Here is a 56164-nt window from a genome sequence, read left to right as displayed (position 1 = left end):
CCGGCAACCACGGTTTTCTGCTTCCCGGCCCCATAATTTCACCCAGGCCCATCACGTGCAAGGCACCCAGGCCCCCGCCTCCTCTTCTACTCCAGCGACCTACCAAGTGCACGGGACTGATGGGAGCATATTTAGGCGACTTAACTAGCTTATTCTTGTGCATTTGTGCTATTATTTCTTAGTTAATGTCGTATTACAACTCAATTTCGTGTGTTTGTAGGTCCTATGGGTTAAAGTATCAAGAAAGTGCATTTTGGTGCATTTTGGAGCTATTTTGGACACTAGGTGGTGAGCTTGCATGTGGGCTAACATGGATGGACGAATTTGGACTTCAAGAAGGTGGAAATGTGATAAGAAGAGGAAGGAACTAAGCTAAGGACAAAGTGGATAAGGAAAGTGCAAGAAAAGAGGAAACATTATCCAAAACATTATCCAACCTTATCCAACCTTATCCAACATTATCCAATTATCCAAAACATTATCCAAACCTTATCTCATCTTATCCAAACCTTATCCTATCTTATCATAACCTAATCTTGTTCCACCTTAATCCTAGCTGCAAGTGGACCTAAAAACATGATTTCTAGAAGCCTTATCTAACCCTAAAAGGGTGCCACACCCTTCCCCCTTTTATTTCTTCTAGAAAACCCAAAATCAGCCACAAAACACCTAGTTTCTAGAAGGCCCAATTTTGGACGAATTTCCTAAACCTTTTTCCTTTGGGATTCTGATTTCCAAGGCCTAATCCTTGTGGATTTGGGTATACAATTCGTTTTATAAAACTATGTGGGCCAAAAACCTCTTCCTAGGTGGATTTGACAACCCATGGCCGAATTCTAGGGCCCTAATCCACCAAATCTGCTAAATAAACCCTAATCTAATAAACCCTAGGACTATATAAACATATTTTCAGCCACAAATTCGTAGCACCCCCTTATGCTATTCAGAAACCCTTGTGCCGCACCTCCATTCTCCATTCTTGACCTCCATAGACCTCCCTACACATCCATACATCTCTGCCGCACCCTTCCCCACCATAATCAACCATCCTCCATCCCTCCAAACTAGAAAACACCATCCAAAACCACCAATTCCATCACCCTAACTTTGTGCCGCAGCAAGGAGGAGGAAGAGGAGCCAATCTGTGCATCGAATCCATCTTGGAATTGCTGAGCATTTAGGTGTATTCTTTCTTATGATTTCCATGTTTAAATTCAATACTTTTTGTTGTGCAAGCATGAGGAACTAATCCCCCCTTTGGCTAGGGGGGAATTTCGAAACCATGGTTATATTTGCATGATGATTTGATTACTTTCAGTTGTGATTTCATGAATGATGAATTCAATTTACTTATCTATTTTAATTAAAACTTGCTTATGTATATGAATTGAGAGTGCACGCTTGATTTGCATGCATAAACATGATGCTAGGATGTGAGGGAACTTCACCTAATCGTTGGGAACTCACATCCATGAGTAGTTAAGATTGTTGGTCGCAATTATGTTAAGTAAATTCTTGGTATAAGTATCATGCGCTTTCATAGTTACGAATGCCTCGTCAACACCTATGATTTCCATAGAACCTAATGATCTTTGATTGTCTTTCTATCATGCGCTTTCATATAGAAAACTTTTAAGGAATAATTTGATTGCAATGCGCTAATTCCATTCAATTCAATGACCTAAGGGAAATCTGAGAGTTAATTTAAGCGTACCTAATTAACTTGGGGTGTTGAGGTTCATAAATTCATCGAATAAGCAACTGGAGATTATTTTGTATGCAAGTATGCCATGTGTGGAGAAAAACCTCCTAGCCATCTCACCATCCACTTAATTTCACCAATTTCGTCAGAATCTGCCTATTTTACATATTTGTTTTGTTTGTTTGATTTTCGTCAAAAACCAAATCCCCAAGTGTCTTAGAGTGTCTAATTAGTTAGAATATGTTTTAGATTGTGTTTTTGAGTGTTTTGATTCAAGTTGTTACCCAAATTCGTCCAAATTAGTGAAAGTGCTCAAAACTGCCCAGAAAGTGTTTTTAAGGCAGTTTTGAGTGTTTTGGGGCTGTTTTGAGTCTTTTGGTTTGTTTTAGTGTTTTTATTGTTTAGTTTTGCATTCTTTGAGTCTAGTTTAGTGTTTTAACCTTTGTTTTACGTTTTTGAGTCAGTTTCCAAGTGATTTAGCAATCCCTCCTAATCCCCGGTTTAGAACGATCCCTACTTATTTATATGCTACAATTGTCAAAAGAGGGTTAATTTGTGTGTTAAGTTAATTTTCGCACCAAATTTTGGCGCCGTTGCCGGGGATTAGCAAACTTTGCTAATCCCTTGGATTGTTATTTTCGTTTTTCTTATTAGATCAGATTCTTATGTTATTTTGTTTCTTGTTTTAGGTACTTGTTTATGACTCGGAGTTCTAATCCGGTTCACGAACATATTTTAGACTTTGACGACGATTTTGAGCGTGAGTTGAGACGTAAGAGGAAGAACCCGGAACCTAGTGAATCAAGTGCAAGTTCCGAGTCCGTTTCTGAATTTGAAGAGGAAGTGGAAGACATGGCAGCGGACAACCGAACAATCAAGGAGCTTTCCGCTTCGGGATTGGCCAATGCCGCACCCTTGTGCATCCAATACCCAAGGGCGGCTCAAGACAAGACTGCTGAGTTCGAATTGAAGTCAAGCCTGTTACATCACATTCCGAAGTACCATGGGCTGTCCATGGAAGATCCGAACAAGCACTTGAAGGAGTTTGAAGTCGTTTGCTCAAGCATGACTCCGGTGAACGTGGATGAGAGCATCTTGAAGATGAAGGCCTTTCCCTTTTCTCTCCAAGAGAAAGCGAAAGATTGGTTGTACGAGTTGGCTCCCGGAACGGTCACATCATGGGAGAGCATGAAACGAGCTTACTTGGAGAAGTTTTTCCCAACTTCTCGAGTCATCCTCCTACGAAAAAGGATAAGTGGAATCCAACAAGATGAAGGTGAATCCTTTCCTACTTATTATGAACGTTTTAAATCTCTTGTTGCTTCATGTCCACAGCATCAAATGAAGGAGGAACTACTTCTACAATACTTTTACGAGGGACTTCTACCTATTGAACGTCAAATGCTAGATGCCTCAGCGGGAGGAGCATTGGTGGACAAGACCCCCACGGCTGCAAAGTCCTTGATTGCTAATCGAGCATTGAACGCTCAACAATACGAAGGCGTTGGACAGAGGAGTACCCCACGGCAACACCAAGTCAATGAGGTAAGTGCCATAAACGAACTTCAAAATCAAATGGCTAACCTTACTACGTTGCTTTCTCAGGTGGTGGAAGGTCCAAAAATCAAAACCGTAGCTTCTTGTGGCGTATGCTCCATGCAAGAACACCCTACAGACAAGTGCCCACAATTAATAGAGAATGGAGGGTGGGAGACACTCAATGCCGTGGGATATGGCAACCAATACCAATCACGTGGTGATCCGTTCTCTAATACTTACAATCCCGGTTGGCGTGATCATCCGAATTTCAAATGGCGAGACCCCCAACAAGGTCAACAACAAAGCGGATTTAGGCAACAACCCCCGGGTTTCTATCAAAAGCCGTTGGCACCACCACAAGCCCAAGCACAACCTGCCCAAAGCAATGTAGGTAATTCAAGTGAAAATGATAAGATTTTTCAATTACTTACTACTTTGACGCAGGAAGTCCAAACTCAAAACAAAGAGAGGCAAATCCAAGACAAGAGGGTGGACAACTTGGAGAAGCAAGTGGGACAGATTGCCGAATTCATGGGGCAATTTCGTGAGCAAGGAAGGTTGCCTAGCTCAACAGTGGTCAACCCGAAAGGAGGATTCGAATCTGCGAAAGCAATCATGTTGCGAAGTGGAAAACAAGTTGGAACGGCTTCACAACCCTCTAATTCAGCCCCAATGGAGGACGAAAAGTTGCAATTTGAAGAGGGGGAGCATGAGCAAGCCACGGCAAGGGTGGGAGACACCATGCCGCAGCCACCCAAAGTACACCACTCGGCTTCTAAGGGTAAGGATGTTCCAAATTCGGTTATTTCTAATGTTATTCCTCCAAATGTACCTTTTCCTCGTAGATTCATGCAAACAAAGAAGGAGGAAGCTGAAAAGGACATCTTGGAGACATTTAGGAAAGTACAAGTCAATATACCACTTTTGGATGCAATTAAACAAGTTCCGAGGTATGCTAAGTTTTTAAAAGAACTTTGTACTACTAGGAAGAGAATTTCAAACAAAGAGGTTGTAAAGGTAAGTGAGAATGTCTCAGCCATCTTGCAACGTAAATTGCCCCCTAAATGCAAAGATCCGGGTAGTTTTACGATTCCTTGTGTTATTGGCAATAATCGGTTTGAACATGCTATGCTAGACTTAGGTGCATCTATTAATGTTATGCCTTACTCCATTTATGCATCTATGAACCTAGGTGAGTTAAAAAATGATGGTGTGATTATTTAATTGGCCGATAGATCTAATGCCTATCCAAAGGGTGTTTTGGAAGATGTTTTAGTGCAGGTTAATCATCTAATCTTTCCGGCGGATTTCTACGTGTTGGAAATGGAAGAATCAAACCATGCCCCGTCATTGCCAATTCTTCTTGGCCGCCCATTTATGAAAACAGCCCGCACGAAGATTGATGTGTTTAATGGGACTTTGACAATGGAATTTGATGGGGAAGTTATTAATTTCAATCTTTCTGAATCTATTAAGTACCCTCTTGATGATCATTCATGTTTTGCTATTGATGTAATTGATTCGTTGGCGCAGGACCATTTTGAACAATTGAACGAAGATGCACTTGAATTGGTCATTACAAGAGGAATGGAACTTAAAGACAAGGAAGTAGGGCAATTGCATACCCACGGCATGCATGGTGAGCACCATGCCGTGGCCCCTAGTGTTGACATGGTTGAGATAGTGGATGCCCTTGAGTCATTGCCACTACAATCTGGTAAGTCTTCGGACCTAATTTCAATTCCAATTTCGACTAATAAGCCCATTCCTTCAGTTGTGCAGCCACCTTCCCTTGAACTTAAACCATTGCCAAGCCATTTGAAGTATGTTTTCTTGGGAGACCAAGAGACCTTGCCCGTCATCATATCCTCCTCACTCACGGCACAAGAAGAAGGTAAGTTAGTGAGGGTGTTAAAGGAGTACAAAACTGCGATTGGTTGGACGTTGGCCGACATCAAGGGAATAAGCCCAACCACGTGCATGCATCGTATACTTTTGGAGGAGGGGACCAAAGCATCTCGAGAGGCTCAACGCCGACTAAACCCTCCAATGATGGAAGTTGTGAAGAAGGAGATAATCAAGCTCTTGGATTGTGGAGTGATCTATCCAATTTCAGACAGTCGGTGGGTGTCTCCGGTGCAATGTGTTCCAAAGAAATCCGGAGTAACTGTGGTGACAAATGCCGAAAATGAGCTTGTTCCTACGCGAATCCAAACAGGTTGGAGGGTTTGTATTGACTATAGGAAGCTCAATGCCACGACAAGGAAAGATCATTTTCCCTTGCCATTCATTGATCAAATGCTTGAAAGGTTAGCGGGTTATGCGTTTTATTGTTTTCTTGATGGGTATTCAGGTTATAATCAAATTGTGATAGCTCCAGAAGATCAAGAAAAAACCACTTTCACATGCCCTTTTGGTACATTTGCTTATCGTCGTATGCCATTTGGGTTATGTAATGCACCTGCCACATTTCAAAGATGCATGATGAGCATATTTTCAGATTACGTTGAGAAAATTATTGAAGTTTTTATGGATGATTTCAGCGTTTTTGGTGATTCATTTGATGGTTGTTTGAATAATCTTAGTTTGATTTTAAAACGATGCATTGAAACTAACCTTGTGTTAAATTGGGAGAAATGTCATTTCATGGTTAAACAAGGCATAGTTTTAGGTCATATTATTTCTGAAAAAGGTATTGAGGTAGATAAGTCAAAAATAGATCTTGTGCGTCACTTACCCTCTCCTACTTCGGTTAGAGAGGTTCGTTCGTTCCTTGGACATGCAGGTTTTTATAGGAGGTTCATCAAGGATTTCTCGAAGATCTCCCAACCTTTATGCCGCCTCCTACAAAAAGATGCACCTTTCGACTTCACCAAGGAATGCACGGCAGCTTTCCAACTCCTCAAGGACATGCTAACCACGGCACCCATCATTGTGCCACCAGATTGGAGTCTTCCGTTCGAGCTAATGTGTGATGCATCCGACTATGCGTTAGGGGCTGTTTTAGGCCAAAGGAAGGACAAGAAGCCGCATGTCATCTACTACGCATCTCGGACATTGAATGACGCTCAATTGAACTATTCAACTACTGAAAAAGAACTTCTTGCCATTGTCTTTGCTTTAGATAAATTTCGATCATATTTACTTGGTACTAAGGTTATTATTTTCACTGATCATGCAGCTTTAAAGTACTTGTTCACGAAGAAGGAAGCCAAACCACGGCTAATTCGATGGATGCTACTTCTTCAAGAGTTTGACATCGAAATCAAGGACAAAAAAGGAAGTGAAAATGTGGTGGCTGACCACCTAAGCCGCATGATACATGAGGAGGAGCCGTACCCTATTGTAGAAACATTCCCCGACGAGCAATTGTTATCCATTAAGGTAAGTGAGCCTTGGTATGCGGATTTGGTAAATTATTTGGTGACTAAACAAGTTCCTAACACTTTAAATAGAAACCAACGTGATAAATTGAAAAAAGACGCTAGGTTTTATGTTTGGGATGATCCATACTTATGGAAATATTGCTCGGATCAGATTATACGTAAGTGTGTGCATGACATGGAATTCACTTCTATTTTAACATTTTGTCACACTTATGCATGTGGGGGACACTTTGGGACACAACGCACATCCCTTAAGGTTTTAGAATGTGGATTCTATTGGCCAACTTTATTTAAGGATGCTAGAAACTTTTGTATGTCTTGTGATCGTTGCCAAAGAATGGGCAACATTAGTGCAAAGGATCAAATGCCGCAAAATGTTATTCTCCCGGTTGAAATTTTTGATGTTTGGGGTATTGATTTTATGGGTCCTTTTCCTTCCTCACATGGTTTCTTGTATATCTTACTTGCTGTGGATTATGTATCGAAATGGGTGGAAGCAAAAGCCACCCGAACTAATGATTCTCGAGTGGTTGCAGATTTCATTAGAACTAACCTATTTGCAAGGTTTGGAATGCCACGAGTGATCATAAGTGATGGAGGATCTCACTTTTGCAATCGAACCATTGAGGCTTTGCTCAAGAAGTACAACGTCACGCATAAGGTTTCAACACCTTATCATCCTCAGACCAATGGGCAAGCTGAGGTTTCAAATAGGGAGATTAAGCAGATTCTAGAAAAAACCGTGGGCCCTACAAGGAAGGATTAGAGTGTACGATTGGAGGATGCGTTGTGGGCATATCGCACGGCTTACAAGACCCCCCTGGGCATGTCCCCATTTCGGCTCATTTATGGCAAACCATGCCATCTTCCCGTGGAATTGGAGCACAAGGCGCATTGGGCCATCAAGACATTCAACATGGACATTGAGGCGGCTGGACTTCACAGGAAGCTCCAATTGAATGAATTAGAAGAGATTAGGAACGAGGCGTATGACAACGCTCGAATTTACAAGGAAAAGACAAAGGCTTTTCATGATAAGATGATTCGAGGCAAATCATTCTCCATTGGGCAGAAAGTGCTACTCTTTAATTCCCGCCTTCGCTTGTTTCCTGGTAAGTTGCGTTCTAAGTGGGTTGGCCCGTTTGTTATTACTAATGTTTTTCCTTATGGTGCAGTCCAAGTTCAAAGCTTGAAAACAGGACAAGAGTTCACGGTGAATGGCCATCGATTAAAGCCCTACTACGAGAACTTCGAGGAGCATGTGGTGGATGATGTAACCCTCCATGCCGTGGGTACTACTAGTGAAGCTTAGCATGGCGTATTCGTCTGGCTGGAAGACGTTAAAGCAAGCGCTTCTTGGGAGGCAACCCATGTATTCGACAAGGAGAAGATGGAACTTCCATTCCAAACCCAGATTTGCGTTTCTAAACCCTTCTCCTTGCTGTTTATTTTCTCATGCTTAGTTGCTTATTATTTGTTTGCTTTTATGTGAGTCTTTGTGTGAAACATTGAGGACAATGTTTGATTTAAGTGTGGGGGGGTAAACAAGTGTTTTTATGCAAAATTCGTGGGATTCTATCACCTATCACTTCTAATGTTGTTTTTCACTGTTTTTAGGTGTTTTTAATGCATTTTGAGCTGTTTTGGTGTGTGTTGAAGTAAAAATCCGAAAATTTGAAAAAAATTGAGAAAAGTGTTTTGAAAAAGCCAAAAAGAGTTGTTTTTGTGTGTTTGTTTGTGTCTTAGGGTACCTTCCAACACAATGATGAGGATTTGGTTTTTAATGCATGACTGTTAAAGAAAGTTACAAACAATGATGGACGTGTGAATTGCTCTTTGGTTTATGCTTGGTTGTAGTTATAGTTTACGAATTCACATGTAATCATAAAGGATAAAATCAGTTTTTGTAACATGCTTGAAGGAATGAACTCAAACTAACGCTACATCCCTGAGAGACTTGAGCCTAAACGTTTATTTGGAGAGTTATTAATCTGTGCATTCTTGTTTTCTAAAGTCGTTGCATGATCTCATTATTCTTTGCTTGGTTGCTACTTAGAATGCGTTTCATCACTATAGTTCCAAATACTAGAACTCATACCCGTTTCATTCAAAGCATGAAATTGATTAGCATAACAAATAACAAGATGAAGTTGTGTAGTAGTCACCACCATAGCCAAACAGCCGAATCCACCATTGTCATTTGTATTGTAGGATTAAACCCCTTTGAGCCTTATTTAGCCTATTTTCTTGTTAACCACATCATCCTTACCTAGCCTAGAATAGGACTTTCCATACCTTTGTTCTTAAAATATAGTGGAGCATAACTTAGAAGGAATTCCTATTGAGTGACATTTGTGCAGAAAACAAGTGTGGGGGAAAGGATTTTGTGAGTGTGTGTGTGCCAAAGTCTTAAAAGGGGCACGGCAAAAAGAAAGAAAAAAGAAAAAAAAAAAAAAGAAAGAAAAAAAAAATCGTGAAAAAGAAGAAAATAAAGAAAAGAAGTGAGAAAGAACTCACAAGTGTTGATTGTTGAAGAAAGGGTCCAAAAAGTTTGAATATGGCCCTAAGTTTTGTGTGACTTCCCCTTGGGTGTTCAAAGTTGACTTCTGCGTTCTAAAAGGAATTCTAAGTGCCTAATTCAATATTTTGCTCACTATTGCTTTAAGAATGTTTGTTTATCCTTCACCTTTCGTTGTTAGCCAATACCCTAGCCTCGTTACAACCCTTTGACTTCTATCTTGATTGTTATGTGTTTCAATATGTCGAGTTTAAAATTGGTTTGAGCATATGGTATCCCTGGTTCTCGCGTCTAAGTAGTAGCGTTCCATTCATGAGATCATATACTTGTCATTGTTAATAATTCTAGAAAGTGCTTTTCTTGTTCTAACATATGTGAGTGTTCGTCTACATGTTTACATCAATCTTCTCACATATACCTAGTGTAGGGAGTGTAGTCAGAAAATCTGAGTGAAAACAGAGAGTATATCCGGTGAGGAATTGAGGAAATTCTCTAAGGCATGTTACTACATTCAAAATGTTGTTTTAATTGATTAAATGCGAGCTAGTGAATTGTGACTATGATTAAGTATGCTCGAGGGTAAGGATTGCTTAAATCTATGTGAGTGGTGATCTTTGACATGTCATGTTTCATTGGGAATTCCTGAGACGAACGTTGGAAGGTTTAGATTATATGTTTTGTTTCTTTTGTTTATTTGTTTTGCTCGAGGACTAGCAAAAGATAAGTGTGGGGGAATTTGATGGGAGCATATTTAGGCGACTTAACTAGCTTATTCTTGTGCATTTGTGCTATTATTTCTTAGTTAATGTCGTATTACAACTCAATTTCGTGTGTTTGTAGGTCCTATGGGTTAAAGTATCAAGAAAGTGCATTTTGGTGCATTTTGGAGCTATTTTGGACACTAGGTGGTGAGCTTGCATGTGGGCTAACATGGATGGACGAATTTGGACTTCAAGAAGGTGGAAATGTGATAAGAAGAGGAAGGAACTAAGCTAAGGACAAAGTGGATAAGGAAAGTGCAAGAAAAGAGGAAACATTATCCAAAACATTATCCAACCTTATCCAACCTTATCCAACATTATCCAATTATCCAAAACATTATCCAAACCTTATCTCATCTTATCCAAACCTTATCCTATCTTATCATAACCTAATCTTGTTCCACCTTAATCCTAGCTGCAAGTGGACCTAAAAACATGATTTCTAGAAGCCTTATCTAACCCTAAAAGGGTGCCACACCCTTCCCCCTTTTATTTCTTCTAGAAAACCCAAAATCAGCCACAAAACACCTAGTTTCTAGAAGGCCCAATTTTGGACGAATTTCCTAAACCTTTTTCCTTTGGGATTCTGATTTCCAAGGCCTAATCCTTGTGGATTTGGGTATACAATTCGTTTTATAAAACTATGTGGGCCAAAAACCTCTTCCTAGGTGGATTTGACAACCCATGGCCGAATTCTAGGGCCCTAATCCACCAAATCTGCTAAATAAACCCTAATCTAATAAACCCTAGGACTATATAAACATATTTTCAGCCACAAATTCGTAGCACCCCCTTATGCTATTCAGAAACCCTTGTGCCGCACCTCCATTCTCCATTCTTGACCTCCATAGACCTCCCTACACATCCATACATCTCTGCCGCACCCTTCCCCACCATAATCAACCATCCTCCATCCCTCCAAACTAGAAAACACCATCCAAAACCACCAATTCCATCACCCTAACTTTGTGCCGCAGCAAGGAGGAGGAAGAGGAGCCAATCTGTGCATCGAATCCATCTTGGAATTGCTGAGCATTTAGGTGTATTCTTTCTTATGATTTCCATGTTTAAATTCAATACTTTTTGTTGTGCAAGCATGAGGAACTAATCCCCCCTTTGGCTAGGGGGGAATTTCGAAACCATGGTTATATTTGCATGATGATTTGATTACTTTCAGTTGTGATTTCATGAATGATGAATTCAATTTACTTATCTATTTTAATTAAAACTTGCTTATGTATATGAATTGAGAGTGCACGCTTGATTTGCATGCATAAACATGATGCTAGGATGTGAGGGAACTTCACCTAATCGTTGGGAACTCACATCCATGAGTAGTTAAGATTGTTGGTCGCAATTATGTTAAGTAAATTCTTGGTATAAGTATCATGCGCTTTCATAGTTACGAATGCCTCGTCAACACCTATGATTTCCATAGAACCTAATGATCTTTGATTGTCTTTCTATCATGCGCTTTCATATAGAAAACTTTTAAGGAATAATTTGATTGCAATGCGCTAATTCCATTCAATTCAATGACCTAAGGGAAATCTGAGAGTTAATTTAAGCGTACCTAATTAACTTGGGGTGTTGAGGTTCATAAATTCATCGAATAAGCAACTGGAGATTATTTTGTATGCAAGTATGCCATGTGTGGAGAAAAACCTCCTAGCCATCTCACCATCCACTTAATTTCACCAATTTCGTCAGAATCTGCCTATTTTACATATTTGTTTTGTTTGTTTGATTTTCGTCAAAAACCAAATCCCCAAGTGTCTTAGAGTGTCTAATTAGTTAGAATATGTTTTAGATTGTGTTTTTGAGTGTTTTGATTCAAGTTGTTACCCAAATTCGTCCAAATTAGTGAAAGTGCTCAAAACTGCCCAGAAAGTGTTTTTAAGGCAGTTTTGAGTGTTTTGGGGCTGTTTTGAGTCTTTTGGTTTGTTTTAGTGTTTTTATTGTTTAGTTTTGCATTCTTTGAGTCTAGTTTAGTGTTTTAACCTTTGTTTTACGTTTTTGAGTCAGTTTCCAAGTGATTTAGCAATCCCTCCTAATCCCCGGTTTAGAACGATCCCTACTTATTTATATGCTACAATTGTCAAAAGAGGGTTAATTTGTGTGTTAAGTTAATTTTCGCACCAGGGACCCAGCCCACTTTGCATGACTTGCAGCTTGCCATGCCTGACCTCTCTGCCGAGCAGCACTCCCGTGTTCTAGCTGCTCTACATGACACCACCACCCCTCCTCAGGCCAATGCCGTGCTCACTACTGATTTTGCCCAAGGTTTGTTACCTGTCATCTCTCATCATGGTCAATGGATTCTTGACAGTGGTGCTACGGATCATATTACTTCTTCCGCTTCATGTTTGGTTAATCGTTCTCCTTCACATTTGCCGCCTGTTTCTTTGCCTAGTGGTGCTTCCGCTCCCATTACTTTTACCGGCACTCTTCCTTTAAATTCCTCAGTTACTTTGAAGGATGTTTTATGTGTCCCTAATTTTCGAGTGGACCTTTTATCGGTTGGTAAACTTACAGATGGATTATCGTGTTCCATAACCTTCTTTCCTTCTTGGTGTGTTTTGCAGGACTTGGTTTCGAAGGCGATGATTGGTGTGGGTAAGCGACGTGGCGATCTGTATTACCTTGTGGCCCTTACCTCTTCTCTCCCCACCCGTCAACCTCTCTGCAACATCATTACCATCCCCTCCTCCCTCTGGCATAGGCGTCTTGGTCACCCTTCCTCCACTCGTTTGCAAGCTTTAGCATCTAGCTCTCTTAATTGCACTTTTGATTCTAGTCATATTTGTGATGTTTGTCCGTTGGCAAAACAAACTCGTCAACCTTTTCTTTTGAGTTCAATTTCATCAACTTTCCCTTTTGCTTTAATTCATTGTGATATTTGGGGCCCGAATTGTCAATCTTCTCTTTCTGGTGCTAATTATTTCTTAACCATTGTGGATGATTTTTCTCGCTTTACATGGGTCTTCCTCATGAAACATAAATCCGACACTCAACAATTAATTAAGGATTTTTTTGCTTATGTCACTACCCAATTCCGCACTACCATCCAATGCATTCGTACTGACAATGGTGGTGAATTTTTATCTCTTCGTAGTTTTTTCTCTGATCATGGGGTGCTTTTACAAACTTCTTGTGTTTATACCCCCAACAAAATGGCGTTGTTGAAAGAAAACATCGTCATCTTCTTGAAATCGCTCGCGCCCTTCGTTTTCAATCCCATCTTCTTATCAAGTTTTGGGGGGAATGTGTTCTTACCGCTACTTATCTCATCAATCGTCTCCCTACCCGTCTTCTCCATCATAAATCCCCATTTGAGGTTCTCTTTTTGAAAACCCCATCTTATGACCACTTCCGCGTCTTTGGTTGTCTGGCATATGCCACCTCTGTCACTCCCACCACCAAATTTTCCCCTCGGGCTCATCGTTGCATTTTTCTCGGTTATCCTCATGGACAAAAGGCTTATACCCTTTACGATCTCGACAATCACCGCATTTTCACTAGTCGAGACGTCATCTTTCACGAAAGTACTTTCCCTTATGCCGTTTCTCACCCTCTTATCCCATCCTGTTCGCCTACCCTACCCATCCCACCCCCTCTGGACTTTACATATAACCCACCCCTTCCTGCCCCGATGCCTCACCCTCCTCCACCTTCCTCCCCTTCCACGCCTCCCACAGATTCCTTTGCTGCCCCATTACCCGTTCCTCCCCATGCCCCTGCCCTCTCGGCATCCCCTCCTTCCCCCCCCCCCCCCCGCTACTTCCTTACCTTTCACCCTTTTACCCACGGACATCCCTACCCCCCCCCACTACCTACCAATCCTCCCCTTCCCCGCACCTCTTCCCGTGCCCATAAACCTCCATCCTATTTAAAAGACTACGTTTGCTCGCAGGTGATTCTGCCATCCCACCCATCTTCGACTTCGCAACCCGGTTCTACACAAGGTACGCGATATCCACTTTGTAATTTTCTCTCTTATCACCGTTACTCTCCCAGACATTTTTCTTACATTAACTCTGTCAGTCGGACTGTGGAGCCTTCCTCCTTTGCCGAGGCTGCCATTGACCTCAATTGGCAACGTGCTATGACTGAGGAGCTTCAAGCTTTACATGCTAATGGTACTTGGACTTTAACTTCCTTGCCCCCTGGCAAAATTCCCGTTGGTTGTAAGTGGGTGTACAAACTCAAGCACAATTCCGACGGCTCTATTGACCGCTACAAAGCTCGTTTGGTTGCTAAGGGCTTCACTCAGGCTGAAGGTATTGATTATCATGACACTTTTTCTCCTACTGCTAAGATGATTACGGTGCGTTGTCTTCTTGCTCTTGCTGCTAGTCAGTCTTGGTCTCTTCATCAGTTTGATGTTAATAATGCTTTCTTACATGGTGACTTACATGAAGCAATCTATATGTCTCCTCCTCCTGGTCTTCGGCGACAGGGGGAGAATCTTGTGTGTCGCCTTCACAAGTCACTTTATGGTCTTAAGCAGGCTTCTCGCCAATGGTTTGCCAAATTCACTAGTGCCATCATTTCTGCCGGTTTTCAACAATCCAAAGCTGACTATTCATTGTTCACTAAAAAGTCTGGTATTTCTTTCACAGCTTTGCTCATTTATGTGGATGATATTGTGATTACAGGCAATGATGCTAGTGCCATTAATTCTCTGAAGTCTTTTCTCCGTGATCATTTTCGGATAAAAGACCTTGGTGATTTAAAATATTTTTTGGGTATTGAGGTTTCTCGTTCCAAACAAGGGATTTATATTTCTCAACGCAAGTATGCATTAGAGATTCTCAAGGACTATGGTTTTTTGGGAGCACGACCCATTGCTTTTCCTATGGATGACACAAAATTATCTGATAAAGGAGAACTTCTCAAGGATCCTGAAAAGTATCGACGATTAGTAGGTCGGTTAATATATCTCACTATCACTCGGCCGGATATCACCTATTCTGTGCATGTTCTAAGCCGTTTTATGCACGAGCCAAGGATATCTCATATGGATGCTGCGCTTCGTATTGTTCGTTATTTGAAGGCTACTCCAGGTCAAGGTTTATTATTTCGTTCTGACAACCAGACCAAGTTAACTGCGTTTTGTGATTCTGATTGGGCAGGTTGCCCTATCACTCGCCGTTCGACTACTGGGTATTGTGTATTCTTGGGCGGTTCTTTGATTTCTTGGCGGACGAAACGACAGAAAACCGTTTCGCTCTCTTCAGCAGAGGCGGAATATAGGGCCATGGCAGGTGCTTGTTGCGAGATAGTTTGGCTTCGTTTTTTGTTGAAGGATTTGAACATTCCTTTGGATGGTCCTTCCATTTTATTTTGTGATAATCAAGCAGCGTTACATATAGCTGCCAATCCTGTTTTTCATGAACGAACTCATCACATTGAGATGGATTGTCACTTTATACGAGATAAGATTGTAGATGGCACAATAGAGACCAAGCATGTGGGTACGGCACAACAGTTGGCAGACTTGTTTACCAAACCTCTTGGGAAAGAAAAGTTTTCGGGTATGTTACGCAAGTTGGGAGTTCTTGACATCCACTATCCAACTTGAGGGGGAGTGTTAGACAAATAAGGAATATGGTTGGAGTCCTTGTGTAATTGTATATAATATTATTATTGGAAGAATAAGCCGTCCTACAGCCGTCCTACCTTGTCCTACCTACACACTAGCCGTCCTATAGCCGTCAAGCCGTCCTACAGCCGTCCTACCTTGTCCTACCTACACACTAGGACGGCTACCTTGTCCTCTACAGCCGTCCTACCTTGTCCTACCTACACACTAGGACGGCTACCTTGTCCTACCTACACATTTGTATCATGTATATATATCCTTGTAATCTTGTAGAGAAAGATAATGAAAAAATAAGCATTCTCTTCCATTTGCATTCTCTTCCATTTTTCCACATTCATGTATCAATAACAAATATAATTTTTAGCCTACATACCTTTTTCTACATCATCGTTGTTGTGCTTTTCTGTGGCTTTATCGATTTTTTTGTTCAGTGATAATTGTGTTCATTTGTTTTTAGTTCTTCATGAGTTGTCTTGGCAGCATCTTTGTTCCCTCTTCAGCTTATTCGAGTATAAGATGATAAAGAGTATAGATTAAGTAGAAGGTTCGATACCCTCAAATATAAGGAGTAAATTTTTTCTCAGTTAGCTTAATTATATTTAGGCTGATTCAATGAGAAAAAAAAAAAAAAAAAAAAAACCGTATGTGAGCGAAAATGCGGTTGAGTTGAGTGCAGTGTTGGATTTGATTAAAGGTAAGTGTATACGTGGTTGCATCACCTAAAGCTAAGCTCAACCTCGAGCAATGGTCCCATCCCCTATCTAAAGACCAGACAAAATCGTATATTATTATCCAATATTTACCATATAAAGCTAACAAAATTTATTATATAATTAACTGATTAATTGTATGTCTACTTTAAATGGTGCCTAAACTGCAAATATTTGATCCTAACGGCTGTTGCTTGTACTGAGCAAGCAGAAGACCCTCACGTGTGGCTTAAGTTGTTGCTTTGAGAATGAGATCACTCCAACCTAGGCGTACTGGGTTCCAAAATCTTCCCTGTAGACTTTTTGATCCTTATTAGCTGCTTGAAGGGGAAGTGCCAAGTTCCTTGGGCAAATGTAGGAAAGAAAATGAAAATTGACATTTTAAGACTTACCCTTTGTTTGGTGGCTGAGAAAAACGGGGGAAAGAGAAAAGAATTTTGTAGCGTTGAGTAGCTCAATGATTAAGTCCAAATGCATTTTTGTTTATGTGTGAATATGCCACAGATTAAGTCCATTGCACTGTCAGAGATTAAATTCATTTCCCTGTGTCCATTTGTTTTCACCTCGAATTCTTGCTTTTGATCTCTCTAATTTTTTGCAGTTTAGTTCGGGCCCCCCCATTGCAACATCATTATCTGCTCTCGAACTTTGATGCAGGGATTCTGAGCCATTGCATCTGAATCAAGACTTTGGTATGCCACTTGAACTTTGATGCATTGTTTCCCTTTCCATTTGAGGCAGCGTGACTTTATGTTTTTTTTAATAGAATGTTTGATGTTCTGGGCTTATATTATTTCTTTGCCTTCTGCCTTGTTTCTCGTTCTTGTTTTTTTTTTTTTTTTTTTTTTTTTTTTGGTTTCAATTCAAAGGTCCCTTGCTGTCTCTATGATTCTGGTTTACCCAAGTGTTCTTAATTTTTTTATCGAATGTTGTTAGACATTTTACATTTTTTTTGCCAGTTGCTAAATTTCTTTTTTATGTTTTCAATTTTCCAAATTATTGTTCAAAGGGTTGGTTGGTGTGTTCATTAGGTTTTTCTGGGAGTGGGCACTTTCATCCTTCCCGAAGTGCTTTAATGAGTGTTGTTGATAAATGCACTCTCTCCATGGACCATAAATATTTCATGAAAAATCGCAACTTACATATTTAAGAAAATGAGTAGCCTTTTAACAATACATGAACATAACTTACATATTCAGAAAAATTTAGGGCTATTATGACACGCCCCAACCCCGATATCCCAAAATATAAGGGTAGGCATGTGCTGGCCGACACCTGAGGGTTACGAAGCCATTAAAAACATGCATACTGATAAAATATGTAATTAGAAAGAGATACACTAGTGCATAATTGTGTTCAAAGCATACAACTAATCAAGAATAAAATGAAAGAATTATGATAGAAAGCTACGAACCAAGGAATGGGTCCTACACAAAGGAGGCTCGAGATGCCTAAGCGGAAGTGTCCTGACGCCAAGATCGTGTGCCTTGATTCTAACTCCTAAAGGGGGAGAAACGGTGAGTGGACCATAATTGATATTAATACTAATAATACGAAAACCGTTTTCTTACTGAACATACTAACCCCCTGTTTTGAAAACATATATAATACTACATATAGTAAGTTTTCTGAAAACTCTAGCATGCCATTAAATCATTCATAAAACAAATACGAGTAAAACCATGCTCAATAATGGTACTATCATCGCCCGAAGGCAAATCCAAAAATCTCATCAATACTATACTCTTTAGAGGTATCATAGTAGTCCGAAAACAGTACCTGTCCATCACCCGAAGGTGAAGTTGTATGACATTGGGTTACACCAATGAAGAAACATGGTAGGCCCCATCACCCGAAGGTGAAGTTGTACGACTCTGGGTTATGTCAGAGAAGAAACATTTAACATCACACACTGATAGTAACCGTGGTTAGTGAAGCTGTTCGACACTGGTTTTCCCAGTGAAGCTAGGGGTATATCATAAATATCCTCAACTGTGTCCTATGACCATAGATGTCTACATACCCGTGTTGTGTGGATGTGTTATATGATAACCCACTAGATAAGCATCGAAAACATACCTCAAAAACTCATATCCAAATTTGGAGCTCAAAAGCTCAAAGTCTCTTCTTATCAATCCATGATAACACATATTCATAAATCCGTAAAATAAATCGTATTCGTAATCCATAAACTTTCATATACGAAAACTTAATAATCCATTACCTTTCGTAAAACGTAAATTCGTGAAATTATAAATATTTCATAAAAGCAATTTAAAATAATCATAATTTCTTCATAAATCTAGAAATCCAACAAATGTAACATAAAATGTAATCAATTCATGAAATATGAATGCATGCAAGCCTAATATTTTATAAAATCATGCAAGTTTAGAAGGGGTCCACTCACAGTATTCCATTGCCCGTAAGCCGCTCGAACTAGCGAGGATGAAGTCACTTCCTACCGATGCACCTAACCACATATAGATGCCATTTAGTAAAACTCTACTAAAACGATTGAATTTTAGAAAACGGATAGTAGATTCGGATTCGGCATGTCAAGAAACTCAAGAAGGGACCTTGGGTTCCCCCACACGTCGCTGCAGGCGCTGCCACAAGGCAACGGCTTGGAAGGCCACGCGCCACCGCACACACTGCCAAGCGTCGAGTTGGGTCGTCAGAAAGTTCATCAAAAAAGTCGCTGGCGTCGCTGTCCATGACGGTGAAGCATAGTACTTACAGCGAAGGCGCGTGTGCTCCATGCTCCGGCCATGACGCGTACCCACGCATGGACATGAAACTAGGATAGGATTCGGGTCAGGGCTTGGGTTAATAAGTTGGGCCGAGTTAGGGTAAATGGGCCAATGGCCTGGGTTACATGGCCTAAAGGTTTGGGCTGGGTCCGTTATTGGGTTAAGGGATTGGGTTGGATCCGATTAGGCTGGTCTAGTTATTAGGCTAGTTTTGGGTTGCGGGTCAAGTGTTTGGGTTTCCAGGTTGGGCTGACTCGGTTTCAAGGCAAATTAAGAAAGTCAGAATTTGAAAGCTCTGTTCAACCTCGAATCTTAACTAAAAATTGCAATCTAATATACCAAATTGAAGCCTAAGAAACAAGGGATCAAAATGTACCTTTGGTTTCCTCGATTGTGGTAGGAGTTGGCAAACGGTCTGGAAGGCACGGGTTCTTGCCGGAAACTAGGGAAGGTTCCCCCGAGTATTTCATGCGTCCAAAACCATACCGCACTTCTAAATTATCTTAATCGTGCCCTAAACATAATCTCGAAAGTTTGGGTTGGTTCTCAAAGCTCACCATCATCGGAGACGGTGAGGATTCGCCGGAGAAACCGTTTGCACAATGATGGTGCCACTGAGAAGAGAGAGAAACATCGTCCTGGGCTAGGGGTTCGAGAATGTGACTTCGATCAATGGGGAAAGGTTGGTAGAGGCGATGGTCCGTAAGGTGGCTCGCCGGAAAGGTGTTGGGTGTGGGTGAGCTTGGAGAGAGAAGGAAATGGCTGAGAGAGGGAAATTATTTCCCGGGGAGAGACAATGAGAAAGGTAGGGAAAAAGAGAGAGATAAAGAGTTCTAGAGAGAGAAGTCACGGGAAAGGGAGAGGAACACCTCATAAATAGGGAGGGGATCTACCACGTGTCAGCGTGGGAGTGGTCCAAGGTGAAAAATATCTTGGCTTGAAAATTTACCAAAATGCCCTTACGTTTCAAATTCCGTAAAATGTTCCTCGTAACTCCAAATCTGATTCTGCTTGCGCCCACACCTTGTAGCGATGAGTCGTACAAGGATACGCTAAGAAAATGGATCTTACATGACATGACAAGGTGGTCCACAAAAGTCAACGTTTTTGCCTTGAAGGGCATTTTCATAAATTCACACTTTAAAATTAAAAAATTGTAATATTTGAGGACGGGTCGTTACAATTTACATTCAACCTATAGCTATTATTAACCCATAAAAAAATAATTTACCTATTTTCTTTGTCAACTATCTCTTCCAAATTTGATCTAAACAACTATCTAAATGGTTTTTGGTTACACTTTCTTTATTAATTATCCGACTTTTGCAATCTTTTTTTATGTATTTTCTTTATTAATTAGATTTTTTAAGATTGTTGACAATGTTGCTGTTCAGCCTGCAAGCTAAAAAGGATTTTTTAAAAAAAACATAAATATTGACACTATATTTAATTTGTGATTCAGGGTAACTAAAATGGTGAAAGCGATTGATCGAAAAGAACAACAAATTCTAGGTGGAGTTTTGGTAAAAAAAAATTTAAGGAAATTGGTTAAGGCTCAAAAAGATGAACAACTTTGAGGGACAACACTGAGATATTCTGAAACTGTTCTAGGGCCCAATGCATCGAGAGCAGTAAAAGTAGAAGAAATGAAGATGAGTTTACTTGTTTATGGTAAAGGAACAAATCGAAACAAGTTGGTGGTGCACACTATGTATTCGCCTGAAAATTGTAGTAATTCGCCAAATGAAAAAGTTATGTTGAATGAAAAAGTTTCACAGCCCTTTTTGGGGTTGTTCAATTGGTTCTACAAGTTTGACCGCTAGAAGAAGGTTGGAATTCTGTTGCTCTTGCTTATCTCCACCATGGTGGCCTTCTGGATTTTAAATATCTGGAGACAGGAGCATTTTTGAATGAAAAAAGGGTCATGCAAACGTTTTTGTTCGGTCATGAGCACAATGATGTAAACAATGAACCCCTTTATTGTTTTAAGAATAAAATGTTGTCATTACCCTTTTTTACACCTTTTTAGTACACTTACGTTCTTAGTAATGGATCTTTTTTGCTGGCGATAATCTGATCGTGTTGGGATTATGTTTGTGAGTAGCGTATCTGTTGTTGGTGATGGGATCCTTTAGCTCATGCTTCTTTGCAGATTATACATTTTTAAGGCATCTGTTCTATTAATGTTTTTGTTTAATTGGTGAGTAAGGCATTCTTATTCATGGTTCTTCGTTTATGTAGTCTCATGGCTAAAAACGCCAATATATGCAACATGGCTACTAAAATTCAGTGGATTTATTTTTAAATTGCAATTTTAGTTGGTTTCTGTGAAGATTCTAATGGTTTTCTGTTTTTAAACTCTAAAAATTTTGGTTGGTTTCTCTAAAAATATATTTGTCTAAATGTGTGTGCCGTGTGTGTTCTTTGTTTGGGGCCATGTCTGGATTCTTAAACCGTGGTGGTTAATGTGGGTTTTAGGTGAATTTTTCGAGTGGGGGAGAAGGGGTGGGTGGGAGATTTATATTGTTATTCTTAGTTGGTATATAAATATTTGAATGTGCTAGACATGGATATCATACAAGAAATGCAAGAATTGAAATTAGAAGGGATGAGGGTAGTTTGTAGAAGGTGGGTTCAGGGATGGTGAAATTCGCCTAGGTGGCGAGATTAATGGTCGTGGTTTCATGGTCGCATAGTTAGCTGTGAAAAATGGCGACGGTGGTCGCCTTGCTGTTTTTGTGCAGCGAGTACAATCTTCAATCTTTCTCATTGTTGTAGTATCTAATGATTTTGTTAATCCTGTGTTTGTTTGGGCTCGTTATGTTTCACTAGACTGGATTGGCTTACTAGTTCGTGTTTGGTTTGATCCGGGACTGTCTTTAATGGGATAAGTTGGATTCGTTCGGACTAAAGGCTTCACTACCTCGTCTTAGCTAGGACCCCCGAAAAGGATGGGATTGCTAATCCCAGCCCTCTAATATCTGCATCGTTTGCGATCTGCAAGCATGCGTCGCCAAATCCAGTCACCAAATCCAGTCACCAAATCCTGCCGTTTCGCTAGTCTCCATCATCCCGCAAACCCATCACCAAATCTTGCCATCTCACCAATCTCCTTCGTCTCACGAACCCAACTTCCTCTTTGCTTCAAATTGATTCATCTCCCTCTTATGAAACCCAACGAACCCACAGCCCAGATTTCCCTTATTTGCTTCAAGGAGGAATACCTAGCTAGATTTGCTTTGGATTTAATCCAACGCCAAGAATTGAATTGTAATCTCAAAGAACTGAAATTTAAGTATCAAAACAAATTAAGAGTTTCATACTTTGAAGAAGAGAAGAACATAGCAAAGTAATTTGAGTGAAAAAGGGAGAAAAAAAGAGGGAGTGGAGAGAGTAACAGTGGGACGAAGAAAAAGAGAGTAAAAGAGGGAGAAGGCAGGAAGACCATGGGCGGAGAAAAAGAGAGGTTAAGAGAGAGGATGAAGATTATAAAAGAATAAATAAATATATTAATATTAAAATATTAATAGATATTGGTTAAATAATATAATATTAAAGTTCGTTAATTATCCTGCTTTTTAGTCCGATACTGCACCAAACACTTCACTAAGTTAATCCAACTTAGTTTAGTCTAAGCCAGTCCAATTTAATCCCTAAAGCTAGTCCAGTCCGAGATAGTCCGATCCAACAAACGCACCCTTAATCTATTGTTGGATTAATCAAAAGTGTTTTAGCCTATTGCTAGTGTTTTGTCTTATATACTTTCTCATTGTTAGATTAGTTGTGATGCTATGTAATTCATGTTTATTGGTGTAAAATTATTAATCCAAACTCACTTTTGCATCCAATTAGTGAGCCCAAAAAAAAAAAAATTAACGTGTTAAATTGTAATTATCTCCATTTCAGCCAATGCAAATATATATATATATATATATTTTTTTTTTTTTGCGCTTTCTACTTGAAAGTGTTTGATGCATGTCTTTTCTTTAAAGTACTGAAATATACATTGTTCAAAATTTGTTGAGCACTCGAAACTTTATAACTTAAGGCATTGAATTTTATGATGTATGATGACTGTTTTCTAAGTTTGTTGTTGATTAGCGCATGGGATACAAGTCCATCTTGTACTCTAAAAAAGATTTATTGTTTGAAATTAAACGGTTAGACTCTTAAAAAAGATTTATTGTTTGATATTAATGGGGTGCAGATTATTCTCATGATATTGGCTGCAAATGATGCAATAGAAGTGATTCAAGAAACTAAATAATTTGTTGTTGCATGTTTCGTTAACTCAAACTTCTAAATATACACTTTTCATCGTGCACAGTGTGTCGATATGAAGTGAATCGAACCTAAATAATTTGTGTCTTTCTGTCGAAATTATTCATGCATGTCTTACAATATTAATGGCGTTAGGCGGTACATTAGCTTTCGTTGAATATTTGTTCTGTTTTTAACTTCTCTCCAATTAAATATGTGTTTATACTTTGTCCTCCTCTTTTTGTAGGTTCCTATATAATCCAATTGTCTATCATATGAGTTAACAACTTAGTGTTGCCTTCTAATTAAGGACTTGTCTTTTATTGATGTATAAACTAATTGTTTATCTTATGCAATTTTTCCTCATCACTCAAGAGTTATAATAATAATAGATAAGTACTAAACCAACAAATTCGGCCAAAGATCACCAAAAGTATTGATAACATAACTTCATAAAAATACTAACATACCAAAATAAAAATATCATCCTTAACAAAATACAAAGTTTACTACACAAAATAGGGTAGCAATTCTACAACCATATAGAAGATGATTCATGCTACAAAAATGAAGTCCCAAAAATAACATCAATGATCCCCTTGATCATGTGATGCGAAATATTCTAACACTCAAATTAACCCTCTTTTGACAATTGTAGTATATAAGTAGGGATCGTTCTTAAACCGGGGATTATGAGGGATTGCTAAACACTTTAAACTGACTCAAATAGATAAAACTAAACTTTAAAACACTTAACTCGACTTAAGAGACTCAAAACAAGTTCACAAGACTCAAAATACGCTAAAAACACTCAAAACTGCCTTAAAAACACAAACCGGGCAGATTTGACTCTAAACACAAATTTGGACGAAATTTGGTTCTAACTGACTCAAGACACTTGAAAACACAATCTAAAACAGATTCTAACTAGTTCACTCTAACATAAAGGGGGATTTGGTTTTGGACGAAAATAAAGTAAACAAAAACAAGACTTTAAACTATGCAGATTTGCACGAATTTGGTGAAATTAGATGGATGATGGCCTAGCTAGGAGGTCTTTCTCCACACATGACATACTTGCATACAAAACAATCTCCAGTTGCTTATTCAATGAACCATGAACCTCAACACCCCACGTTAATTAGGTACGCTTAAATTAACCTTCAGATTTTCCTTAAGTCATTGAATTGAATGGAATTAGCGCATTGCAATCAAATTATTCCTCAAAAGTTCTCTACATGAAAGCGCATAATAGAGAAACAATCAAAGATCATTAAATTCTATGAAAATGATAAGTGTTGACGAGGCATTCGTAACTATGAAAGCGCATGATACTGATGCCAAGAATTTACATAACATGATTGTGACTAACAACCTTTATTACTTATGAATATAAGTTCCCAACGATTAGGTGAAGTTTCCTTGTATCCTAGCATCAGATTTATGCATGCAAATTAAGTGTGCACTCTCAATCCATATACATAAACAAGTTTTAATTCCAATAGATAAGTAAATTGAATTCACAATTCATGAAATCACAAATGGAAGTAATCAAATCATAATGCAAATATAGCCATGGTTTTGAAATTCCCCCTAGCCAAAAGGGGATTAGTTCCTCATACTCGCAAAGCAAAGATTCTTGAAATCAAACATTGAAAACACAAGAAAGATTACACCTAAACGTTTCAGCAATTCCAGGTTGAATGGCATGCACGGCTAGGCTTCCCTTCCTCTTCCTTGCTGCGGCACAAGTTGTGGGTGGTGGTTTTGGGGGTTTTGAATGGTGTGTGCTTGTTTAGGATGACGAATAATGGCTGATTATGGTGGTAGAGTGCGGCAGGTTGTATATGGAAGTGTATGGAGTGAATGAATGATAGAGAATGGAGGCTAGGGCTTGCGGCAAGGATTTTTTGAATGGCATAAGGGGTTCATACGAATTTGTGGCTGAAAATATGTTTATATAGTCCTAGGGTTAATTAGATTAGGGTTACACTTAGCTGATTAATTGGATTAGGGCCCTAGGGTTCGGCACAATTGATTTAATCCACTTAGGAGAGGGTTTGACACAATTAGTTTCAAAAAAGGATTTGTATAACCCAAATCCACATGGAATAAGGCCTAACAAATCAGAATCCAAAAGGAAAAAGGTTTAGGAAATTCGTCCAAAATTGGGCCTTCTAGAAACTAGGTGTTTTGTGGCTGATTTTGGGTTTTCTAGAAGAGATAAAAGGGGGAAGGGTGTGGCACCCTTTTAGGGTCAGATAAGGCTTCTAGAAATAATGTTTTTAGGTCCACTTGCAGCTAGGATTAAGGTGGAACAAGATTAGGTTAGGATAGGATAAGATAAGATAAGATAAGGTTTTGGATAATGTTGGATAAGGTTTTTGGATAATATTTCCTCTTTTGAGCTAATTCCTTATCCACTTTGTCTTGAGTTTAATTTCTTCATCTTCTTATCAGATTTCTAGCCTTTTGAACTCCAAATTCGTCCATCCATGTTGGCCCATACATGTGCTATCCATTTAGTGCCCAAAACTGCTCCAAAGTGCACCAAAATGCACTTCCTTGGTACTTTAACCCTTTGGACCTACAAACACATGAAAATGACTTGAAATACTACATTAACTAAGAAATAATAACACAAATGCACAAGAACAAGCTAACTAAATCGCATAAATATGCTCCTATCATCATGCCCAATTTTTATCCCCATCATGGTTTCCGTTGTTTTTTTTTTCTTCTTAAAAAGGTGGTTGTGAATATAATGTCCCTGTTCCCTTTCTTTTTGCAATGGATGATGAGATCTCTGTCTTTCTTAGTTGAAACCTAGACATCATATACATCTTATATATTACGAAACCTTCTATATTCACCAATACATCCCAAATCAAATTTAGAAGCACACTTACAAGATGGAATAGAATTGGATGTTGCTAAGGCCCACAATGTATTCTTCAATGCAGGTCCCGAGTGCGATGCCTTAAAGTTGTTACATAGATGTCTCTAACACATTCTATGCTCAGTTGTTGGAACGACACTCTGAATGGCAGGAATGAGTTCTTTTTGTGTCACTTATACACACCCAAGCTGCCACATTCTCAATACTTAAATCAACTTTCAAAAGCTCAAGGAACCAAATCACAGAACCAATTTCCATTATTAGCATAAACAATTGGAAACATACCATTATTCCCATCAACTCCAACATCAATCAAAATTTGACACGTGTACGTCCTTTCAACTGGCAACCATCCACACCACTCACAGGTCTACACCTCTCCAAAAAAAACCTTTATTACAGGCTTCTAAGCACACATACATCCTATGGAAAACTGGTTGATCGCCTTCCTTCTTATTGCTTATAACCACTATGCTTCCTTTATTAGCCACATTTAGTTGTTCTGCATAGTCTCATAACCTGGCATATTGTTCTTTGTAGCTACCTTCAATAATCACCTTGGATAACCTTGTTGCTCTGTATATTTGATGTATGCTAACATTCATACAATAGTGATCTAATACATTTGACTTAAATGCTCCGGCATACCAATGAGGATTTTTCTTGATCTTGTGAGCAAACTTTTAAGCTAGCCACTTTGAATTAGCAAACTTTAGCTTACCAACTCTCCAACAATGATGATCTAAACAGAGAGTCTTTATTGCAAAAGTAGGCTCATCTGAATATAAGATGGAAGTAAATATAGTGAACGGGCACTTCATTTTCTTATTTCCAACACACTTTGCTCTCACCCTAATTTTATCATCTTTTGCGAATTTGACTTCTCGTCCGTTGATAATAGCACACTCATTTATAGCTTCTTTTACCTCTACTTTATTGGTGATTTTCATTCCCAATTGAAACTTTGGATTTCTCAAATTTGTGTCTATCCTCCACTATTTAAAACTTGGTAATTTTTTCTCTTCTTGGATAATTTATTAGAGTTTTGTTCACCTTCCTCTTCATCACTACTAGAATAAGGAATATCAATGTCTTCACTATCAGATGAAATCTCCCATGTAGCTTCATTAGAAGGATGAAAGTCAAGAACTTCATTTGGATGATTAACATCAGGCACTTCATTTGGTGCCTCCACACCATTTACCTCTTCAACATTAGTTGGCTTTTGTCGTCACTTACCCCATAATCACTGTCAACAAATACTTCATCCTCTTCTTCATTTTCACCTTCTTTTTTATTATCCTCTTCTACTTGATCTTCATTAAATTCTTGAACATTACTATGTATACCAACAAATATAGCTTCATATGTGTTGACCTTCTTTATTGAATTGTTGGCATTGGCTATACGATCAATAAAAAGCCAATATTGGCGACCCTTAAATTATCAGCGCCACCATTATAGTTTTCAAAATCCAAACTTGGCCATACCTCAAAAGCTTAACTCCCAATGGTGTTCAGGTCCGTTGGATCAACTGAACAATTCTATTACTAGGAATGCAAGCAATTCACCTCAGAATAAAAATATCATAATTCACCTCTATCAATGCACTTGCACCAAACTTACCAGTTTTCTTATAGTACACTTTTAAACTTGTAACCTTTTGAGTTATGTCAACGTTATAGCCAAGTTCTACACCAATCTTTTGTAAATCCACCAATGACAATTAGTCATCAACACAATTATCTACAGAACATACCTTGCCACCTTTATAAACTCCATTTTCTACCAACCCATAATGGTTAAGTTCAAGAATACATAGCTCCAAACCACCTGTCACATATAACATACAATGTAAGGCTGAGCACTCACCAAAATCAAATTCTTACAATAAATACCCTCACCAAACTCCAATATATGCATATTGGGTGTGGTGGACGCTAGAGCAATGGTGAAAAATAGATAGTAATAAGGTCAACACATAAATGATTTGACCGAAATGATAGAGTACCACCAATATATAAAGCCAAAGAAAAACAACATAATACATATTTAGACAAAAGCAATCCAAATGAAATTCACCAAATATAAAATTAAACAACAAAGGAAGAACTTGCTATATTGCGGATGCTTTCCAGACCACCGAAACATTGTCGCCTTGTGAATAGTCAAGAAAGCGCATTCCCGGCCAATAACAGTGAATTTCCTATTCAAATTTCTTAAACCCTAGAACTGAGCTCTTAATCCCCAGTCGAATTGTTCCCCAAAACTTTTGAGTTCTCCATCCTATAACACGTGAGATTCCTTTGGGCCAACAAAATGTTATATTTGCCCACCACAAAAAGGTCACGTGCAAAAAAGTGATCATTTTTAACAAAAAATGTAACAGACTTGATGGAAAGGACGACTCGTGCAACGCAAACTTAAGTTGAAGGACGAGAAACTAATATAAGAGTTGAGGGATGAAATCTAAACTTGTAGTATAGTTCAGGGACCTATTCTATTATTTACCCTAAAAGTATAATCGAACATAAAAAACAGTTCTCTTCATTACTCAAAAAGTGGAATATGTACAGGTTAGATTCTAAGTCCGAACTATAAACAATTTCAAAAATTTCCACATTGATTAGTCTTTGAGTTTGTACCTACTTGTCATTAGACTTTACATTAAGAGTCTATGTACAACAAAATGATCTTCATGCTTTTAGCAGCAACCTAGATGAAGTAAAGATGATTCACGTACCCCTCTTTATTTTGTAACTTAATTTTCCTACTTGTCCCTAGATATGTGAGGGTAAAAGGGAAGGTCTAAGAGTATTTTTTTTTTTTTTTGGACAATAAAAGGTCTAAAACTCTAAACATACAGGAAAATGATCTATTACTCTAAATTCTTGTTCATTTGGTCCATTATTAGGATTTGGAGGCAAGAACATAGTATGGACAACCAATTTGTTTCGATTTACACCTTTTACAAAAACATGTAAACCAATTTGTGTATTCTATTTTGTGTGCATTTGATGTACCTGGTCTTGGAGTAGTATCAGAAAATTAGTTTAGTTCCTTGAAGTTGTTCTTTTTTTCGATCTCTAACCAATCTACTTAAATCCTTAACATCAATTTCTTTCGACATTTTTGCTCTAAATCACAAATCAAATATAATGTCAACAACTTCTACTAACCAAATGAGAATTGAAAAAAATAAATTATGAATCTTGAGATATTTTAAAAGTATTGCATTTCTTCAAAAGGATATAAATTTAAAAAATACTCATATATATATATATATGTATATTATGTTTTGAACCAAAATCTTATACATGACTCAATGCCAACCGCTAAATATGACCAATACTAACTCAGCTCAGAATTATCAGAATGGTGAGAAAACCCCCTTCCAAATCCAAACTATGGTGTACTCATAACATATATTATCACTAAATTAAAGGGAGCTTTATATATAGAGACAAAAACTTTCACCATCTTTCAAGGAACTCCACTAGTTTTTAAACATATCAAGGAGAGACTAAAACATAAAAAGAAGTAAAGCCCAGCCCATAAACATGAAAACAATGTTTTAAAATACCAGTCATACCCCTAAGCCTTTAGGCCTGCTGATAGAACCCAATCATCACAACTCTAACAAAATTAATGTGTCATAAGCTTAACCCATCATCAACTATTTCTGCAGAATAAGTTTTGAAATTATATGTAGAATCTGTTTGTATCCTTTATCACTAGAATCAATTTTAAAACTACATGTAGAATCTGTTTGCAGAATCAGTTCAACTCGTCTTCGATCATTTTTGCAAAAGCAGTTTAAACCGTCCTCGACCATTTTTGCAGAATCAATTCAACTCATTTTTCGACGATTTTTACAGAATCAGTTCAACCTGTCATCAACCATTTTTACAAAATCAGTTCAACCCGTCCTCGATCATTTTTGCAAAAGCAGTTTAAACCGTCATCGACCATTTTTGCAGAATCTGTTCAACCCATTTTTCGACGATTTTTACAGAATCAGTTCAACCTGTCATCAACCATTTTTACAAAATCAGTTCAACCCGTCTTCGATCATTTTTGCAAAACCAGTTTCAAATAACTTGACCCTAATAAATAATTATTGAGTTAACACAACTGCGTTAATCTAGGTAAATAGTAAACAAAGAGAGATCCTTAAATCTTGTCGAGCTGATGACAAAAATCTAATTTCTATTCCAAGCCAAAATACTGCTACCACCACCATACTGTGTCATTAAACTTTTAGCTTTCTTCCCCCTCCATAACACTTTAGGCAATTGAATGGTATTATGTATGCATTGAGAAAATAATGATAATATTTAATATTTAATCGAAAAGAAGATTTGCGATTGGTTTTGTCATTTCGTCTTCATGCTTTTCTCATGCTAACTAAACTACTAAGGTTACACTAATTATATATAAATATTTGCACCACTAGGTCCACTACCTTGTGCTCCTCATCTACCATAAGTATTAATGATCTTGCGTCCAGTAAGACTTTCATCACCCATGCCCAACTTGCATATCCACAATGATTGTCATTCCAAGCATTGATAGATTTTGACTAAGTATTTGATGTTGTTCCCAACACCATTTGTGTCTAATTCAAGCCAACCCTTCTGCTACCAAATGGAATGACAGTGCATAAAGCCCTTTTTGTTGACGAAGCCTTCCTCCCTAGTCTAATCAATTCAGCAAACACACTATGCCCTCAAAGAATATGTACATTCACCATTAAGGAGGCGCTGACTAGGGCATTTGATTCTGAGCCAGTTTATGCAATATCAGCATTAACAAAGCGCAGTCTGGTAAGAGAGAATGCTAGCGGTGGCAAGGGAGCTACAACTAGGGAGGTAATGATGGCGACTAGGAGAGAAGTGAGAGAAACAATGGATGAAGGAGATAAAAGTGTGAAAAGACTTTACTAGTATAAAGGATATTTTGTAGTTTACACTCAAGAAAAAGAACAAAAACTAACGAAATCATCTTTGGCATATATTAACTTTTGTCCCTACTTGAAATATTTAAAAAATGTTGTCTCAATATAAAACTATACTTTATGTGTAATTTTTCCTAAATTAAACCAAACGTTATTTGTAAATAAAATATACAATGCGAAAAAGCTTACACAATAACTTACCAAAAGCAGCAAGATGTCATTTAATTGTGAAATAATAAAATTATAATACCATAAATATAAATTATTGAAGGCCCATATCTATTTATTTCACCAAATAATTAAAAAAGAAATTATGTGCATAAAACAACAATAATAAACAAATTTCAGGGCACTACATTATGAGAAAAACTTATGTAGGGCTTGGTCTGCCATTGGACTTTGTTAAATGACACTACCAATCCATTCAAAATTTGCCACGTGGCAAATCTTAAATATTACCATTTATCTTTCTTTTATATTTAAGATTCTCATAATTATTTTTCCTATTAATTAATATACACTATTAGCTCAATCTAATGGTTCATTTTTTCACTTCTTTTGCCCTTTTTTCTTCCAAAATATCCCCTCTAGTATATGTTTTGCCAAACTCTTTACTTTCTTCTCTCTCCCACTTCTTTCTCTCTCCCAATTTTTTCTCTTACTTCTTTCTTCAAAAAAAAAAAAAAAATTCTACACCCTAAAACCTTCTCCAGGAACAATCAATAATTTGTAAGTTTTTTTAATTATTTATACAATAGTTGATTTGATCATGTTAACTTGACATGAATAACCCACACACACACACACACACACACACACACACATATATATATATATAGACATATTAGGGTTAATATGTTAATATGAATAACCCACATATTTATACAATAGTTTTTTTCGTTGTTCTTTATTATGAGTTTTTATTAATATGTTAGTCTAATCTTTGAAATTTTTTTAATTGATAGGTTACTACCAAATTTGCTTCTTTCATCTCAAAGCAATTTAAGTTAAGTATTCTTTCATCAAGCATCTTGATAAATATCTATTTTCAACCTCTCCAACAACACCTATGCAACACTCTTCAAAGATAGAACACTCTGAATATCCTCACTCAATGGAATAATGGTCACCGCTTCAACATTACCATATTGAATTCAGTGTTTTAAAATATGTGTGAAAAGATATTTCCGGCATATATCAATTCAACTAGATTGATGCGAACAAACAATCTAAGATCAACAAATGAGCACATAGGAAATACTATGAAGTTGGCACCAATTATTTCATGAAAACAAAAACACAATTTTTGAAGAATAAAAAATGAAATCATGTGTGACTAACCAAGTTAGTGGAGATGCTAATAAGAACTTCTTTTGTGCATTTGGGAAGGAAAAGGAGAGAAAAAAAGGAGAAGAAGAAAAATATGAACCAATTTATCTCAAGGTGTATATTAATTAGCAGGAAAAATAATTATGATAGTTTTGAATATAAAAGAATGATAAATGATTATATTTAAGATTCGCCATATGCTGAGTTTTGAATGGATTGTAATGTCATTCAACAAAGTCCAGTGGCAAACCAAGCCCAACAAAAGTTTTTCCCTATTTCAGAGACTAGATATATTGATATTCAATTTCAGAGATCATTTGTGATAAAAATCGTACAGAAATATTTTCCAAGCAAAAGTTACCAAAACCGTATAGATGGGCTTCACTGGACGGGCCTGGTTCAGAAGAAAACAACGGGAACCATTTGCGGGTTATATGTAACGGCCCAACCCGCCCAACTCGCAGGAAAATCACAAGGCCGAAAAGAATTGAGAAAATAAAAGTGGTGATTGAGAAAGGGGGAGAAGTGATCATCATCTTGTTGAATCCTATCTATAAAATTTTGCAGCATTTCAACTGACTTCTCCCTCAGAATGGCCACAAAATCGCAGATATTTACAGGATTGACCATGGCGTCGACGCCTGCCTCTTCGTTCCTAGCTTCTTCTTCAAGCTCCAACAGTCTCTCCATGGTCAGAAAACCTCTCACGACTTCCTTCTTCAATGGCGGAGGTGTGTGCCTTTTGATTACTCAAGTTTTCAGTGAATGGGTATCTTTTAGATTTTCAATTGGACTTCCATATCTGCACGTTTGCTCTGTTTTTCACCTTGCTTTGAATGCTTTGAGACTTGTTTATTGGTTGGTTGGGAATCCAAATAGTTGTATCGAGCTTAGTGGGGAGTGGGTTATCTTTGCTTCTAAAGGTTGGCTTTCAGTGGGGAATGGGGAAACATTTCATGGAGAATTGAGTTTCTGTTTTCAAAGGTTCTATCTTGAACTTGTAGTGGGGAAATATAGTGGAGATAATTAGATTTTGAGAAGACAATTGCGTTTGGTATTTGCTTTGGGCCTGTTTGGAAGTTATTTTAGAATAGCTGAAAGCGTTTTCCTGATAACCAAAAGCGCTTATGAACATGTGTGGCAGAGAAAAGCAAGAAGAAGCATCTAGGTGCCTTTATTTATTTATTTATTTTCCGGAAGCACTTCATTTGATTATATATTTCGAAGTTATTCTAATTGAAGCTCTTATGAAAAGAAGTGCTCTCTAGAGAAGCATTTCCAATTGGGCCCATTCTATATTTGGCTTCCAGTTCTTTATACAGTATGTTCTTTTCATTAAGTGTCAATTGCTACTTCATTTAGTCTCACCCGGTACTCCTTGCATTGGGACATTGGGAAAGCGTTAGCTTCAACTGTTTAGAAATTTCTGTCTTAAAAAGGAGCTGGTTAGAAATTCTCAATTGAGACTCATGCAAGAACGATATGAGGATGACATAGTTATTCTTGCTCTATCTCAATTACTCGTCAAGTCTTCAACGCGTGGGATTTGATGACGACATGAAGTAGCTAATTCTGATAAGAAAATACAAGCAGGCATGTATTTGTGCGCTTCTTTCATAGTAAAGTAAACATTTTATTAGCTACACCATTGTCATGGAAACATCTGAAAAGTAGTTTATTTTAACAAGATATCTCCAAAATTTTGGAACTAACCTTTATCCACTAGGGATTAGCTTAAAAGGGAACTGTTACTGGCACCAAAAAAAAAACCTTCCTGCATTTCTCTATAGTGAAAAAGATGTGGGTGGGAGGAGTGCAAAATGACTATTCTGAAGTGCTATAACAATTCCCCAACATAAATGTAAAGGAGATATATTTTTTAATTTATGGTCAAGCTCAAAGAACGTGTACATAATTTATTTATCTTATAGAAAAACAATTACATTTCTTCAAGTCAAATGAGAATGATATTAAAGGATATAACATTCTATCTCTAATGATATTAAAGGATATAACATTCTATCTCTTCAAAAAGGATGTAAGGTTCTTTGAAATCCATTATGGCGTATTTCAGATAGCATAAGAAAAAACTATTTACAAAGGAAAACACTACCGCTGCAAATCTCTGACTCAAACAAGGTCCTATTTGCCAAAATCTTAACATGTGATTCTAGAAAAAATGCCTTTTGTCCATTTAAATCTGCTAGCTTGCATTTGGATATGATTATGTCTCTCTCTACTGTGAACAGCTTGATGAAGTCTAAGAATATGCTAGGTTTAAAGTCTTACTTTTTATTGATTTCAAATTCATTCTTAATCCACAAGTTTTATTAACCTAAAAGCAAGTAAAAAAAATTACATCTAGATGCAAGTGCAATTGACTAAATTTCTGTTATCCCATTGAACTTTATTGTTGGGTTTATGTATGTCTGTTGTCATTGAGGATGTGTTTCTCTTGGTGAATTCCTGTTTGTTGTGTCCAACAAGATACATGAATTGCATACTATGAGTTAATGATATAAACATTACTTATGCATAGAAGTAAAAGGTGGACAACAATTAAGGTCTGTAAGCAATGCATTTTGCACACCCTGTTGTGGAGTTTCGCAATAACCTTGAACTCTAATCTTTTAGGTTTTGTTTTTGTTCTAGTATCTGTTCTACTAAACTTGCAAATTACCTAAAAATAGGTATTAGATCTTGGCTTACATTTATTTTATTTTCAGTTGGGGCTCTAAAAGTTGAAGTGATTAGGGTTTCTCCTTCCAGTCGACCACGTTATTCTAGACAACGTGGGGGGGCTCTTGGTGCTCGTATGAACCTATTTGACCGGTTTGCTAGAGTTGTCAAGGTGATATCTTATGAATGATTACTGTATTCACATAATAAATAATAATGTGATGGTTTTATTATAACTGATTGTACCTTTTTCTTCTTACATTAATTCTTTTAATTGCAGTCATATGCAAATGCATTAGTAAGTACCTTTGAAGATCCTGAGAAAATCTTAGAGCAAGCAGTTCTTGAAATGAATGATGATTTGACAAAGATGCGTCAGGCCACAGCACAAGTAAGCCTCATGTTCCCAAAACTTTTACTTCTTTTCTTTGTTTTTTTTTCCTTCTTCTTAATGCAATTGTTTTCAAAAAGTCTCATGATCGACTCGTTTTTCTTTTCTTCTACAATATTTTATAATTGCCTCACGTTCTCTGCAGTTTTTTGCACCTTTTCTTTTGCCTTCGTTCTTATGTCTTTCAGTTTTCAACTTTCCTATTTTGTTGTAGATGACAAACTGAAACGGCAAGTATATCATCCTTGAATAGCTACTGGGTTAGCTTTAGATATACTTTGGATATCTCATAATTTTCTCTTTTATACATTGTATAGAAACAGAAAACTTCCTCTGTAAGTTTTCCAATTGTATTGAATGAATAAAATAAATCAGTTACACAGATGTGAATATATATAGCCTTAGCTGCCTTAGGCTAGTTACAAGAATACCCTCAACTACCTTAACTAATTACAGTTACTAACAGAACTAATTACATTTAGCTTTAACAAACTATTTAACAGTAACTATATTGGATGACTTGTCATTCTCCCTAATACACCCTCTCAAGCTAAAGGAGGAATCAGAGAGGATTCCAATTGGAAGCTTGGAACACAGATAAGAGAATCTGCATTTAGACAAAGATTTGGTGTGGAGATCAGCCAATTGGTCTTCACTGCAAACATAGTGGACTTTGATGAGATTTGCTAGTACCAACTCCTGGATGTAGTGATAGTCAATCTCAACATGCTTGGTTCGAGCATGAAAAATAGGATTAGATGCTAAAGAGATTGCTTAGATATTATCACACCATAGTGTAGGCAGTGTAGGTAGAGGGAAATGAAGATCTTTGAGAATTTTGCAAGTGTAGGCAGTGTAGGTAGAGGGAAATGAAGATCTTTGAGAATTTTGCAGACCCAAGTGAGTTCTGCAGCAGTATGTGCTAAAGAACGATATTCAGTTTCTGTAGAGGAACGAGCAACAGTGCTTTGTTTCTTTGCACTCCAACTGATGAGATTAGAACTAAGAAATACACAATATCCACTGGTGGACCGCCTATCAAATGTGCAGCCAGTCCAATCAACATTAGAGTATGCTGAAAGATTGATAGGACCTTTAGTGAACCATAAACCATGGGAAATAGAACCTTTAAGAAATCTGAGGACCTTTTTTGCTACTTGAAGATGTTGTTCTCTTGGAGCATGCATAAATTGACATCTGATTGATAGCAAATGCAAGATCTGGTCGAGTCCAAGTGAGATATTGTAACCCACCAACTATAGAGCGATATTCAGTGGGATTTGATAAGAGAGGCCCACTGTGATCCAGTTTCTTAGAACCGAGAGGAATGCAACAAGGTTTTGCATCCTCCATATTTGTTTTCTTTAGGAGATCAAGTAAGTACTTGGTCTAATGTAGAAAGAGTCTTTTGTTAGATCAGTGTATTTCCAATCCCAAGAAATAGTGTAAAGGACCAAGATCTTTCACTGGAAACTGAGTGCTAAGTTGTTGTATAAACTGTTGACAGAGTTGAGAGTTGGGTTGGGTCCAGTGACTAAGATATCATCCACATAAACAAGGACAATGACCAACTGAGGTCCATTAAGGACAAACAAAGAAGCATCAGATTGGGATTGGTGAAACCCAAGTGTACGAAGGGCTTGAAACAATTTATCAAACCAAGCTCGAGGAGGTTGTTTAAGACCATATAAGGATTTCTTCAGCTTGCAAACAAAATTGGGAGAGTTAGGATCAATAAAACCAGGAGGTTTTGCATGTAAACATCCTTTAAGTCTCCATGAAGAAATGCATTGCTAATGTCTAATTGGTTCAAAAACCAATTATATTGGACATCAAGTGTAAGGAGAATCCGAATGGTAACCGGTTTAACAACAGGGTTGAAGGTTTCTTGAAAATCAACTCCTTGCTAATGAAAGCCCTTTGCCACCAAGCGGGCTTTGTGTCTGTCAATGGTTCCATCAGGATTTTTCTTGACCCGGAACACCCATTTACAACCAACTACATTCTGAGAAGGATGAGATGGAACAAGAGACCAAGTGCTTGTGGTTATTAAAGCATTATATTCAGCCTGCATTGCAGCTCTCCTGAGCATGCTTTGATGCTTGCAAATAAGTACTGGGAACAAATTCAAGATCAACTGGAAGTGGATGTTTCGTTGCTGCATAAGCTCTAGACTTGTATATTCCAGCCTTAGATCTTGTAATCATTGGATGTGTATTCCCAGAAATAGGTGGATGGCTTGTCTGAATAGGCACTAGAGAGGATTCTCTGAGAGAGACAAAACTGGAAGAATTGTGAGAATTATCCACTGACTGATTGCTGAAGGATTCTCAGTTGAAGTTGAGATCTGAGTGATAGGATTAGGTACAGAAGTACACTGTGGTTCTGAAGAGTTACTAGCTGTAGGAGAACTTGAGAAAGTGTTTGCTGAAGTGAAGGTCCAAAGATGGAGAATATTCCAAAGATGAATTCTCTGAATTGGAACTGTGGAGCTGCAGTGACTTAAATGGATAAGATTTTTCATCAAAGACAACATGTCTTGATATGTAGATTCTATTTGTCATGGGATCAAGACACCTGTAGCCTTTATGTTGAAGACTATATCCGAAAAACACACAACTTTTGCTTTTAGCATCCAATTTGCTGTGAATGTAAGGTTTAAGCCATGGATAACATTGACAGCCAAAGACTTTCAGTTTAGAGTAATCTGGGTGTTGGTTGAAGAGAAGTTCCCAAGGTGACTTTGTAAGACTAGAAATAGGAAGTCTATCGATAAGATATATTGTAGTGGAGAATGCTTCAACCCAGAAAACCTGAGGAACATGAGAGGCAACAAGTAATGTTCGAGCTGTCTCAACAAGATGTTTGTGCTTTCTCTCTGCACAGCCATTTTGTTCAGGAGTATGTGGACAACTAAACTGATGAAATATACAATGTGCATTAAGAAATGAAGCAAGAGAGTGACTAGTGAATTCACCTCCTGAATCTGAACGCAGAATCTTGATTTTATTTCCATTGAAGTTTTCTACATAGTTTTTGAAAGTAACAAATGTAGAAAATACATCGGACTTGGACTTCAATGGAAAATACCATCCCTAACAGGTCCTTGTAAAAGCATCTTCCCCGAAATGCGATCCTTGATAGTGGATCTCTAAGGGTCAAGAGTCAATGAACAGTTATTATCCTTAAGAAATTGATAAGCAGACAAGAGATTATGTTTCATGAAAGGAACATGTAAAACATTTCTCAGCTTAAAGGAATTATGAGGAGTGTGCAGAGATGATGAACCAATATTATAGATAGATAATCCTTTACCATCTCCAATGTACACTTTGTCCTCTCCAGTGTAGGGAGTAGGAGAAGAAATATTGGCTACATCATTGGTGATGTGGGAAGTGGCCCCATAATCAATTAACCAAGGCTGAGAGGGTTTGGCTGAATGATGCACACACATAGCAGCAAGTTTGGTTGGAGGAATTCGACCACAAATGTCCGGATTCATACGATCAAAGCAGTCAATTGCCTCATGACTGGTAGAACCACAGATCTGACGAGGAACTTTGAAAGTGGAAGAACCTTGATAATTGCGAGAGCCTTGATAATTTCGATTTCCACGATTGTTGGTGAAAGTACCACGATTATTATGAAAATTGCGATTGCTACGATTTGAGGAGAAATTACCTTGAGGTGGCTTACCATGATTAAGCAGAATGAAGTGGTTGGTTTTGAGCAGCAAAAGCAAATGGAGTAGGAAGCAGGTGAGGCTGAGATTGCACTGAGAAGGCTTGAAAGGGCTCAGTTGCAGAGGAGGAAATAACAGTCTTGTGGCGAGCCATAGACAACTCTTTGGTGAGTAAGAGACCATGGAGTTCATCAAGGGATGTAGAAGATAACCGCAACATGATGGAATCAATAAAGGACTCGAATTCATCATGCAATCCATGTAGTGTGGCAACAATTAGGTCACGATCGGACACTAAAGCACCAGCAGCTTGCAAGGAATCAGCAATTTCCTTGATTTGTTGAAGATACTCAGAGATGGACTGAGATCCTTTCTGAATTGATTGAAGTCGAGATCGCAATTGGTGAACGTGAGCCTCCGAAACTCCACCAAAGTGCTGTTCAAGCTTCACCTAGAGCTCGCGAGAAGAGGAAACCCCAACCTTGAACGGAATGATCTCTTCTGATAAGGTAGAATTAAGCTAGATCAAGAGATTTAGATCCTTTTCATACCAATCCTCGAAGGCAGGGTTCATCGAGCGATTAGGCAAGAATGGCAAAGGACAAATCTTAGTGCCATCAATGATACCAAGAAGTTTGTATTGCCTGAAAATTGGAGCAAACAATGCTCGCCATGGCAAATAGTTGGATCTTTTCAGCTTGATCGACACCATACTGCCGATGTTGTGAATCGTAAGAGAGGTATACGAATTCAGAGGACTTGGATTAGAAGAAGAATTAGGGTTTTGGACCGAAGGGGAGATGATCGGAGAAGATGATCCAGTTGGTGGCGATTAAAATTGAGCAGCCATATCTTGCAGAGATTAAGATTCAAGAGAGATCGGAGACGAAAAATTGAAGAATCAGAGAGAAGAAGGCAAGAATCGATCAAGAATCGATCGATTTGACGAGCGGAAGAGAAGGTCGGTGCTATGAAGTAGAATGGCGAGATACCATATAGAAACAGAAAAACTTACTCTATAAGTTTTCCAATTGTATTGAATGAATAAATCAGTTTCACAGATGTGAATATATATAGCCTTTGCTGCCTTAGACTAGTTACAAGAATACCTACCTTAACTAATTACAGTTACTAACGGAACTAATTACATTTAGCTTTAACAAACTATTTAACAGTAACTGTATTGGATGACTTGTCATTCTCCCTAATACATTGCTTGTGTTTAATTTTTTAAATGGTCTCGATTTTACGCTTTAATGTTCATCTAGCATTGATCATGCCTATTCTCTGTCTTTTCCTCTTTCTCATGTGAAGGTGTTGGCATCTCAAAAGCGGATGGAGAATAAGTACAAAGCTGCTGCACAAGCTTCTGAGGACTGGTAATGTGGATCGGGTTGATATCTTATTGTCTCAAATAAAGCGGCAAGTAATTGTTAAAATCCTGGTGTATGTTACTATAGGTACCGCAAAGCACAATTAGCTCTTCAAAAAGGAGAGGAGGATCTTGCACGTGAAGCTCTGAAGAGGCGTAAATCTTTTGCTGTAAGTTTATTATGCTTCTACTTTTTTTTTTTGGTTATTTTATATTAGTATTTCTAGTTTTGAGAAATGTGTATCATTATTAAGGAAAACTTCTATTTGGTGTGTTTAGGAAAATTGAGCTCACGCCATCAATTAAAAAATTACCTTGTTATTCACAAGCTAGTTTTCTCTCATCGTGAGGCTGCCAAAGTTTCATTGCATTATTGTCTTTGTATGTTTTCAGGATAATGCTAGTACTTTGAAATCTCAACTTGATCAACAAAAAGCTGTTGTTGATAATCTTGTGTCTAATACACGGGTAAGCGAATTTAAATTATTTTGCTCATAGTGAGGTCATCAATGACTACCTAAATTACATTTGTTTTGACTTTTTGTGTAGAAAAATCCATCAATTATTCTATGAAATCTATTTTGTGTAGCTTTTAGAGAGCAAGATACAGGAGGCAAGGTCGAAAAAGGATACCCTCAAAGCACGTGCTCAGTCTGCAAAGTTAGTTTATTCTATCATTCTCACTTTCCTTTCTTACCAAGTCTGTTATCTCTTTGTTTTATTTATTTATTTATTTAAATTCAGTTCAATTTCTGGGTCAATAGAGTCTGGTATCCCCTTAGCGTTGCTGGTAATTGCTGCTATGCTGTTGCTTCAGGACTGCAACTAAAGTGAGTGAGATGGTGGGGAATGTCAATACAAGTAGTGCTCTTTCAGCTTTTGATAAGATGGAAGAGAAAGGTGAGGCAGCTGTCAATTATGGAAATAGTTTATGATTTATTGAAGCTCCATTCTGCATTTCCATTTGATGCTGATCTTCGTTTCGCCCGAGGAAATCTTTGGATGCCCAAAGTCAACCAGCTCTAAAATGGCTGCTAAATCAGAAAACTATAATTTCAAAATGAACTGATTTGCGTATGGAATTCCTTTCTGGACTCTAGTTGACTTAAATATTTGAGGGTACAGTCTGCTTAAAATATATTGAGAGAAAGTTCATCACATTGTACTTTTATATGTGCTCAGCGTTCATGTGCCTAATCCCTGATTGGTAAGCATGTGATATGTCAAATTTAAAATAGTTGATCATTCGCATTGTTGGGTTTTGACTGCCCATGATGAGTTGTCGTAAGTCTATTAGGAATTATAGTCTTGGAGGATTAAATTGTTTACCCAATTGGAGTTGTTTTCTCAACTGGAGTTGGTTTCTCAATTGGAGAACGATCCGTAACTAGATTTTCAATTAGGATTAGTAATCCTTATTGAAGAAGACCTTTATTATGTCTATATAAAGGAGCTATTGCACTAGTTTTGAATTGGAGCAAAACAATCAGTTCTATACCACTCTAGGAGTTAAGAGTTAGAGAATATTGTGAGGACAAGGTGTGTGTGAGAGAGAAGAAAAGAGATATAGAGTATTTCTTGTTCTTGTTCTTGTTCTTTCATCAAGTCTTAATCCTAGAGGCTTGGCAAGGTTATTTGTTGTACTCATTGTTGACACAGTGAAAATTAGTTGTTGCTGCCCATGTAAATTTTTGGTGTTATTTATTTGATTATTTTGTTTTCGATTTCGAGTTTGTTCTATTTTTTCCATTCGTAAACGAGATATTCACAGCACACATTCATACAAAGAATTTCCTAGTTGCTAATCAGTATTACAACTTACAAGTACCAAAAGCTTGTTTGGATTTTAGAAAAAAATCATTGTTTCGTATATTTTACAGCCTCCCAGTTTCCTGATTGAGCATGTTAGATATATGTTTCCTGGTAAATATGTAAGATTAGAGATGAAATCAGACTTTGTCATCAACAGGAGTTGTCCAGAGGTACAAAGTCTGATTGAATGTAAGAACTAGAGATTGTTCATCTCTTCCTTCAAAATTGGGATGAAGTGACGTTGGACGATGGTGTGAACTTTGCCTAATATTTGTAAACAGAAAAAGAAATCGGCCTGGTATTTGTATGTGATTACAATATTTCTGATCCTGGCCTATGTTTGTTCTTTCACCAGTAGTAGCACTGTGCTAAATTCTGAGAGTTTTGCTCTTCCCAATTTGCCAATCCCTTTTGATCCATTTCATTTGTCTTTTTGCATTTACCAAGGGTGCTTATTTCTACCCTCTACAGTGCAAGAATTTCTGTTACTGTAATTGCATTGCGGCCTCGCTGCTTCCACCTAGAAAATGATTTTCTTGATAGTCAGTTTTAGCACATCCTTTTTCTGTTGTTAGTATACAAAGAAAACCATGTATATGTGAGTAAAATCATTTTCAGCTATCAGCACTTTTGGTTCAGTTAATTAAATGAAGGAGTATCCTTCCTGCCTTGGCTTGAGATTATCAGCCATGTTCCTGTCATTATGGATGTTTTCTGTATATAACTTCTGTTGCACAAAGTTGATTGACTTCTAGTCACATTGTTGCGCACATTACATGTTGATTGTCTATCTTTGATTACACACACACACACACACACACAAAACCATACATTAATTTATATGGATTTTTATCAAGTATATTAATTCTTCTATTCCTTTTTCATCTGAATAGTCTTAGCAATGGAATCCCAAGCAGAAGCTCTTGGTCAATTAACTACAGATGATCTGGAAGGAAAGGTAACACTTTTATCTTGCTTAGTTAGGCACCATGCCATGTTAGATCCTATGTTTCTACAACTCTATATGGTCTTCAAATTGATAAGAACAGGGGAGGAAGGGAGGATAAAATCCAAAACATAGTTCAAAAATATGACGCGGAAACAAGTCAAAGAATGAGCTCAATGAACTGTTTTAAGTAGTGGCAAAATTTCTGTCATTTTAGTAGAGCACCCATCTTAGTAGTGGTTGGAATTTCTTTACGGACGTAAATGCACACTTGAGTCACATGAATATCCTACATATCCTACATACTATTTACCTGTATTATTTGGTGGTTGTAATTTCTTCATGGACTTAAATACATACTAAAGTAACATGGGTGTCATGCATACCCTACATACTAATGTTTAGACGTTCGCTACATTTAAGTTTAGAGAGTGCTCAAAGCAATTGTTCGAAACTATTGCAGGTGGCATTACCATTCAAGTGTTGATAGACAAAATTACAATGATTTTCGTTTGGCTGATATTCTTTAAATGGAAGGGTTGTCAGTTTATTAAGTTCATATATTTGTCTGGGCCATTTTCTATATGGTTACGGGATGAATTAGGTCATTATCATGGTATAAAACCTTTGTTTTCTTCTGTTTTCCAAAGTCTCTTCTATTATGCTTGTGCTTGCTTTGGCTGTACATGAGAATTAACTAGTAAGGAAGTTGGTAAAAGTGCGACTTTAGTTTAGAGTGTGCCTCTCTTAGCCATTAGTTTAAACGTTTGGGCTATTGGGGATTTCTTAATTGTCCATGTCTAAAAGGTGTTCAACTTTTTGATATCCGTTTTAGCCATTAAATGAAAATGAAAATTTTGAATTTTATGCAACCTTCCCATTCCTCTAAATTCTCCCTTTTGTTTGTTTTGATTATGAACCTAGAAACTAGAATAAATTTCCAAATCCAGATCAGAGTTGCCAAAGATTGAAGAATAATAATAATAATAATAATAATAATAATAATAATAAACTTTAGAGAGGTGATTAAGTTATTCTTCTTTATTTGTTTTTTTTCCTTCGCTTTTTATGTTCAAAAAGATGTATCAAACCACACGAAAATGAGAAGGCCACAATCCATTAACTTCATTGATCAAACTACGGAGAACTCATTAGTGTGTAAAGGACAATGGCATGAAGGTGCACTGACATTAAGGGTTGGAACAGTTATTATCAATCGTAATAAGGTGTTGTACTTGGATATTGTGGGTGAACTTGCTAGGACTTTGGGGTCGATTTTGGTTCAGGACCTAAGTTTTGGCCATTGTTGGTCAGAGTTTTGGTCTCCATTGTTTTTTGTGCATGCTCAGCAGAAAGATGTTCAGATATATAGAATGGAAAGTGGGTTTTGTAGTGTTTTTCAAGAAGAAACCAAAATTTCGTTTGGATCTATATTGTTAATGGCATGGTCTTCTCATTGTCTCTCCTAGAGGTCAACTTAGAAACCTCGGAGAGATGTCGCTTTGCAGCAGAATAGAGTAGAGTGGAGAATGCAGTGGGACTGCCAGTAGAGAGCAGTGGTTTCTTCTCCATTGTAAATTGCATTTTAAAATCTAAGTAGTCAATTGCATCTAATGGTTAGGTAAGTCATGCACAATTTAAACATTTGCAAAAGAGAAATCCTGTTGAACTACCCAGAGAACATGGCCCTCATGGGAACCACTATATATTATGTGGCGTTTATAAGTGGCATCCTGTACAGTTCCTTTACAACAAAAGTATGAGGAGTTCGATTGATATCTGCTTGTGAATCAACGTCAATGGTCAAACCAAAGTGGAAGATTTACGATGTTTGGCTTGTAAATGTTTCTATTGTGCATCTACATTGCTCATTCTTGGGACACAATTGACAATGGTGTAGTGTTTCTGCAATAAGGGGAACATGGATAGCGTCTCACTTAATTTAATTGGGATGTATGCATGATCTCTCTGGCCTGGCAGTAGTAATGTAGCAATAGCGATGCGTTGTTGGAAAGTGGGATGTTTGGCATTACGAGAGTACCGGGAGGGACACTAATGGGAGATTACATCAGGACTCTTTCCAGCTTGTTTTGCTGATTCCATTTTTATCCAGATCCTGTTACTCCTTCAATTACACGTACATGTACCCACATGGATTCACACACATTAGCTAGGAAGTTTTATTCACGTAGATACCCATGAGAACACAGTTATAAACTATAACATATCATAAATGATCTTAGAAAAGAGGATTAATTGGTTCTTTGTTTTTTAACTTTTCCAAACATCTACCAGTAGTTCTTGATATAGAAGCTGGGTACAACTAATTGCCAATAGAAATTAAAGATTGATAGTTTCCATTGGACAATTCAAAATTTGAATCATTGATTCAATGTTGATTGTATATTTCTTCAGCTCTTGTTTGTAAATGTAAACATAGAAGGATTGGATCCTCATGTTTGACAAATGTTCTGCAAACCAGCTCTATATGGAAATGAGCTTCTCTCCCAGCAAAGAAACTTACCCATTTTGAAGTGATAATTTAAGATGATTATTTTGCACACATACTATATCTGCCTAAGGGATAATACTGAGGATATTATTTATTCATGCTTTTGATTTTTTCCCTTCTGAAAATTGATTTCATACCATTTCCTAACCTACACCAAAATTGCAGTTTGCGTTGCTAGAGGGCTCTTCAGTTGACGATGATCTTGCAAACTTGAAGAAAGAATTATCTGGTAGTTCAAAGGTATGGTTATTGACCAGGACATTTATATATTCACGAGATCGTGCATCCAAGTTTCCGCTGATATATTCCCGTGAACTAGATTCTTAACCTTAAGGTTTCTGCCCCATTATTAGGTGTCTAATTTTCTTGTAATTCCATCATACTCAATTGGGTTGACCAAAGAAGCATTAAGAGGAATCATGCGGTCTATTTATCTGGGTTGCTATGGTGGTTCTTTCATTTATTGTGTTGTTTGGTACCAAAATGGAGAATAAATAATCGGAAACGGCTTTGTCCATAATCTAATGCTCCTCCACTCATTGCTGTTCATTGTTCCCTTTGTTGAAAAATTCATAACGAGATGAATTCCAACCATGTGTCCTAATGGCCTCTCAACTGCTAGGTTTGTTGACGTTTTTTCCCTCTATCCTACAGAAAGGAGAGCTCCCGCCTGGAAGAACAGCCGCTCCCAGTAACAAGGCATATCCATTTCGAGATTCTGAAATTGAGATGGAGCTTAATGAGTTGAGAAGAAAAGCCAAGGACTTCTAAGATTTTCTGTGCAGGTACCAATATTGGAATTCTTTAAACGCAAATATGAAGTTGGTTTTACTTTGAGAACTGGTTAGCATTTATATAGGCAGAAATGACGAAAGATTAACGCTGTATAGCTAGAGATCGAACCCAAATCAGAGTGCTTCATTGTCACAGTATGTGCCGTTTTCATGCTCTTCTTGTAATTCAACTCTGCTGCAGCAAAGCCAGTTTTCTGGATAATGCAGGTGGAACAACCTGTTAATGTACAGGTTATGGATTAAATGCGTGTCTTTTGTGTTTGCTAGGCTCATCTCATCATCTCATGGTCTTTTGAGATTTATGAGGGGTTTTATCTTTAATTTGTAAGCCTTTAATTCTAGTTGTTTTTTGATCAATGATAATAATCAGACTTTAATTTGTAAGAGTTTGGTTGGAAGTGGTTTTGAAATGCTTAAGGCACTTCTGGTGAAATATTTTTTTGGAACAAATCCTTATTAAAAATGTAAGTGAATCATGGAAAAGGCACTTAAAGTGCTTAATGCAAGTACTTAAAATGCTTTTTGCAGGAAGCACTCTAAGTGCTTTTAGAACCCAAAAATATTTTCACTAAAAGAGTGTTCGGTCATTTTAAAAATGCTTCCAAACGAATCCCAAGTCTTTTGAGATCTATGAGAAACCAGAGCGCTTCATGGTTGGAGATGTTAAATTTCATCTAAACTGGTTTAGGGTTAAGTGTTGTGTTGTGTTTTTCAAGCTCAAAATTATTTAAGGGCTTATATAGCTCAGGAAAATGATTTTCACGAATACTTGTTTTTCATTTTGCTCACTCCTGCTTATTTATATTGTTTAATTATTCTTTGATTCATGTATGTAAAATCTAGAACTTAACAAGGTTTGAGAGGAAATAAGAGGTGTGTGTGTATCTTTCGATTTATGTTGCCCCTTAATTATTATTTAATTTAAAATTCTAACATATTCTAGTCAACATTTATTACCATTCTAGGTTGCCTCAAATTACCACTTCTTGTTGATATCTGGATTGCTTTAAACCCAATTTACATAGGGAAATGATTTTTGCACACGCCTTGTCTCATTTATTCGAGAAAAACTTGTGTGGTGGTCGATTTACCATAGGACTCTAGTTAGTGGCATTATTACTCACTCAAAACTTGCCATTTGTAACATGAAATATAATAATTGTTTAACAGTTTCAGAATATTAACATAAAACCCAAAAAAATATTTAGGTACAAGATGAAAACGTGAAACACAAACCCCACCCCAGTCCACCTCCATCGGAAAGACGAAGGAAGGGGTGGAGGTGGCAGATAGAAATATTGATCTGAAAAGAGGGCTTCTGACATCTTATATGTCAAAGTCACAAAGATGTTCATATCCGAGTTATAAAGATGTTGACCTTGGGACAAATGAAAATGGCAATCTCTTATCGCTTAGGAAATTAAAATAGCTGAGTAAAGGAAGAAGGATTTCTATACATATTAGCTTATTGGGTTTGTGATTAATTGAAAAAAGTGAGTAAAGGAAGAAGTGTTTCTATACATATTATATAGCTTATTCGGTATGATTAATTGAAAAAAGTGATCGAGAAGTAACCGCCAAACCCCCACCAGTTAAAACCCTCCTTTTTCTTTCTTAAGCAATTCTCACTCTATAAACCCTAAAACCACACATAAACAATATATGCTATATATTTATTCAAACAAATAAAGAATTTGATGAGTGGAAGAAAAATAACAAGGTTTTTCTAGGTTAGATGAGGTGAAAAAGATTAAATTTGGTTTAACAAATGACACGTTTTGAGTGGGTGGTAGTGCCATTCAGCACAGTCTAGTGGCAAGGCGTCCCACACAAACTTAAAGAAAAACATAATAATAAAAAAATATGCACGTCTTATCTAATTTTTGTTTTGAAATAAAGTGAAGTTTAGTATGTGTTATAAATAAAGTAATAATTGTTCCATCCGAGATTTTGCTTAGTAACCGACTAGTCTTGCCTAATCAGCAGTAATTCTCGCGTCAAACGATAGAGTCTTGACATGAGGCAGAGTGGTTAGTTGGTTTCGTAGCATTTTCAACTCGAGTTAATAAGTCCTTAGGGGTGTTCTGCACCTTGTGGCCTAAAGCCCTAGTGGTTTGGGAGTCATTGACCTAAAGTTCGTTACATGGGTTGGATCAAAGGCTTAAGTGAACTAACATTGCATGACCACTACTATTACTGAAAAAATATATATATGAAAAAAAAAAATTCTTTAGTTCTCTTTTATTTTAGTGTATTCAAACTTATAAAAAAACATAATAAATAAAAAATAACAAAATAAAGCGAGATTGTTCTCAAAACATATTTGTAAGACCAAAATTTGAGAATGGTATGCTCATCTTTTAGCGGCCGCTAGCATCTCGGTGGCTTCCCTTAAAACTTGTTTCAAATCTTTCTTGCACGGTCCATTCAAAACCATGAACTCCAGATTGGGGAGGTAGTCAATTCAAACTTTTGCCCAAAAAAAATAAAACACTCAATTCAAATTAAAGAACATAAAGAAAGGTTTCCTTCAATTTCTTAGTAACAATGGGTGACAGTATTCTGCCTAAATAGTAGATACATGTCATAAATAAGAGAATATTAAAGATTCGAGCCAAAAATTTCATAAAACAGACTTTCTAGAGACTCCCAATAACCAATTTTCGCATGAATTGCTAAGGATCCAATGAGTCCAACGTTGATCCTTTCAAACGTGTCAATGGGGCAAATACGTCCATAGTGGCTAGGGTGGATATCTCGTATACAAAAGCTAGCAGTTCGCCCCGTCAATCCTCTGGGGCCCAGATAACTCAATTTTCTTCCATGAACTATTTGTGTCAATTGATTAGTTCGATCCAAAACTTACGATAATGGGTGTAATCCGAAAAAAGATTCATAAGTTATTGTTAACGGAGTTGAAGTTACCAAATTCTAAGGAGTCAGTATCAATTTATACTTAATTGCTCTGCATATAGTCCCTCTAACCATATTTTCTAAACAAACCAGAGCCAATTCGAATTGATCTTGTAAGAGATCCGCTTTAGAATGAATACGTTTATTTATCAAATGATCCATATTGCCCTTGTGACTTTTTTCTTAGTATTTATAGATAAGGGAGAGGAGATTTGGATAGAGGAAACTAGACACAAAACTACATGTCAAGCGATAAATACTTTTAATTTTTGAGTCATAAGATATTTTTGAGATATAAGGTATTTTCTTTTATTTTTATATAGTATTCCAAATAATATTACTATTTTAAGTTACATTCAGGATAAAGAGAAAGTTTTGAACTCAATAGTAATGGGGTAAAAAGAGAAAACCTTCACCACTTGCAAAAGTTTTTTAGATGACCAAAATAATTGGTGTGTAATAAGTATTCTTTTTTGGACGAAGATATAATTAGACTAACAAGTGCATGAATAAATTGATTACAAACTTGCCATTTGCGAGATTTGAACCTAAGACTTTTTATTTACAAATGAAGATGAACCCCACTACCCTATTAGTTTTCGTTTTTGCATGTGTGGAACCCTTCAGAGTTCCTTGGTCAACACGTAAACCCCACATGGCCACCAGAAACCCACGACTCCAACAACATTTAATACACAAACTCTCCCCATTTATAAGTGAAACACTTTGAAGCTTTCTCATGCGCTTCCATCAAGCCCCCAAAAGGCAAAAGCTCCTACCAGAAACACGAGCACAGCTGGTAGATCAACACCCCCAACTCCTCATTTTATCATCTTCATGTCAGCGGTGGCCATTTTCGTCAGCCAAGCTCCAGTCGAAGCAAGCAGAGTGTTGTCGGAGGACATCACCGGTGCTAAGCACTTGGAGACTTATTTGTCGCCTTCCTTGTATGACAAGGCTAAGTTCACCATGGAGTTTGTTAGCGTGAGTCATAAAGAGTATGTAAAGATTATGTAGATATTATAGGAGTCCTTTATTAGGAAGGTTAGAGATTGTGTCCTTTATGTTTCTTTGTGGACGTAGGACTGGATGTACATATATTATTCTTGTGAAATAATAGAAAGTTAATTCCTGCCATATAATTCAACTTGGCATCCGGGCCTGGTTTGCTGTAACCCTACTTCTAAATTTTTTTCCCATCGTGCTGCTGTTGTGATTCTGCAAGAGCTGTGTTTTTCTTCCTCTTGCCGTGTGTAATTCTACTGTTGCTCTTGCCGTGCCTTTGCTATTGTGTTGCAGTGAAGTCAGTGGCTGTAAGGTTTGCAGGAAGTGTTACGTTACTGTGTCTAACAAATCAGGAAGATGGTAGTCGTTGAAGATGGGAGCTCGGGGCAGAAACCTGGAGTTGTTGGTGGTTCAACCAACAATTATGTTCTGGACTCCGAGGTAATCCACAATGATGCCTCGGCAGTGCTGATTGCGGTGAAACTTAATGGATCAAACTATCCTCTTTGGTCCAAAGTATTGGAGATGCATATCACAAGACATGGTAAAAAATTTAAGGTGCAATCTGGTGATCGAGCCAATCTTTGTTGACTCGTACTACTCTTGGTGAACCATCATCAAATACAAGTACTGTAAGACGTGTTCTCCTAGCTTCCGACACTGATCATCATACAGGTTGGATCTAGACTCTAATGCAACGGATCATATGACATATGATGAGAAATTGTTCAGTATATGACAACGCCTCGTAGAACATATGTGGCGACTGCCAATGGTACTACTGCTTTTGTTATTGAAGCAAGCACAGTGTGTCTTACACCATCTCTCTTTGCATCATTGCTTATTCGTTCCTTCCTTATCTCATCATCTACTATCTATACCGTAGGTTACGAAACAGTTGGATTGTGTTGTATTAATGTGTCTGTTTTTTTGTTTGCTTTAGGATATTTAGACCAAGGAGATAATTGGGCATAACTCTAAGGGAGAGGGGTTGTATTATGTGGAGGACGCCATTCCGAGAAGAGCTAATGCGGTTCGGCATCCATTGCTAGTAATTTGAAAGAAGTATGGATGTTGCATCGCCGATTTGGCCATGCCTCTTTTGGTTATTTAAGATGTATTTTGCGTAGCTTATTTCATGATCTAAGAATGGTGATCAGATTCAGTAGGTTACTGACGAACCCAGTGCTGCCTAGTAGCAGGCTGCTGATGAGAAGAGTGATCAGGTTCAGCAGTTTCCTGTTGAACCCAGTATTGAACAGACACGGCTCGCTGCAACCGAACTAAGTGCTGAGTCTAGCAGCATGTTATCCCGTCTCTCTAGTTCCATAGTGTCGTCCAATACATCTTCTTATAATATACCTGAGGTAAGTACCATAGATGATTATGCAAATAATCCAATAATAATATTGTAAATACATATAAGTTACAACCAAGACAAAATCGAGGTGTGCCTCCTAACAGGTTTTCTCTAGAAAGAAAAGTGAAGTATCCAATTGCCGACTACGTATCTTGCAAGAACCTTGCACTTGAACGCAACGCTCTGGTAAATAATATAGTCCATTAAAATTCCAACTCAAGTGGATGAAGCCCTAAAAGATCCAAAGTGGGTGAAAGCAATGGATGAAGGAATGTTGGCTCTATGGAAAAATAAAACCTGGGAAGTAGTGGAACTACCTAACGGGAAAATGCCGGTTGGATGTCGTATTTACAATTAAATACAGGGTTGATGGATCGATAGACAGATACAAAGCAACGTTGGTGGCGAATGGTTGTACTCAAATGTATGGTGCAGATTATCAGGAGACTTTCTCTCATGTAGCCAATATGAATACTGTATGTATCCTTATTTCTTTAGCTGCAAACGAATGTTTCCTTCATGGAAGTTTGGATATGATATAGGTGGGAAGACGGGGGTTGTGTAGATTGCGTAAGTCACTTTATGGTTAAGTAGTTACCTCGTGCATGGTTTGACAGGGTCACTCAAACCATGAAGAAGAATGGATATCGTCAAAGTCATTCTGACCATACATTGTTTGTGAGTGTAAATTGAATAAATTAACTGCTTTGATTATCTGTGTAGATGATGATTATTATAGGGGATGATTCTGACGAAATACTAAGGTTTGCAGAAAAACCTTGCGGTAGAATTTGAAATGAAGAACTTGGGAAATTTGAAATATTTTCTTGGGGTTGAGGTTGCCCGTTCATCCAAATGTATTTTCCTGTCTTAGCATAAATATGTTGGATTTGTTAAAGGAAACTGGTATGCTAGGGTGTAAACCTGTGGACATTCCTATTTTTGAGAAACATCATCTGGAGATGTATCTAGATCAAGTATCAGTTGATAAAGGCAAATATTAGAGACTTGTAGGAAGACTGATCTATTTGGCTCATACTCGTCTGGATATTGCCTATGCGGTAAGTGTTGTGAGTCAATTTATGCAGTCACCAAGTGTAGATCACATGGCCGCCATCATGCGTATTTTAGCATATTTGAAGTCCACACTAGGCAAAGGAATATTATATGGGAGACGTGGACATTTGAGAATTGAAGGTTTTCCGATACAGATTAGGCTGGCGATGTAATTGATAGGCAATCTACATCTAGGTACTTTACTTTTGTTAGGGGTAACTTAGTTATGTGGTGTAGTAAGAAACATAAATTAGTATCACGATCATAAGCTGAGGCTGAGTACAAAGGTATGGCCCAAGGAATTTGTGAGATTCATTGGTTGCGTAAGCTTCTTTGGGGGCTGGGGTTCATACCAAGGAATACTATAAAGTTATATTGTGATAACAAGTCTACAAGAGATATAGCACACAATCTGGTACAACATGATAGGACGAAGCATGTGGAGATTGATAGACACTTTATCAAGGAGAAGCTCGAAAAAAAGATTGTATCCATTCCTTTTGTGAATTCCGAGGAGCAACTTGCAAATGTCCTTACTCATGCAGTATGTAGTAGAACGTTCGATGACTCACTTATCAAGTTGGGCATCTGTGATATCTATGCACCAACTTGAGAACTAAGGACTGGATGTATATATATTATACTTGTGAACTAATCGAAAATTAATTCCTGCCGTATTATACTTGAAAGAGGCCTTCATAATCGACCAGTTGCAACTTGAAAACCCAAAAAGGCAGACAAGAAGTTTTATTATTTTCTTTCTTCCTTTTCATTGGTTATTTGTTTTTGGTAGTTGAGATACATATATATGTAGCGTATATTTTTGCCATAAAGAATATAATATAAATCAATGGAACAAGTGTAAATGGAAAATAACATTCTTTTGTTGAATCATATATTAATAATTTAAGGGGTGTGCTATCCACATACCCCTTTTTATTTCCCACACACCCTTCTCAATTTTTAGCTATTAGATCACATGAATTGAAGAAGAGCAAAGGATAAAAATTAACAAGGAGTATGTGAGAAGTAAAATGGGTGTGTGGATAGCACCACCCTAATTTAATGAAACATATCGATACTAGTTTAGTCGATCTGCAAATGCAATTAATGAATCTTGTATTACGTACTAGCTAGTGACTTATGTGCATGCAAGATTTTGTTTTTCGTTCATTCTTCTATGTTTTCCCCTCTACTCTATTCTCATCCCCTTTCTCCATTCCTCCTTTTTTCACATATACTGGCGAGGGGTTGGAAGGGTTGTTCAATTTGGGCCCATGACACGTTTTTTTCTGGAAAATGAAGGACCAAGGAGTTCAACTTACGACTTTGCCATGATATAAGATGGGTTTTAGAGTTTTAACAACATTTGAAAGGTTAAAATAGCTTTTAAGTTTTAAGGATGTTTTGAGAATTTTCGTAATTTTTCATTTTGTTTCCAGTTGCATCTAGGGGTTTTCTTAAGACTTATTTGACACCGAACGTCTTTAGCATCTGTTGCAGATCCTCATCCAGAGTGCGATACAGCTCTGTCATCACAGTATTTTGCCTATGGACCGTCTTTCCAATCACTTTGTATGATGGACAAGATGTTATAAAGCGTGTGAAACTTCCCAGCTTGACCAATGTGAGACAAATGAGATGGAAGGAAATTTCCACTGAAAAACTCCAACAAGTTGTACCCCTCCTTAAATGAACATTACAAACTTCCATCTCAGGTTAATTCTTCTTCTGCTTCTTCTTCTCATCCTTTGTAGGGTTGATGGCAACGCATTTGACACTGGACTTCTTTAGCATCTGTTGTAGACCCTCGTCCATAGTGCAATACAATTCTGGCATCATGAATATTGTTGCTTTCTACGGAAAAAAATAGAGAGGCTGATCAGCCCTCCTATTCCTTGGATGTTTTGTTATCTCTGTCGCCACAGCATTCTGCCTATGCCAGTTGTTATGTCTGTCAGCTCAGCAATAGTTTTAACCTCCTCCTCCTTTTCAGCTTCAAAAGTGTTAAATTCAGAGGCCACTCTTAATGCACTTGACTTATAGTCCTCTTTCCTCCGAGCCGCAACGTTCCCATCTTTTGATAATTAAATATGTATTAGTTATATATTAAATATATATTAATTACAATACCCGAAAGTCCAAACCCTATGGTCTATCTTTCTAATCATTTTGTATGATGGACAAGATGTTATAAAGTGTGAAACATCCCAACTTGAAACTTTCCATCTCAAGTTAATTCTTCTTCTTCTCATCCTTTGAAGGGTTGATGGCAATAAACAACTCTAGGATTGTATTCAAGACACCTTATCATATTATTAATCAAAATTCAAGAATTTTCCTCATTTCTCTGGTGTTCCTTTCTATCTATAACTTCCGATGTGTCATATACCCTCTTCATATTCTCAATAACGAAAGGTGAAAACTAAATAATAATCAAACGAATGGTAAATTGAGACTTTGTGCAACAACGTTGCCAATGACTTTGAACTCACAACTATATCCAACAAAGTTCCAGATCAAATTCAATTTGAACTAAAGATCATTGTCATTTACTAATGATTCCAAATTAAAACCAAGCTCTTTGTATGTCAGCCATGACTCCAAATTAAAACTACTTGGTCAACACGCAAGTCCTAAAAAGGTACTAAAAACTTCAACTATGATGAAGATGAATACGGTTAGGTCTGTCTTACATTCTGCTGGCGTTTTGGAGTACTCATCTAAAGTATTCGGTAAGTTTAGTTGGATTTGTTTAATTAATTTTTTTTTTATCCATTGCTTAATACAAAATTGACTCATTTCTTAACGATTGTGTTCTGTGTTAGACTTTATAGTTATCATAAATAACTGAAAAACACTGGAAAAACCCATAAATGATACTGATTGATATTGTTCTTGATGTCAACATGGCATGCGGTAAAGATGAACCAACTTGACAAAACTGTGTGGAATAAACTCAAAATTTGCAAGCTGCTTCTTTTACGATAGAAATTATATTGGAATCCTAAAACATAATATGTTAGTTAGCCAAAGTCTTCTGCACCCTCTACCATTCCTTCAACTTAATAATGGGACGATCATATGAGATTTTGTGAGGTGTGAGCTTAGCCTTGTATTTATATAGGTCTAACCCTAGTGAATCTTCCCATCATGATATCATTAGGGTTTCTATCATCCATTAATATTGATACACCGAATCTCTTATATCTAGAAGGAAAGT

At 37.5% G+C, this 56164-nt stretch overlaps 1 protein-coding gene and 1 long non-coding RNA gene across 3 annotated transcripts; both read left to right on the top strand.

Moving 5' to 3' along the window:
* Positions 1-12133: 12133 nt before the first annotated feature.
* Positions 12134-12817, top strand: LOC148689560 (uncharacterized). The gene is made up of 2 exons (XR_015958166.1): positions 12134-12189; positions 12492-12817. It is a non-coding gene; the product is annotated as an uncharacterized LOC148689560 (long non-coding RNA).
* Positions 12818-32897: 20080 nt separating this feature from the next.
* LOC137708289 (membrane-associated protein VIPP1, chloroplastic) lies at positions 32898-46991 on the top strand. 2 transcript variants are annotated; one of them, XM_088689322.1, is made up of 12 exons: positions 32898-33150; positions 35146-35270; positions 35379-35489; positions 40486-40550; positions 40632-40713; positions 40937-41011; positions 41133-41203; positions 41361-41443; positions 43249-43313; positions 45979-46053; positions 46468-46598; positions 46789-46991. In XM_088689322.1, exons 1-11 carry the CDS (start codon positions 33012-33014, stop codon positions 46582-46584), a joined length of 1008 nt encoding a protein of 335 aa, XP_088545448.1. In that variant the 5' UTR covers positions 32898-33011; the 3' UTR covers positions 46585-46598; positions 46789-46991. The 2 variants fall into 2 exon arrangements, with proteins under 2 accessions (XP_088545448.1, XP_068303434.2); XM_068447333.2 differs by having other exon boundaries at positions 46468-46809.
* The last annotated feature ends 9173 nt before the right edge of the window (positions 46992-56164 follow it).

The sequence above is a fragment of the Pyrus communis genome, chromosome 17 (genome assembly GCF_041283825.1).
Source record: "Pyrus communis isolate YQ-2024b chromosome 17, ASM4128382v1, whole genome shotgun sequence".
Lineage (NCBI taxonomy): Eukaryota > Viridiplantae > Streptophyta > Magnoliopsida > Rosales > Rosaceae > Pyrus > Pyrus communis.
Note: the sequence above shows the minus strand (reverse complement) of the source record. Positions and strands in the feature narration are given on the sequence as shown.

Excerpts from the sequence above, each read along its gene's own strand:
- LOC137708289 (XM_088689322.1), top strand. The coding sequence starts at position 33,012 with ATGGCCACAAAATCGCAGATATTTACAGGATTGACCATGGCGTCGACG. Across the intron at positions 35,490-40,485 it reads TGCGTCAGGCCACAGCACAA|GTGTTGGCATCTCAAAAGCG; the intron begins GTAAGCCTCATG and ends TCTCATGTGAAG. Across the intron at positions 41,444-43,248 it reads TGATAAGATGGAAGAGAAAG|TCTTAGCAATGGAATCCCAA; the intron begins GTGAGGCAGCTG and ends TCATCTGAATAG.